The sequence below is a fragment of the Xenopus tropicalis genome, chromosome 3 (genome assembly GCF_000004195.4).
Source record: "Xenopus tropicalis strain Nigerian chromosome 3, UCB_Xtro_10.0, whole genome shotgun sequence".
Classification (NCBI taxonomy): Eukaryota; Metazoa; Chordata; class Amphibia; order Anura; family Pipidae; genus Xenopus; species Xenopus tropicalis.
The window spans coordinates 133,936,702-134,001,080 of record NC_030679.2 but is presented as its reverse complement, the minus strand read 5'-3'; the positions used below and the strand labels follow the sequence as shown (position 1 = coordinate 134,001,080).

Sequence of the window (64,379 nt, the reverse complement as noted above, 5' to 3'; positions counted from 1 at the left end):
GAGTTTTGAGAACTGGTGAACTGGCTCGTGTTCCTAGTAATAAAAAAAGGGGCATGGAAGCAGCATTTTTTGAGATATTCAAGCTGATGAGCAGATCAGGAAACCCTATAACCCCACACCTGGGCCAGAACATAGTCCTATGCTTAAGAACACCATGGAGCATGTACCTCCAGTCATGCACAGCAATCCACTGATCATTAACACTGTCACAGTGGAAGTTTTTTGGGCTGGCTTCTTGCCAAGATGGCCCACAATACACCATATATGTAGCAATAACGAAAAAAAGATCGTTCCCACCCTCCATTGACGTTCAGGGCTGAATCGTCAGATATGGAGGTAGAAACAATAGAAATTCGGCCTCCACCTGCCGATTCAGCCCTGAACGTAGATTTTGCTCGGGCGTCTGATCAATGGCGCCTGATCAAAATCTTTTAACCTGGATGATCGATGAGACGACCGATATCTGCAGCCTTTTGCGATATCGGTCACCTCTTCGAGCCGCCATACATGCACTGAATATCGTATGAAACGAGGTTTCATATGTTAATATTAGTGCGTTTATGGCTGGCTTAAGTCTGACTGTGGCTCTGTGCCCTCTGCAACCTTGCAATATTCTTGCATATCTGTGCAGTAAGCCCCTTCTAGCAAGCTACACAGGCTCGCTTTCTGTGAGTCTTTCATGTTAATGATTGAGACTGAACCCACTGGTCACAATCCTTGCGACTTTTCATTGGCTGGCAGTCATCACTTGTGAAATTTACTGATGAAACACCAGTTGGAGTTAAGCCCAAAGGAACCCAACCAATGAATACAGCCTAAGACCAGATAGGTTGGCTGAAACAATACATTTTTACTTGTCTTTAATACAGATATACAAGAACATCTATCATATCTTATTTATACAGAAGGTGCATTTTTACAATCAGTAAGTTGGAGGGGTTAGTATAGAGCAGGGATCCCCAACCTTTCTTACTTGTGAGCCACAGTCAAATGTAAAAAGACTTGGGGAGCAACACAAGCACCATAAAGTTCATGGAGGAGCCAAATAAGGGCTAAGATTGGCTATTAGGGGCCTCTATGCACACTATCAGCTTACAGGGGGCTTTATTTGGTAGTAAATCTTGTTTTTATTCAACCAAAACTTGCCCCCAAGTCAGGAATTCAAAAATAACTACCTGGTTTGGGGGCACTGAGAGCAACATCCAAGGGGTTGGGGAGCAACAGGTTGCCCCCGAGTCTCTGGTTGGGGATCACTGGTATAGACGGAACCTTTAGTGTATTTAAGCCTCTGCAATTTTATCACTTTCTTTTCTGAAAATTTTTGGGTTCCCTCAGTTATAATTCTACAATTTAGCAGTGTCTGGGTTGGGTTCTTGCTAACGAGTCTCGCTCTCTGCATTGTCTTTACAGACTCTATGGAAATGCCATCTAAAAAGCAGGTGGATAATCTCAAGGCACAAATAACAGACTTCAAACAAACGATTGGTGGGTGTCCATATAAAATGCCAGTTGTTATTCTTGATATAATGATCGAACATCGTGCTTTCTGGTACCTACCATTCTGATGTGTCTGGTTGAAAGCACTAGTAATGGCAGTATCATGTTTTCTAGAAAAATTTATTGGATGTCATTTCAGTCTCTATTTTGTGTTTCCTTGCAGAGAAAGAAGAAAAAGGGCTCCTGACGCAGATCCTTAAACTGAAAAATGCAATACAGAAACAAGGTATCTAATCACTGGGAGGTGTAAATGGGAAAAGATGCAAATCATTATCAAAGTGGGTCCTTGAGAACAGCTGGATAACACAGTGTATGGATTATGGGTGTTAAAGTTAAAAGTTGTATGATAGTACTGTGGCAGTGCTCCTCGGGGGAGGTCCTTAACCTAATAGCCACCTATTAGGTTAAGGACCTCCCCCGAGGAGCATTTCAGAACTTTTTATGAAATGAAACAGTAACAATATTAAGGCTGACAATTCTCAATCTTTAGGGGGGTTATTTTTTTTTACATTTTTTTCTCTTGCTTTTTTATGCTATCTCCTACTGACATGTTATTTCAGGTATCTGCAAATTGTGTCCCCCTGACTGGAAACTAGTGGGCTTCAATTGCTATTTTTTCTCCAAAGAGCCCAAAAGTTGGGCTGATTCAAGACAACAGTGCCAAAAACTTGGGTCTGACCTCCTTATCTTTACAGATCAGGCGGAGGTGGTAAGTCAGGACTGGTGGGTGATAGGGTGGCGAGATGTATAGTTTAGTTCTAGGACCTGACATTTCTGGGTAACAATATAAAGGGTAAATAACTCCATTTGTTAACATTTTCTTATAAAGCATCAATATATTGTACAGTCCTGTACAACTGAAAGGTGTATACACCAAACATGTAAAGGACATTCAAATACTGATGGATATTGGGGGTGAAGAGGGTTCTGATCATTTGAGCTTACAATCTAAAACACAATGTATATATTACTTCAGAAGATATAATAGCACAGACTCCATCCCAGCAGGACCAACACGGGAAGATTACTCTAGAGCCCAAGGAGTGTTGCCCAATTTCATTGGGGTTGTGGTCAGTCATGGCGATGTCAAAGCAAAGCAGAAAATAGTAGTGCAAATTAGCCAACACTCTACCTGTGTCTTGTCTCCTCTTCCCTTAGGATGCTCTTTATCAGTACATGCAAAATAAGAGATTCTGGATTGGACTCCAAAGAAATAAAGACCAGAAGTGGAATTGGGTGGATGGAAAAGCATTAACCTTCAAGTGAGTAACTCCCATGCTTTGCTATGAAATAAAGTGCAAGAAGTGGAGGAAAGGAGGAGAAAGGGTAAGATTTTACAAGCAATTCACTGGGTTTAACTCTAATATGTATGTCCAACATCGGTCCTGCCCTCTTTTGTTAACAACAACTCCCAGAACCCTTTCCAGGGTTTTTCGGTTATATAGTGTTGTGTCACCATCCTTCTCTACTATGCATACAAGGCCTATCATATCCATATATCTCATTCATCAGTAATGGGCAATCTCCTAAGCCTTCGTTTATAATAATAGTATATTTAAGCAAGTTAACACACTATTATTTGACCTGGCTTGACAAAAAGCCATTTTAGATGTGTATCTGTTATCGCTTATAAGGGATAACAGATCTTGTATTGGAGTACTTTGGCTCTATAAGAAGCGCTGTCAGATTGGCCCTCAGAAAGACCAGGAAAATTCCTGGTGGGCTGAGGGGTCAGTGGGCCCTCCTGCTTCTAACCATTAGTTCTAATTCATGGTCATTTTCTGTTTCTCTATGAGAACAAATAAACTAAATAGATGGAAGAATAGATTTTAGTATGGAAGACTAGGAAAATAAAGTGGTTGAGTGAGAAGTGGAGGAAACATAGTTTGGAGAGCATTAGCCTTAAGCATAGGCTTCTGCTGGGTCCATGGCATCCCAGTCCGACACTGATTAGAAGTATACCAGTGTTTCAAGTTACATTGAGGGGCACTGGTAACAAAGCAGTAGGAACCAATGTAAATTTAATAGACTTAAGTTCCAGCGCCCAAACCTTGTGCACTTTTGCCCTCCAATTTGTGCTTGTATGTTATTCACCCAATTAGACTGTAAGCTCTACAGGGCAGTGACCTCCTTCCTACTGTGTCTCATACCACATATCACTTAATCTCTATGTATTTATACTTATTTATTGTACTTTTTAGAATACTTGCCTTTCTCTGTGTGTACTTTGTTACATTATAAGATTATACCGCACTGTGTACCCTTGTAGTGCATTGTAAATAAGGTTAGACATACATGTATACAATACAGCTAGAAAACGAAACTGTAAAGGTGGGTTTGCAATAAAATGTCAATAGATGGAGCTGTGGTAATAGCCAGTGTAGCTATTTCTGTGTCTGTGCCCAATATCCACAAGCCAATCAAATAAATGCAAATGATGTGTCTGGGTCCAGTTACTGTAGAACTTAGGTAGGACAGGGTCGGACTGGGCCGCCGGGACACCGGGAAAAATCCCAGTGGGCCCTGGCGGCCCAGACCCGACCCTTGTGGCGCTCCCCCTGCCCGACTGTTCCTCCCCTGGCGCTTTAAATTTATGCTCTCCGGGAAGGACGTTGGTTGAGGGGCCCTGCAAGGGGCTTAGGGGGGCCCCTGCGGGGGGGGGGGGGTGCGGCGGGCGCGGGACCCCTGGTGGGCCCTTCAGCCCCCAGTCCGACCCTGAGGTAGGATTTATTTGAGCAGAAATATAAACCTGAGGCATATGTGCCATTTTTCACGTATTCAATTACTCAAAGGATATAAAAACTGGAGTTGGTTTTATTGTGTTAAAGACAAGAGTTAAGCAGTTAACTATGTTACACTATGGGGGGGCATTAATGTTACACTGAGGTTTCATTGTTTCTCACAAACATGCAATTGGAATATCGCAATGCCATGGTCTAAGCCCTAGCATACCTGTATATGCAGTGGTGTTGCCTGGCAACTAACTTACACTATCCCTCATTGGAGGAGCACAAGGCTGCTCATTCTAGCTCCTAGACTGTGCTCTTAAAGGTATCATACTTATCACGTACTTAAAGTCCTCACTTATGGAACCTCTTTCCCAAATTCCACTATGGTGTTTTCTATACCTTAGGGCAGGGATCCCCAACATTTTTTTACTTGTGAGCCACACTCAGATGTAAAAAGTGTTGGTAAGCCACACAAGCATGAAAAAAGTTCTTTAGGAATACTAAATAAGGACTGTGATTGGCTATTTGGTAGCCCCATGGGGACTGCTAACCTGCAGGAGGCTCTGCTTGGAGTAAAACTGTGTCTCTGTGCTTCCAAAACTTGTCCCCAAGCCAGAGATATAAAAATGGGCACCTACTTTGAGGCCACTGGGAGCAACATGAAAGGTAGTGGTGAGCAACATGTTGGGGATCACTGGCTTAGGGTCTTGGTTTCTTCACTGAGGCTTCAAGCCATGGGCCACTACTGAGGAAACCTGCCTCCTGGTGGGGCCCCCTGCACTGGAAAGCAAAAGCACAGAAGAATACTGTAGGTTCCCTTTCCTTTTATAGACTAAGGAACAAAGGCTACCCATGCTGCTGCCCACCCTCTAGGCACAGAGTGTCACCAAGGATTTCCTATTAGGTAGGGAAATGTTCCTTACAACCCTTACACAGAGTTTGATTTCTACTCAGAAATCTTACTGACTTCATGGACTGTCCAGAGTGTCAAACAATAAAAGAACTGGCACTTTTCCTGACTTCACTTGTCTCATGAACATCCATCCCTGATATTGGTACTCTCAGCACCTCTGCTTTAATCCCAGGTGAAGCCAAGACCACCTTGCTAGAATGAAGGAAGCTGTTCTATCATCCCTATAAACACTTTGAACAGAATGCTTTGCGACATGGTCCATATCATTATGCAGTGTGCCAATATCCCAACAGCCTTGCAACTTACATTAGATACCACCACCCAAGCAACATGTTGCTCCCCAACCCCTTGGATGTTGCTCCCAGTGGCCTCAAAATAGGGGCTTATTATTAAATTTTTTGGCTTGTAAGTTTTGGTTGCATAAAACCATGTTAAACAGAGCCCCCTGCAGTCTAGCAGTCCAAATAGGGGCTACTAAATTGCAAATCACAGCCTATATTTGGCAGCTCCATTACATTTTTCCAGGCTTGTGTTGCTCCCAACCTCTTTTTACATTTGAATGTGGCTCATGGGTAAAAAAGGTTGGAGACCCCTGCCTTAAAGGGAGAGGAATAAATGATGAAGGGACAGGAATAAACGTATGTAATTTTTTATGTAAACTTTGTTTTTCCCTGCAGCCGATGGGGCACTGGCGAGCCTAATAACGCAGGCTCTGGTGAGCACTGTGGTGAGACCTTATCAAGATACTGGAATGACCTTAAGTGCGGCGATATAATTGACTTTATCTGCGAAGGACCCCCAGACTGCTGAGGAATTCCAACCATTTAAAAAAATCTGGAGAACATCCAATGTCAGGTGGTTGAGACGGACACATTTTAGCCTAAATCCCTTTTGCAGCACAAAGATTTGTTTATTGTTGTCTCAGCAGTGTCCCATCTTTGTGCAAGTGCCTAAAATAATATGTTTTTTGTTTCATTATCCTGGCACGAGCACCTCAGGAACTAATTAGCGTATAGGGTGTTTTTGGCGCTGTTTTGTGACGGATGGCAGTAAAATCCATTTCCACTGGTAGAAAGAAAAACAGCAGAGAAAGCACCCCATATGCTAACTGCCTGTTAGTTTTCTGTACCATATTGGTGCAGTGCTTCTCCCCATAGCACATATCCAGCTAATATTATAACAGCTTAGGTTAAACCGAGAGAATATAATAAATAAATGTAAATATATGTGGATAACTGCATTTTTGTTAATTTATTTATTTAACTTTTATTTTTTCCTCTTCCAAATTGTTTTCCCACTTTGTCTCTCTGTCTTTGTATTTTTTTATATTGTCCTTTTTATTGTGCTTGTGTCTTGCACCTTTGGTATCTCAACCCTTTCTTTGCACACTCTTGTAGAAGTCGGATTACACTCACTCTTCTTGCCGTTACCTGGGGCTCAGTAGGCTGAATTCCCTTTGCATAGATGTAAAAGATACTGGGGAACTGGGATTTAGAGTGCACTGCACTTCAGGGGAATTCCACTAGGAAAATAAATCACACACAGTTTTGCAGCAACTATATTCTATATATCAAAACTTGGGAATGGCAATAACTATTTAATACAAACACAACAGTATAAACCTTGCTCAGGGAAACCCATGTGGATTAGCCAACACCCGACACAGTCTCTCCCAGGACACAGTCCCACACTCCACTCCTGGTGGAAATACCCATGACAAGTTCAGTTTCTGGCAAAGTCTCTTTAGTCCCCCAGGTAGCACTACCTGCCCCAAAGTACCTCTCCCTTTGGATAGGCAGTTGCTCCAAAGCAGCCGCCACTTGATCAACACCTGTCCTCACACAGGGGACACACACTGGAGCCTTTCAAATACATCTCCCTCAGATGGATCACTCACCAATGATTCACACAGAGATAAAGGCATCCAACATCAGCTAAGCAGATCTCTCCCTTTATATGGCTGGCAGGGCCGCTATCAGGGGGGCACAGTGGGGACAGGTGTCCCGGGCCCGGGCAATTTTTACTTTTAAAAAACTTTTTAAAAAAACCTTTAATAAAATCCGGGCCCTGTCATTGGTTATCTGGATGGTTTCGCCCCGTGCGTACGTGTGACGTCAGTACGCACGGGGCGCAACCTTATAAAAGGGCCTGTGTCCATTTGCGCTGAGACATAATTGTAGAGGCGTCGCCTATGAAGGATCCGAAGATGTCGCTGAATGAAGATGTCGCTGAATGAAGATGTCGCTGAATGAAGATGTCGCTGAATGAAGATGCCGCTGAATGAAGATGCCACTGAATGAAGATGCCGGAGAAGCCGAAGAGGAGCATTAAAACTGCTACAGGTCGCCAATGTGTTAGGGGGGGGCTGCGGAGCACACTGACCACCAATGTATATGGGGGCACTGCTGCTGGGCACCAATGTATATGGGGGCACTGCTCTTGGCACCAATGTATTAGGGGGGCACTGCTGCTGGGCACCAATGTATTGGGGGGCACTGCTGCTGGGCACCAATGTATTAGGGGGGCACTGCTGCTGGGCACCAATGTTTATGGGGGCACTGCTGCTGGGCACCAATGTATTAGGGGGGCACTGCTGCTGGGCACCAATGTATTAGGGGGGCCCTGGCTACCAATGTTTGTGTGTCCTTTGTACTGATGGGAGGGGTCACTGGGGGAGGGTCCATTAGGGGCAGGGCGTGGGAGGAGGAGGGCCCAGAAAATTTTGTTGTGAGGGGCCCCGTGATTTCTGATGGCGGCCCTGATGGCTGGAGCTCAATGTTACAGCAGAGCACACTCAGCCTTTTACTCTTTCTGCTCTCCGGATCTGGCTCTGTCTGGCTGCCTTGCAGAAACTGGATCCTTTTATAACCTGTGTAAGGTCCCTGACCGCCGATCTTAGATTTAGTAATCCGTGGGAGCCCTCCTACCAGGACAAAGGCGTATACGGGGACAAGAAAGACACAGCTCCAATGGAAGTTCAAACTTGTCCAGTTTATTCTTACGTGATCATAGTATTTATACCACTCGTGTACATGCAAAGACAAAGGAATCATTATAAAATAAAGATGGAGTAGAACCTCATTATCTACAAGGATGGCCTTCAAGGATGGCTAATGCGGGACAGGAATTTAAGGAGGATACAAGGAGTAGAAAGGCGTTAGTGCACAGATAAGATTAAGTTGTTTCTCAAGGCTTATGTTTTGTCAGGTGCAAGTTGTGCAAGGGTACTATTTGGGAAAAACAGCTTATTATGGGATGTTCAAACCTTGCTGGTTGCTGTTACAAAATGGAGATACATCTCTAAAATGGAGTATGATATGTTAAGTATCAAAGTGTATCAAAGTATCAAAATACATGCATATGTGAATATATAATTACATGAATATATGATTATATGATATTATATCAAACCTTACAATCCCTCCTTTTATCACGAAGTGATAACATATTAAAGATGAAATCTATGGAGGGAGAATTTTAGGTACCCTCCCTTTTATCACGAAGTGATAACACTTAAAGTTATATCATTATAACATGAACAACACATGTGGATTAATGAAGGCACACATTGAATGATAATCAAACAAATGATAATAATAACGACAAAATTAAAGCAGAATAAGCCTTCAAAGTATTCACCACCATGATTATGCTTGAAAAACAAATAATCAATCGCTGCACGATTTTGTAGTACAACTTTTCTAGCGTCTCCTATGTCAGTCAATAGATTTGCAATTGCAATGCTGGTAGCATTAATGCTCTTAACTATGATGCAAACGATTTTATTAATTTGTTTACCCTGATATACAGTCAATCCTGGTACTTCTACCAGTGAGAATCCTAGCGCTATTATTTCAGACTTAGACATTAAGTGTCTTGCAATCCTAGGTATGTATTCATAATCTGTGCCTCTATTAGGGCGCTGGGCCTGGGTGGTCCGTCTGGGGTGGGCTGTATGAACAGCTAAACTAAATCTAGTTAATGCACAGGGTCCACCAGAAATATTGGCTGGAATGTAATTAAACGAGTTGTTCCTACAAGAGCAGAACCAACCTCTGGGCATTGGCACATGCTTAGCTAAACTAGGTGCCAGGATGGTATTATTACATGACATAATTGTGGTGATATTGATGCATTGAGAAGTCATCCTACTGCACACTGGGTGCGGGTCAGTACTCTTAGTCAAACGTGCCTGAATGCACACAGTGATGTCGCTAACATTACAAGTCATGTTATAGCATATGTCACTTGCAGTTACATTGTGAGTAACTATGGAAGCAAAATTCTTTCGCATGCGTCTAGTAGCATTTTGATCTGTAACATAAGCATATACAGAGACATGTGTTTCAATATCAGAATCTTGCACTTCAGAGTCATTTTTAGCATGGAAAATGTCAGTAAGCACAATGGTGGGAGTAGCAACAGCTACAAAACAAGTCTCAATCAGTTCAGTTGCACTAGTGACATCCTTTAAACACCTGTAACTAGTGTTGAGAACAATCCGTGCCATGTATTCCCACAATTGTCATCACGTATGTCTAATGCTCTCTTGTCTACTGTTATGTTCCTGTTGGGGCGGTCCGGAGACTGTCCACACAAACAGGGTAACTCCTCATGGTGATGTGCACACATGGTGCTAAGGAAAATGATAAAGTAGACAAATCCTGCTAAAACAAGAATTTTGCTGAGGAAAATGATGAGGTAGATTTTCAGACTCGATCGCCGTTTCCTTGGGCGAGGACTGGGTAGGGCCTCAAGGGGGGGGGGTCGCCGTTGTCATCTGAGGATGGTGTATCCTGTGGAGTAATCCTCACGGGGTGGGGGCCCTCTTTAGGTGCATTTTGTGTATCCATTGATTGCTGTCAGATGTTAGGACTGCGGTTCTGGTGATGTCTATCACGGTCGTGAGATCTCCGTATGGGGTGGTTCCCCCTTTCTTTGGATGGAGTCTTGCACAATGTCTCCTGGTTAATATGGATGTGTAGGTTTCTGTGAAAAGAGAGATAAACATCATTGTTGTGACTATTCAAAACCTTTATCAATTCAGTTACATATTGTTCCCGTATCTGATCCAAATCGCCTGGTATAGTGATCTAAGGGAGTCCTTGTCCACAGAGTGGGAAAAGGCTTACCCATTAAGATTTCAAATGGAATTTTTGTGCTTCCATTTACCTACTGAACCTGTCTACTATGACAAAGGGGTATTGATACCCTCCAGTTTCAATGTTTCACTTGCTATGACTTTCCTGTTTATATACACTTGCTGTGACTTTCCTGTTTATATGCACCGTGAACTACATAATGAACAGTGGTGCTGCATATTTCTGGAGACCTATCATCCCTCCTTTTGACCAGAGACCATTATTGTCGATGGTCAACATATTATCATATAACTGTAGCTCATATAAGAGCAAACCATGTGACAGAGATGTGGCACACATAATGCAGTAATATCAGGTGGGGGCTGCGCAGGGGGGTCAATTGGGTGGGCAGCCACCGGCGGTAGAGTGCCCACGGCACTTAACTACCACTAGGGTGTGTGGAAGCATAAGGGCTTGTCACAATTCTTCTATATAAATAGCATGCGCCATAGGCTTACCATCAACACTTGTAAAGTATAGAAAGTTGTAGGATAGAATAAGGTATTAGCAATAGAAGACTCAACAGCTACCGCGCAAGCTGCTAGCACCCACAGGTAGGCAGATATGCCTTGCGCAATGAGCGGTAGCACCTTAAAGAAGTATGTTATGGGTCTTTAACTGTTTCCGTAAATCTGGGCTAAGCCTGCAACCATGGTCTTACAATTTCCTGCAGTACAACACAAAGGCAGATTATAGTTAGGCAGACTGAGTATAGGTGCAGATGCCAATACCCCCAGTAAAGCTTTAAATGCATTTGTGCCAGTTTCAGTCCATTGCAAATTGTCAGATTCAGAGTCTGTAAGTATGCTCCTTAAGACGCTTTCAAAATATGAACAGTCTGGAATCCATTGTCTGCAAAAACCAACCGTGCCCAAGAACGTGAGCAATTGTTCCTTAGTTTGTGGCTTTCTATGGCTGAGATTGCCTGGATTCTCTGTGGGTTTATTAGTCTATGCCCCTGTGATAGCAAGAAACCCAAGTACTGTACAGATGGTTTGCAATACTGCACCTTTTTAATGATACCTTGTGCCCCTCCTCACATAGGTAATTCAGCAGTGAAATAGTGTCTTTTTCACAACTTTCTCGGTCTGCACTACACAACAATAAATCATCAACATATTGCAGGGGAGTTGACCCTGACTGATATCCCCAGCCCTTTAGAGATTCGCGGAGTACATACCCATAAATCACGCTGCTAGCGGCGTACTTCATTGCTAATTGCACAAAGGTGATTGACGCCGATCGCACGTGAAGGCAAACAAGGGCCTTGTCTTCTCACTTACTGATATAGAATGGTATGCATTCCCTAAATTTATGACACTGTAGTATGTTGAGTCTGAAGGTGTAGAGGTAAGTAAGGGGTTAATGTCTGTTACAACGTGTACCATCGGGTGCATGAGTCTGTTGATACCAGGGATACTGTTTTTGATAAGCAGGTGTGTGGGTCTTTAAGAATGCTTTGTAGGGGGTACAAGACACACATCCTACATTGATTTTGGAAAATAGCCCACACGGCAGGTTAATTTGATCTAATGGACAAATGTCCGTACACTAATATAATTGTGCCATATGTCCTCTAATATTCTCTGAAACCTTCTTGTTTACAGGCTAATACAACTGCCATAGACTGTCTATTAAACCATAATCCTTCCATTTCTACATGCATTAACCCTGACACATATGTCTAAGATAAATAAGGCATGAGGCTATGTATTAGAGGAATGTATCAGAACTGTGTAATACAGAAAAGGATATAAGTTATTATTGCACGGATGCAAGTGTTCCTTCCAGAACTGGGATCTTTTGTAGTGGGAGGTGTAGTTCCAAACGAATTTCTTTAGTATCATTTAGTCCTCGGGCTGTAGTTCCCTCAGTGAAAGTTGGATCTGGAACAAAAGAGAACACCTAACCATGCACTTTAGTTAGTTCACAAATTAATTGAGATACAAAATTAGTTAAAACATCAGAGTGTAATTGCAGCTGTTGGGGAAAGTAACACCTTAATCTGGGAGCTGACTGAAACAAAATTTTGAAGGCGACAGTTTACAGCCCCCTCTTAGTCGGTATCTAACACTGAACAGAGCTACAGGCAATTTGCCAATAAATTTCTGACTCGGTTTTGTTCGTCTTGTTCACACTCTAACATCCCTTCCATGGGGTGGCAAGCACACTCCACGGGTGAGTATCCGCTGGAAATAGCATTTTCCCAAATCTGTATTATACTTTTCCCTAAATTTTCTTGTCCCATAGGGAAATGGACATTAAGCCGGTAACACAGAATGTCCGGAACACTGGGCATTACACGTTTCCTACCCAGGTAAACTTCAGGATACCCCCCTTCCGTAATATTAGCTAGTCGACACCCCCCTTCTGTAATACCAAACAGAAGTCCACATACGCAATTATTACACGACATATCTTCCCTGTACACTGTACTAGGTTAACCCACCAAAGCTAAGATATTCCACACACAATCCAGTGTAATTACCCCCACTCCAGCATGCGCAGCGCTCAGCTGGAATGTAGCTATTAACCCCTCTAATGCCTGCACATAAGAATCCTGTTACTGACCTTCACAGGCACAACTTCAGACGGACGGTTAAAGGTGGCCATACACGCACCGATATTATCGTACGAAACCTCGTTTCGTACGATAATCGGTGCGTGTATGGCATGTCAGCGAGCCGACCGATATCGCAGGAAGCTGCTGATATCGGTCGACTCGCCGATCGGCCAGGTTAGAAAATTTTGATCGGGCGCCATAGAAGGCACCTGACCAAAATTCTCCCTTCAGAGCTGAATCGGCAGAAGGAGGTAGAAATCCTATTGTTTCTACCTCCTTACCTGCCGATTCAGCCCTGAATGGTGTGTGGCGGATCTGACGATGTTTCGTGCGACCGACGGTCGTACGAAACATCGTGAGATCGCCACGTGTATGGCCAGCTTAACAGAGACCAATTACAGGGAGACACAAGAATACATAGAAACAAGAAACATAAATCAGGCCAGGTTCAGATAAAATGGGCTGCAGGCCAGAGGAACCTGTCTTTGCTGGCTGCCAGGAAGCCACTTTCGACTACGGACTAATTCACAATAGGATATGGGGATGACACGGTAAAGAAACTAAAATCTAAGTTCCCACCGTGTCCCGGAGGTGATCAGTCTCCGTCCCATCCCGTGTCAACTGTCCGGAACCCTTATATTTGGCTTAAAGACAGACAAAACCTGCAGTCTCACATTGAGCTTAAATTTTTTAAAGACATAATCAGTCCTCACGGTATTTATTCCTGTTCAAATTAGTTCAGCAAAGCGTGTGGGTGCGCACCGATAGAATCATACTGATACCAGGTTCAGTATTCCTAGCAAGTTTATCATGAATGTGTAGTGATAATTTCTTAGAAATTTTATTTCATTTATTTTCAACTCCTTATAATGAAACTTAATTGCAACAATTCCGTAAAAGCAAAAACCTTAGGTATTCCTTAATGTTGCAATAAATTTTAGATAACCGGTTTAAAATATAACATTTACTTCTAAAGACAATAACAAAGACACAACACAGACAAACAGTAATTCATCCAACAGTATCGCAACAAGAGACCTGTGCCTACCTTTAGAGGCTTATCTTTATGTTTACCAAAAACTCCTTATTACCTTTGGCTACTTCGCACAATTAACTCTTAATGCCGTTAATTTCCAAAGATCAAAAAATATAAGCACGCTTGGCAAAGCAAAGTCGTCGGGGCTGAACTGAGATCAAGGTCCCAACAATACCCACAACGATATGCGATCAGTCTTAATGCCCTGCGTGTTTATGTGAACATTTATATATATTACAGTACAATATTGTCAGATAGAGAAAAATAAGAAAATCCCTTCAGGAGGCTCCCAGTCAAATATGAACAACTTTGAGCGGCCAACCTCCTGCTACCACAGCAGACTATAAATTTACCTCAGTAAATCCTGCGCTCCTACAGCGCACACAAAAAACCTTGCGCTCTCAGCAGCGCAATAAATCACCTTGCGCTCTCAGCAGCGCAATAAATCACTTATAGGCAGACTCCGATGTTGCTGCCAAAAAAAATACGGACATGGCGGTGCCGTAGCCAGACAGAGTAAAACTCAAAATTAATAGAGTTATACTCACCCTTCCAGCTGACGACACCCCACTCCTGGTACCATAACTGTAAGGTCCCTGACCGCCGATCTTAGATTTAGTAATCCGTGGGAGCCCTCCTACCAGGACAAAGGCGTATACGGGGACAAGAAAGACACAGCTCCAATGGAAGTTCAAACTTGTCCAGTTTATTCTTACGTGATCATAGTATTTATACCACTCGTGTACATGCAAAGACAAAGGAATCATTATAAAATAAAGATGGAGTAGAACCTCATTATCTACAAGGATGGCCTTCAAGGATGGCTAATGCGGGACAGGAATTTAAGGAGGATACAAGGAGTAGAAAGGCGTTAGTGCACAGATAAGATTAAGTTGTTTCTCAAGGCTTATGTTTTGTCAGGTGCAAGTTGTGCAAGGGTACTATTTGGGAAAAACAGCTTATTATGGGATGTTCAAACCTTGCTGGTTGCTGTTACAAAATGGAGATACATCTCTAAAATGGAGTATGATATGTTAAGTATCAAAGTGTATCAAAGTATCAAAATACATGCATATGTGAATATATAATTACATGAATATATGATTATATGATATTATATCAAACCTTACAACCTGCTGGTGCAATTCGTGGTTTTGGCTCCAAAGCCCGGCACTCCCTGGGTTCTCCTGTTTTCCCAGAAGTGCACTGGGCTCCCAGCCAATCCGGTTTCTCTCCAGTCTATAACTAGTTGGACAATGTCACAAACAGAAAAACCAGATCAGAAAGAGTTCTCTGATCCCCTACACTATTATTTTTAAAAATTTTTATCATATTATTTGACTCCGGTTCTGCTCTTTCTTCAGCCAGGCAGCCAGAGGCTCTCAGGTTGTACATCTTTAATTACATACATGTTTTTTCCCTTTGATTGGGGGTCCTCAGTGAAATGGGGCCACCACCTCTGTAACTCTGGCTGTGGCTAAACCAGTCAACAGTATTGACTCTCTGGGGACTAAGTTTTACCTGCAACTTTCTTGCTTTCAAGGTTAAAACCCCCATATGGTTGTACAACTGTAGGGCACATGTCATTGCCTAGGGCCAAAACACCAATATTGGGTTTTGTTCAGTATGTCAGAATAAACTCCAAATATTCCACCGGCATAGAGCCACAAAGGAAGAAAGTGGATTAGTGATGGCAGCCTTGGCCTAGGCATTTCTGTGTGTACAGGTGCCGTACCTACCCAATGCCCCTAATTTCTGTAGCATATAAACTACCAGCATATCTATACCTCTTCCAAAACCATGCTCAGTTCTCTGTAGGCAGGGTCAACACCCTCCCAGTAGAATCCAATGAAAAACCAATGAGTATAAAGTTTATAGGGATGCACCAAATCTGGGATTCGGCCAAGATTCAGCCTTTTTGAGCAGGATTTGGATTCGGACAAATCCATGCTCCTCGCCGAACCAAATCAGAATCCTTAAAACCACGTGACTTTTTGTCACATAAACACGGAAGTTGAACATTTTTCTCCTTCCTTTGGGCCTTCCTTATACTGATTTGCATATGCAAATTAGGATCCTGATTTGGTTTGGTATTCGGCGGAATCTTTCACAAAGGGTGCAGGGTTTGTCCAAATACCAAAATAGTGGATTTGGTGCATCCCTTAAGGTTCACCCAGTGGTTTATCCCACTTGCAGTTGCAGTTCCTATACCCAGTTTGTACAGGACCATCCTTGAACTGAACACCCCAAAAACGGGGACCAGGGTGTCATGTGTTTTAATAATTTATGTTTGTACTTTGCATAACTAGGTGTGGCTGGGGCAAATCGGACATATGGCCTATACTATCCCGCTTTTCAAAAAGTCACATGTTGGCAGGTATGCAGCGGACAGTAGTTATTGCTTTTGCAGCACTAGGTTCTTGGGTTTCATGGGAACTATTTAATTGGGTTTCTTTAGCCCAAATATATACTTGTTGTAATGGTACATGTGTGGTGTCACAGTAAAAGTGCCCATACACCTTCAGATCCGCTCGCTTGGCGATGTCGCCAAGCGAGCGGATCTTCTCCCGATGTCCCCACCTACGGGTGGGCGATATCGGGAGAAACAAAACTAATTCGATCGCATTATAATGATGGGTATAGGCAAAGTCAGTCTAGGGGCTGCATCAACGAGCCGATGCGGTCCCCGATCCGACTAGATTTTTTAACTTGCCCGGTCGATATCTGGCCGATTTCAGGCCAGATATCGGTCGGGCAGGCCCGTCGGGAGTGCCCATAGACGGGCCGATTAGCTGCTGAATCTGTCTAAGGGACCTATATCGGCAGCTAGAATCGGCCCGTGTATGGGGACCTTAAATAGTGCCCTATGGAACCACCATTCTGTGAATTGTTTTCCACAGCGGATAACACTATATGGAACGGTAAGGCTCATTTTAGAACAAAAAGTGCAAAATTCAGGCTTAAATTACTTTGTTGTTTTACCACCATTCAGCACTTTTGCCAGAATTCTAGTGTAATAGTGGGTCTCCGCTAAGCAGGGTCCAAGTTGTGTGAATTGTGTGTGAACATGGTGTTAATAACAGCATTTGTGTCTGATTCACATAGAGCAAGATATAAAAGCAGCCCATTAAGGGAACCCAGTGGCATAAATATATAGGAAGCAGACCCTGTGGTTGCGGTGGGGCACTTAGGGACAGGGGGCATGAACTGTGGAGTCTGCCTCCTCTATAGCAGTAAAAAATCCCCCCTCCCCTGCTACTCTCCTACCTGTGGGTGGAGAGAGGGGGGCTCAGAGACGCCTGTGGGGGATAGAGAGAGTAGGTGGGTGTTTGTTGGGCGGGTAGGGATTGCTGTGTGTATTAGGCTCCAGGGGGGCCTGGCGCACAATAGTCACGCTTGCGTCCCAACCCCTGTCAAATTACCCCCCTGGTCACTATGTACATACACAACATTACATTTTTATAGTCTGCTGCCCTACATAAACATTAGCAGTATAATGGCAGGGATTGGCAACAGCAAACAGCAGCACTCAACATCCAAGTTTAGCGTTTATATCTCACACTCTACTAGCCATTCAGGGGATGTGAAAGTGACTGTGTATGCAAAGCACACGGGGCACTCGGGACTGTTTACTAGCTGCCTTCCTGGGGGGAGGTTACACCAGGATAAATGAATGAATAAAGCAATGTAGTGCTTGTCATTTTGACAATATATTACTGAGGAGCAAAGTTTGCTCCAGGTCTAGTAACCCACAGCAACCTGTGCCCATATTGGTTTCCTTCCACACTCCGTTCTGATAAAACTGAACATAGTGTATGTGAATAGGGACCTTAGATTGTAAGCTCCACTGGGGACGGGACTGATATAATCTCTGTAAAGTGCTTCATGAAATGTTATGGTGCTCAACCCCTACTTATCTGACCCTGTTTTGGCTTTGTATCTCCAAGATTAACTTCTTCCATTCAAAAGAAATGACACAATGCGTAAAAGTCACCCCTTCATTGCTATGTGGCATTTAATGCTATGAGATGTCCCTTGGGAGCCTTTCTAGCTGGGTGGGTGTTCCCTATATTGCTCTGCTGCTTTCTGGGAGGATGAAACGGGTAGACAAGGTGTAACTATTCATACTGGGGAGATGTGTCTATAAGAAAGAGATGGTGAAAAGTACCTCGGAGCAAGAAGGGAGAAGGTAACGGGTGCATGGTGCAGATCAGAAGGTGGTCACGACAGACAAGCAGAGAACTGCAGAAGACTGCAGTGTGCCACATCTAGGAGACAAACCAGACTAAGTGGCACGTCAAGGATAAATTAGACAATGAATAATCAAGGTAATGTACAAAATATTTATTTTCAATGTAATAATGTTATAGATCACTCGTTGCAGGTTGCACTATTTGTTACCCACCAATGGTCAACTGATAATAATAATAAGTGGAATCTTTTTGGATCAGTGATTGATAATCATATCATTTGCCCAAACTTACCAAAAGTTGCCCTCTGTTGCTTGTTGCCAAAAAACAGTTGTTGACATTATAAAGCCATTTCACTTCTCCCAAGTTCTCCCAGGATATTGACTTTGTAGTGTTATTGCGCAGTTACCAGTCCTGTTATCACCAGTCATAGCAGGACATGAGAATATAGTTTCCTACTATTGGAATAATGGCTTATCTTTTCTCTCTCTCTCTCTCTGTACCTTGGCCTGAAAACATTCTCATACTGGGGGAACCTTTTCCACCTCATACATTCCCATTACACCCTTTCCCCATCTGCATGCCACCCCTGCTCTACCTCAATTTACTAAAATAGGTGCACAAGTGCCAACCAATCAGGTTTTTGCTTTCATATTCTAGTAGACCAGTGATCCCCAACCAGTGACTCGGGGGCAACATGTTGCTCCCCAACCCCTTGGATGTTGCTCTCAGTGCCCCCAAACTAGGGAGTTATTTTTGAATTCCTGACTTGGGGAATTTGGTTCAATAAAAACAAGATTTCCTACCAAATAAAGCCCCTGTAAGCTGATAGTGTGCATAGAGGCCCCTAATAGCCAATCACAGCCCTTATTTGGCACCTTCATGAACTTTTATGGTGCTTGTGTTGCTCCCCAAGTCATTTTACATTTGTTCTGGCTCACAAGTAAAAAAGGATGGGGATCCCTGTAGTAGACTATTCAAAACTAAGTGTGGATTGGCTGCTATTGGCAACTGCAGTTGTGCAATGTTGGTAGATAAGCTGTTAGGTCAGTAAATTAACTTAATGCTCTTTGTCCACCTCAAGGGATTCCTACCTGTACTAATGGGTTTACCCAAAGCTCCCCCTGTACTCATCTTGCAGGTAGGTTCCTACTCACTTTTATTTAGTAGAAAGAACTATTCTAGGCAGAGCAACATTAGGCCTACTTATTCCTTGAATAATTTCTGTAGATAAGGTGCCAAGGTGGACTTACTATTAAAGGCAAACTTGAGAAAAGTTTGTAAAACAAACACCCCAGAATGACTTTAGCAACCATAATGCATGTAGGAGATGGTAATGTTTTTTAATATGACCTGTGGTGCTGGTAAGAGGGGCTTTATCAGGGTAATTGCTTTCTCCACTGTACTGAAAAAACATACGTGCTGTGACCACGTGTTGAAGGTCTTTTGGCTGAATGACATGTGAGAGGAAGGAAGGGTTGCCATGGTAATCAGGGGTGTAAAAGATAGTGTAGGGGGTTAATGTTGAAGAAAGATGTTTTGTAAATGGCAGGACATTATATATACATTATAAGGGATTTGAAGAGTAACAGCTGTAAGAGAGGGTTCCATCAAGGATAAAGTCACGGGAGGGAGAAATCTTTGGTTTTGTGATCACAAGGTCCACTGTTCATCTGCAACCAACCAAGTGTGACGCCATGATTATTGTAAGCCATCTGACGCTTGCAGACAGGAAGGAAACACAACTTTTCACAGAGCTTGTTTCATACTCTTCGGTGTGTAAAACTGTGAAATGCATAGTTGTCACCGACCAGTGGTTGCAGCACATTTGTGTCCTAGTTAGATAAAACTGTCCGACTCCAACAATCTACTACAATCTAATGCAAGTTAGACGATGAAATGATATACTTGAAACACAACAGTGTTATGGATAATGCTCTTTCGGCATATAATGTATGGTGGGGGCAGTCCAACATGAAGGATTTTTTGGAGCTAGTCCTTTATGACACAAAGGTCCATTGGCAAATTGTCCCAGGAAATACTGTTTATATGTTAGCAAAAGAGGTGAGAATGCAAAAGGTTGCCCTGAGATGTAAATCGCCGGTGGGATGGCATATGCGGCGGCGCGATTTGCGGAAATTGACGAAGTTGCCTCGAGAGGCAACTTTGGCGATCGTGCCGGCCCGTATGCCATGTCATTTCGGGGAGATTAGTCGCCCGTGACAAGGGAGATTTGTCGCAGGCGACTAATCTCCCCGTGTACCAGAGCCCTTAGGGCAAAGACACATGGAGCTACTTAGTAGCAGCTACTTGTCATGGCTACAGAAACAGACAATGCTGATCATTTGCTAATAACTGTCTCTATGTGTGTTTTAGCAGAGGCAATTCTCAGTATTGTCTATGGCAGGGGATTTTCTAGCATTTAGTAGCCGTGAAAAAATATCTGGGCTGCTAGTAGCCCAGTGTATCTTCACCCTTAAGTCTGTAGTATCTAGAGAAGTTAATTGGATTGGGGGCATGATTAACATGCAGAATTGTGATGGTGGTGGCAGCACTGTGACTTTTTTCTTTCTCCTTCTTTAGTGCGTATGGTAGCATTTGATTTTGATGCTGATGACTATGAAAATATGGAAACTGACATTGTCCCAGTGCCTAAACGAGGAAAGAGAGACACGGCAGCTGAAGGTAATTTATTGTGGGAAATCACTAAATAACAGAAGTGAAAATGCCATTTCTGCTTTTCCACAGGCAATGACTTATCAAACCCAATACATGTACTGGACTTTTCAGCCTCAGTGAACACAGCCATTATTCTCCACACTTGCTTTGTCTATATATATATTTATATATATTTCTCATATCACTTCTTCCAAATCTATTGGCAATCTCTCTTTTTAGTGCCTACTGTGACATTTGATGGTGATGCTGATGATTATGAAAATATGGAAAATGACGTTCCGCCACCTGTGCCTAATCGAGCCAAAAAAGGCAAGAAAGATCAGAAAGCAAAGGGTAATACATTCATGTATATAACTAGTAGATCTGCTACCATATCTTCTTAAATTTAGTCTTCATTTTGGGCAATGGAGAGCTCTGTGGTACCTGATATTTTGTTGCAGGGACTGATCTACTGTGGATAATGAGTATACAATTTGCCCTAATTTCATTTTACATTCATGTTCCAATTTTGATCTGGCTGCTAGGTCTGACTTGCCCTAGCAACCCGGCAGTGGTTCAATGACTGCGAAATGAAACAAGCTGATTTGTGACTTCATTGGTAAATCAGTCAAAGTGACAATAGTTTTCAGTAGGTGCAAGTCAGCTCTGTTTGTGGGTGCAGTCATTTACTAAGTGCAATTTTTGGGTACAAATCACCATGTTTTTTTTTACCCATAATGCTGCATTTGTTCAGTTGTATGCAAATTGCGTATAAAAATTGACAGCGTGGGTATTGCATCATTTCTGTGTGTTAAAATGCCTTTTAGTGTGTGATTTTTTTTTTGCGGAAGTCTGCTGTTCCTATTGAAGTAACCCACTGTGGAAATACTGCTATTAGAACCACATTCAGGTTGGCGGTAGCTGGAGGGGTCCGCAGTATTTGTATTTGCTCACAATGCAGCACAGGGAACATGGTTGGATGCAATACCTTTAACGGAAAACTATACCCCCGAACGATGTAGGTCTCATAATAAAGCTCATATGTAAAACCCTGCTTCATCTAAATAAACCATTTTCATAAAAATATACTTTTTTAGTAGTACAGGTATCGGACCTCTTATCTGGAAACCCGTTATCCAGAAAGCTTCGAATTACAGAAAGGCCATCTCCCATAGACTCCATTTTAGTCACATAATTTACATTTTTAAAAATGGTTTCCTTTTTAATAAAACAGTACCTTGTACTTGATCCCAACTAAGATATAATTACCCCTTATTGGGGCAGAACAGCCCTATTGGGTTTATTTAATGGTTAAATGATTCCCTTTTCTCTGTAATAATAAAACAGTACCTGTACTTGATCCCAACTAAGATATAATTACCCCTTATTGGGGCAGAACAGTCCTATTGGGTTTATTTAATGGTTAAATGATTCCCTTTTCTCTGTAATAATAAAACAGTACCTGTACTTGATCCCAACTAAGATATAATTACCCCTTATTGGGGGCAGAACAGCCCTATTGGGTTTATTTCATGGTTAAATGATTCCCTTTTCTCTGTAATAATAAAACAGTACCTGTACTTGATCCCAACTAAGATATAATTACCCCTTATTGGGGGCAGAACAGCCCTATTGGGTTTATTTCATGGTTAAATTATTCCCTTTTCTCTGTAATAATAAAACAGTACCTGTACTTGATCCCAACTAAGATATAATTACCCCTTATTGGGGGCAGAACAGCCCTATTGGGTTTATTTCATGTTTAAATGTTCCCTTTTCTCTGTAATAATAAAACAGTACCTGTACTTGATCCCAACTAAGATATAATTACCCCTTATTGGGGGCAGAACAGCCCTATTGGGTTTATTTAATGGTTAAATGATTCCCTTTTCTCTGTAATAATAAAACAGTACCTGTACTTGATCCCAACTAAGATATAATGAATCCTTATTGAAGCCAAAACAATCCTATTGGGTTTAATTACTGTTTAAATAATTTTATTATCAGACTTAAGGTAGGAGATTCGAATTACGGCAAGACCCCTTATCCAGAAAACCCCAGGTCCCGAGCATTCTGGATAAAGGGTCCTATACCTGTATGTGCCGTTGGGTAATCCTAAATAGAAAATTGCCATTTGAACTACTAAAGGCCACCCCCTGGGATCATAGGATTCACAGTGCACACAAACAAGCCAAGGCACACATACATGCTAGGCCCCATCAGCCAATGAATGGACAGAGTTCTGCCTTTTGCTCCCACACTACTTCCTGTTACAGTTAGAGCTGCATTATTTCCTGTCAGCTGATCTTTGAGGGAGCACCCAGCCCATCACAAAATGGTGGATCAATGGAACTTGTTAACATGCAACATGCATGTGCAGGTTACACCACAACCAGGATTCGGTTTGGGATTCTGACCAAGTTGCATGTATTATAATTGATTTTTCTGATCTTTTCATTTTAGCTGGGGATTCATCACCACAGTCAGCAAGGACAAGTATAGGTAACTGATGGAAAATTGTCCTAGAAGTATAATTTTCTGTATATTCCTATTGCCATGCAGAATGTACAGCCCCGTGTATCTCTCACAGGTGCAGCAGTCTGTGCCAGGCTGAAGTCACGATGGTGGCTGGTACTTTTACTCCTGATTATACTGTTCTTCCTGTTTTTGGTCTTGGCGATCCTGACTGGGCTGCTGTTTATACAATGTAAGTATAAAGACAATACGCAAGGGATGAGAACATAATTTTGCCCCTTTATAGGTCCCTGGTAAGGCCTCACCTTGAGTATGCAGCGCAGTTTTGGGCTCCAGTCCTTAAGAAGGATATTAATGAGCTGGAGAGAGTGCAGAGACTGCAACTAAATTGGTAAAGGGGATGGAAGAGTTAAACTATGAGGTTAGACTGTCAGGGTTGGGGTTGTTTTCTCTGGAAAAGAGGCGCTTGCAAGTGGACATGATTACTCTGTACAAGTACATTAGAGGGGATTATAGGCAGTTGGGGGATGTTCTTTTTTCCCATAAAAACAATCAACGCACCAGAGGCCCCCCCTATAGATTAGAGGAACGGAGATAAAATTTGAAGCAGCGTAGGGGGTTCCTCACGGTGAGGGCAGTGAGGTTGGGGAATGCCCTTCCTAGAGATGGGGTAATGGCAGATTCTGTTAGTGCCTATAAGAGGGGCCTGGGTGAGTTCTTGAACAATCAGAATATCCAAGGCTATTGTGATACTAATATCTACAGTTAGTACTAGTGGTTGTATTTATAGTTTATGTATGTGAGTGTATAGATTGGTAAGTATAGGTTGTGTGTGCTGGGTTTACTTGGAAGAGTTGAACTTGATAGGCTCTGGTCTTTTTTCAACCCTATGTAACTATGTAAAATGGCCACAGTGAAAAACAGACCCACGGGGGAGTGGAGACTAAGTAGAGTTGAATATAAAGTTCGTATTTTGGAGCAAGCTAACTTGAATGGATAGGGGACAGCAGACACAAGGACAATGTTATGTGCTAGGGAGGGTATGAAGTGCAAGGAACATGGCGGGTTGTGATTGCTTTTTGTACTTTGCACCCACCCTTTATGGACTTCATTGTCTGCTTGTTTCATGTCCCGAACTAATAAGCTAATTGTAGGGTAGTTCATTCAGCCCCAGGAAACTGGCACACTGGAGTTTCAATATGAACAGAATTAGGCATGCACCGAATCCACTTTTTGGATTCGGCCGAACCCCCGAATCCTTTGTCAAAGATTTGGGCGAATCCTAATTTGCAAATGTAAATGAGGACACGGAAGGGATAATGAGCGCCGCTCTGTGTTTATGTGACAAAAAATCACGTGATTTTAAGGAGTCGGATTCGGTTTGCAGAGCGTGGATTGAAGGTTGAATCTTGGCCAAATAGCGAACCTAATCAGTGCATCCCTACACAGAATCGATTTCATGTAATTGGGTTCCACAACTGTCTATTGTATCCCCTACCCCCTTGGGAGTGATTGTATCAGTGTGTTATGGCTACTGTTTTTTATGTCAGATTGTTATAGAGAGATCACTATTCTTTGGGGTCGGGGAGTGATGATGTTTGGTCAGAATCTTTCAGCAACTCAGAACCCTTTTCATGTTTTCTCTTTCCAATTTCAGATTCTTCAATTTCTGATGAACTACGCAACCTGAAAAACCTAGGTAATACCACTTTATATGTCAATCACATTATGTTTAAAAACTTTAGTTATTTGGCTCATGCTGAACATTTGCCTTTAAATGTTGACAGGAAAAACCTTTATAGAGGGAGCCAGGGCCCATTTAATAAATAGGCATAAGGGGGCGCACTAGCACATCTTTCATCTGGGATGGCAGACCCCTCATAATAACCAGCTGGTGGAGCTCTACAGTATGATTTCTATTTATTTGCCTTTTTTCTTGTGGCATCACCATTTTGTCATTTTTTTGCTCCCAGGGCTGTTAGTCTGACACACTTGGGTATCATGTTTACTTCAGTGAGTGCAGACTATTTCTTCTCTGCCTGCCTTACTGTATTGAACTTCATGGGCTTGAGGTTCTTGTTATCAATTTTCGTGGGGCAGTGGGGGCCCACCAAAGACATTTTGCCTTCAAATTGTACCTTCAAGCGGCCTTGCCCTTGAGTTTACCTACTAATGACTGACTTACTAATCATATGGTATGCTTTTTGTTTTATTTCCATTCTTGAAGATGCTCAAAAAACTCTTACACAAAATGAAATGAAGACAGAAATAAAGTATCTACAAGGAAAACTGGGTGAGTATTCCCAGTAATATGTGGCAATACCTGAGATGGTTTGAAGACAAAGGACTTCTATGCATCATTTTTAGATGGAGAATACAGTTCTCAACAGCAAGTGAGCATTTTATGGAGAGATCTTACAGACAGGATTGTAAAAATGCTATGTGGGAGCACTGAGGGGAATTCACGTAGAGCACAAGATAAAACAAATTTAGTGAGGAGCAAAATGTTACATTTGTTTTTGAAGAGTCTGGGGCCCATGCAGAGACAGCAAATGGTTATTAGCTGAAATAAATCTTACTGCTGCCTCTAGGGCAAATGGAAGAAATTATGAAAGTGAATGATTGTTGCAATATTCAAGGCCATAGTAATAGGAGTAGGAATAGAGCTTTTTTTGTTGTTGCAATAAATGTATTGTAGAGATGTTCTACAGAAGTAAAAGATTGGTGTTACAGGTTACGGGGCAGATCAGAAAGTTTTATGTGCTGGTGTCAACTGATATTATTAACCAGGCAAGCTCTCTGTCTTAAAGGAACAGTAACACCAAAAAATGAAAGTGTATAAAAGTAATTACAATATAATGTACTGTTGCCCTGCATTGCTACAACTGGTGTGTTTGCCTCAGAAAGACTACTATAGTTTATATAAATAAGCTGCTGTGTAGCCATGGGGGCAGCCATTCAAGCTGGAAAAAAGGAGAAAAGGCACAGGTTACATAGCAGATAACTAGTAGATAAGCCCCATATAATGGAGGTTTATCTGTTATCTGCTAAGTAACCTGTGCCTTTTCTCCTTTGAATGGCTGCCTCCATGGCTACACAGCAGCTTACTTATATAAACTATAGTAATCTTTCTGAGGCAAACACACCAGTTGTAGCAATGCAGGGCAACAGTACATTATATTGTAATTACTTTTATACACTTTCATTTTTTGGTGTTACTGTTCCTTTAATCTCAGTCAAAAAATAGTTGGGATTTTCCAATAAGAGCACATAAGCTGTAGGCAATTATGAGTTAAGTATGTGTAACCCTTTTCTGCTACTGAAGGAAACTCTGCACTGATCTCCACATTTTGGTGCTACAGGAGCCCTGTATGTCTGCTATATGGGAGATCAGGTACACTATGGGGCACATTTACTTACCCACGAATGGGCCGAATGCGTCCGATTGCGTTTTTTTCGTAATGATCGGTATTTTGCGATTTTTTCGGAAAATTGTCGCGACTTTTTCGTTGCCATTCCGAATGTTGCGCAAAATCTGGCGATTTTTTCGTAGCGTTAAAACTTGCGCGAAAAGTCGGGCCTTTTTCGTAGCCATTCCGAAAGTTGTGCAAAATGTTGCGATTTTTTCGTAGCGTTAAAACTTGCGCGAAAAGTTCGCAGCTTTCGCGCCGAGTACGAAACATTCGGATTCATTCAAGCTTCAGTATGGTGACTTTTCTTGGGCCAGGTTGGAGCTGCAGGGTGCCATTGAGCCCTATGGGAGACTTTCCTTGGGCCAGGTTGGAGCTGCAGAGTGCCATTGAGCCCTATGGGAGACTTTCCTTGGGCCGGGTTGGAGCTGCAGAGTGCCATTGAGCCCTATGGGAGACTTTCCTTGGGCCGGGTTGGAGCTGCAGAGTGCCATTGAGCCCTATGGGAGACTTTCCTTGGGCCGGGTTGGAGCTGCAGAGTGCCATTGAGCCCTATGGGAGACCTTCCTTGGGCCGGGTTGGAGCTGCATTGTGCCATTGAGCCCCATGGGAGACTTTCCTTGGGCCGGGTTGGAGCTGCAGGGTGCCATTGAGCCCCATGGGAGACTTTCCTTGGGCCGGGTTGGAGCTGCAGAGTGCCATTGAGCCCTATGGGAGACTTTCCTTGGGCCAGGTTGGAGCTGCAGAGTGCCATTGAGCCCTATGGGAGACTTTCCTTGGGCCGGGTTGGAGCTGCAGAGTGCCATTGAGCCCTATGGGAGACTTCCCTTGGGCCGGGTTGGAGCTGCAGAGTGCCATTGAGCCCTATGGGAGACTTTCCTTGGGCCAGGTTGGAGCTGCAGAGTGCCATTGAGCCCTATGGGAGACTTTCCTTGGGCCGGGTTGGAGCTGCAGAGTGCCATTGAGCCCTATGGGAGACTTTCCTTGGGCCGGGTTGGAGCTGCAGAGTGCCATTGAGCCCTATGGGAGACTTTCCTTGGGCCGGGTTGGAGCTGCAGAGTGCCATTGAGCCCTATGGGAGACTTTCCTTTGGCCGGGTTGGAGCTGCAGAGTGCCATTGAGCCCTATGGGAGACTTTCCTTGGGCCGGGTTGGAGCTGCAGAGTGCCATTGAGCCCTATGGGAGACTTTCCTTGGGCCGGGTTGGAGCTGCAGAGTGCCATTGAGCCCTATGGGAGACTTTCCTTGGGCCGGGTTGGAGCTGCAGAGTGCCATTGAGCCCTATGGGAGACTTTCCTTGGGCCAGGTTGGAGCTGCAGGGTGCCATTGAGTCCTATGGGAGGCTTCCAAAATCATGTTAAGTCTGAAAGTTTCGCCCGCCGCTTACGAGCGCTCAATACGAAAAAGTCGCGATAAGATACGAGCGAATCGTAATGGCTACGAAAAACTCGCGTTTTTTCGCGCAAGTCGTAATGGCTACGAAAATAGCGATATTTTCCGAAAAGTCGTAAAGGCGCCGAAAAAAATCGCAAAAAATACGAAAAAGTCGCAAAATGTTCGTTTTCCAATCGGAATTTTTCCAATTCGGTTGGAATTCTTGTCTTAGTAAATCAGCCCCTATAAGTTGACATGCCCCCACCCAGGTCAGGACAGCCTGAGCTGTATAATAACCCTCCCTGGGAACTTCTCTGAAGAAGATACAGGTATGGATCACTGTGCACCGGGCCCCTCCAAAGATTTTTTTGAGAAGGGCCCTGGCACACTAGTTCCACCAATGGTGGGGACTTCTCCCTCTCCCTGCACAGAAACAACACAGAGGGTGGGACAGGGATTCACAGCCTCCCTACATAGGTGTTCAAGAGAAACTTATGCTCCATGAGTTTGTTCCTAGAGGAAATGAGGAAACCATACAGCTTGTCTGACACTTCATTTTCTTGTTCATCATAAAAGCTGGGCATATCCCTTTGCCATTTGCTATAGGCTCTTGGAGGCACAGGGAGTTGTGTGAAAGGCAATGCCATATACATGGGCGTCCGCAGAAAATTTTCCAAGGGGGGGCAAGTAAGCTAGCATCATCCTGCAACAGATAAATATATATATATATTTTTTTTTTTTGCAGGATGATACTAGGGGAGGCTAAATATGGCCCATACACAGACTGACCTACAGCTAATGTGACACTTAGTGGATTCACTGCTGACGTAAAAAGTTAACCTCCCAACTACCTCTTGCTGTTCCCACTGACTCCCAGGGATACTGTACAAAAGTGCGGGTGGGGGTGCTTTTTTTTTTTACCCTAAAATGTTTAGTATTAGTAGTAAAAGTATTCATACGCGCACTTCTGTTAGGGGGTCTGCAAACATTTGTGATTGGGATCAGTTAGCTTAAAGGGGTAGTTCGCATTCGAATTCACTTTTATTTTTAATGGTTTTTCAGTTATTTAGCTTTTTGTTCAGCAGCTCTCCATTTGGTATTTCAGCAGCTATCTGGTTGCTAGGGTCTTATTTACCCTAGCAACCAGGTAGTGATTTAAACAAGAGATGGGAATATGAATAGTTAAGGGGCCTACTTGGAAAAATAAGTAATACAAAATTATAATAATAATAAAATTGTAGCCTCGCAGAGCAATATTTTTTGGCCCCCATTTGAAATCTGTATAGAGGCAGAAGAGAAAGGCAAATTATTCAAAAAAATTAATTAGGAAGACCAATTGCAAAGTTGCTAGGAATAGGCCATTTTATAACATACTAAAGGTTAACTTAAAAGTGAACCACCCCTTTAGATGTGTTTATGTTAGTTTTATAGCAAGAAAGGCAGTGGGTACTGACTCCCCATTATATACAGTGAGATGCAGTCCGTATTTACAAACCCAGCACATTATATGCCATGAGGAGCAGTGGGTACAGATGGCAGATATTCAGGCCCTGGCACTATAACACTGGCACTGATACACAACATTGGCCCCACTGTAACTTACTATAAATGAACAAAACAATGACAAAAAAAAAAAAAAATAGTAAGTGCAAAAAACAACAACACATATATAAACTCACAATGAGCTTTTTCAGAGGGAAAGAGTTAACTTACCCTCCATGTGTTAGGGTAGGGGATAGATTATAAATTAAACAATTTAATGTCAGCTAGTGATTCTTTAGAACTGTATAGTACCTGTGGGATGAAAACTGCAGCAAAAGTTGAGAGTTGGTTCTCAGGTAAAGTTACAGCTGCAGATTCTTCTTTTCAGTCTTTATTTCTGTTTCCAGTTTGCAAAATCTCCCGATCCCTGTGTGCATCTGTGCTCTGATTGGTCAATTTTACTGTCTGTCAAGGAAGCTGTGCTCTGATTGGTGAATCCACAAGAAGAAAGATCCAATCGGAGCACAGCAAAAACGGGCTTGAGGGGAAAGTGCAGAAACGGAGTAAGGTTTTTGTTTTTTTTGCTACTTTTCCAGGGGGGGGCAAGTGCCCCCTCTTGCCCCCTTCTGTGGACGCCCATGGCCATATATCTACAGTTGTACAGTCCCAATGAATTGTAATGCTACCCACTGAGCTGCTGTTCTGCCCATAGTGGTTTACCTCTGTAAAAAACTGTATCTACTAATAACTGACTATTAATATAATATCCTTTTGGTTATATATTTGTCCATACAGAATTTCAAAAAACTCTTGAAATGGAACAAAATAAAATAAAGCAAGAAATGAAGAATATGCAAGAAGAACTGGGTGAGTTTGCCAACGGGCAGCCTTCAGTTATTTTTCTTTACAGGGCTTAACTTAGCCTTTTATCTTCCCTGTGCTCATCTAATAAACAGGTTCTATGACCCCCAGACCACAAACCCCATTCCATACAACAAGTGCGATGAAAGGATTTTCTTCCCTCAAATGGGGAATTGGTTGCCCCAAATAAAGGTGCCATGCTTGAAGACTGCTGGTTTATTATCCATTTTATACTTCAAGTACAACTGTAACCCTCTCCCCCCACTATTTGCAATGACATATTGACAGAATTTAGTTATTCTGATTTTAGGGGACTAGGAAGCCTTTTAGATACTATGATATATAATGATATGCCAGGGAAATACAGTATGTAGCAATAACGTATATGGTTTAGAGGCAAAGGAAATAAACTCCTATCCCCCATATGTAATAAAAGGCGCTAAATTACCCAGGAGCAGTAACCCATAGCAATCAATGAACCAAAGATGTTTGCATTTAAACAGATGACCGGTATATGCTTCCTGCTTATTGGTTGCTATAGGTTACTGCTTCTGGGCCTTTTATTACATATGAGAGTTTAAGAGATAGAAGACACAGTGTCCGCAGAAGATGTGGGAGATGTGAAAATGCTATCAGGGATGTGGAAAACTGAAGATAATTTATGTAGATCAAAAGTACAGGTAAAAAAAGGATAGAGGAACAATATTTTGAATTTTATACTGAATATACTGGGGGCCAATGTAGAGACAGTAATGGAGAGAGTTACTGGCAAGGAATGGTTAATAAATAAGTCTAGCTGCTGCCTACAGGATTGATGGTAGGGATCATGGGAGTGGTTGGATGTTGCAATAGTCCATATGATATAGGAGTAGGGATAGAGCATTTTATTGCAGGAAATTGATTCTATACAGAAGTAAAAGACTGGAGTGAGTGGTTATTGTACAGAAAAGAAAGTTGGATATGCTGGTGTCAGCATAGGCATAGGCATAGCATAGGCCTCTCTCTATGACTCTATGGCAAAAAAGAGTTGGGATTTCCCCCTACTTCATTGCATTGTTTGTCATGAAAGCTGGGCATGTCCTTCTGCCTCTGCTATGGGCACTTTGGAATGGGAAAGAAGAGAGGTCAATAGGCTTTAAACATTATCCAAGGACTTCTCATGAGATTGTTAGTGGTGAACCAGTCAAACTGTTACGTCTCTTTTACAACATAGGACTTTCTTCTACCAAAGTAATATTTAGTTCTGTAAGGTTAGATTCCACAAACAATACTGCAACAGTATGACCCCTCCATGGGGCACTTGGTGCATTTTCAGTGTAAGTGTGCAAGATGGGGCAGAAGGCTCTCCTCTACCTGTTCCCTTGCTTGTGTGTCTGAATGGTGCACATACTAGTAGTGTCTAAGGGGCTGATCCCAAAGTGTAGTCTGCTCTGTACTTGTTAAATAAGGCTCTGTATATTATACTTTTGACATATTTAGGGGCTTTGTGAACTCCTTACCTAGTTCTTCTTTCTTCACATGATGGGATCCAATATAGTCTGGCAGTGAGAGAAATGAATGTTCACTTCTGCAATCTCTTTAGTCAAAGCAAAGACCAATAAGAGGGACTGGCAATTTTTCAGGGGTTCAGGGATATGTACTCAAATGTAATTATTTTCAGATAATTGGAATACTGTTCTTCTGCTCTGAAACCCTTAATCTAATTACTAGCATAACCAAGCTAGATTGGTTTTGGTATTCAGCCTGATCCAAGGGGTCCCAAACCTAACCCACTACATTTAAAGAACCAAACCTATACACTAATGCCAGGTAACCCGGCTCAACTACTCAGTACCAGACTAGGTTTCTGGTAGATAAAGTCATTCAAACCTTCATTTATCTGCCCTCATAGCTTTTAATGGGCTCTGCTGGAGTATTTATTAAAGAAGTTCTATGTCATGAATCAGGAGGAATACTATCACCCTAAATAACATCCCAAGCCTGTAGCCATTTTCAGGATTATAGGGAGACAGTGCTGCATTTGGGGCTAACAATTTATACTATGCTGGGCTGGCAGCCAGTGTATGTCTATCTTTCAGCTTCCCCTACTGAGCAGCTTTTAATTCTGTTTCATAACTTGCAAAATACAGGTATGGGACCCATTATCCAGAATAATCGGGACCTGGGGGTTTCCGGATAAGGGATCTTTCTGTAATTTGGATCTCCATACCTTAAGTCTAATAAATGATTATTTAAATGTGAATGAACCCAATAGGACTGTTTTGCTTTCAATAAGGATTAATTATATCTTAGTTGGGATCAAGTACAGGTACTGTTTTATTATTACAGAGAAAAGGGAATCATTTAACCATTAAATAAACCCAATAGGGCTGTTCTGCCCCAATAAGGGGTAATTATATCTTAGTTGGGATCAAGTACAGGTACTGTTTTATTATTACAGAGAAAAGGGAATCATTTAACCATTAAATAAACCCAATAGGGCTGTTCTGCCCCCAATAAGGGGTAATTATATCTTAGTTGGGATCAAGTAGAAGGTACTGTTTTATTATTACAGAGAAAAAGGCCTTCCCATAATTCTGAACTGTTTAGATAATGGGTTTCCGGATAACGGATCCCATACCTGTACCCTGTTTTTGTTATAACTGGGAATATTGCTTTGGATCCTAAGCAAGGCTTGACCTAGAACCTCCTTATAGTTCTCTGAATGAGATAGAATGATCATTGCTTTAACTTGAAGGAAAAGAAGGTACTTTCTGTAATGTTGATGTTGTTCATCCAAACAAGACTGATTTCACATGCATTTCTCAATTCAGCCCCACTTTGGCTGGAAGTATGGGGCTGGTATACATAACCTGGTCAAAATAGCCCCAAATTCCACAGGGCCTATGGAACAACCCTGTCCAACATCCTCAGACAGTAAAGTTTGTGCCATAACATAGGGGCTTAATTGCAACAGTGCAACCAATTATAGTTTTGCGTTCATTTCTAAATAATGGCATTATGAACAAAACTAAATTCTGATTGGTTACCATGGATGACTAAATTAGTCCTGTTATACATTACCACTTTTTATTGCGTTATTAAAAACATGAGAGACTCATGAGACACTGTATTAACTCAGTCCATTCCCCCTTGGGTTTATCTAAATTGGGTTTTTTTGCACAATTATTCCAGGCTAGTGTGTTCTCATACACCCCTCTAGATTTTCTTAGGCCACCGTTGCCTTTTTTTCCCCTCTTCCTTCTCTCATTTTTCCCTTTCTTTATGTTTATTTCTCTTTCCAAATATCACTTTTTGCTTCTCAGGGGTCTGTGATACATGCCCAAGTGACTGGATTCAGATTGGTGCCTCCTGCTATTATTTATCAACACAGACTGCCACATGGGAAAAAGCTCTAAATGCCTGCATTGGGTTAAAGGGTCTGCTTCTGATCCTGAAGGATGAAAAAGAAATGGTAAGCAGCACTACAAGGAAATTCAATCCATCACCATTTAACGTGCCTCGTTCTATGCAGCATATTTCTAAACCGTATCATTTTGTGGGCTCCTTAGTTTGTACATTCATTTCTCCAGCACCGGAACTATAGGAAATAGTTGAAAGATCTCACCACTGTCTCCTGTATCTATGTATGAATCCTAGGCAACCAACTTTGGGGTAATGGTACAAGGGGTGATTTTGGGTGCTTTGGCTCCTACAATTTTGATTAGCTTGGGGTGGTGCCAAATTGGGTAAAATCACCATTGCCTGCTATAGCAGTGTGCCAGTCAGATGCTGGCACAAGTTCTTTCAGGGATTGCCATCGTGAGTTTCAGGGTTGTAGCCACTTTCTAAGGTGGTTTAATAATATCACAATAAGTTCATGTTCACGTTTATTGTTATATACACAGAGTACAATGTACAAAGTGTAATGAATCCATACTTGAATGCCTTCTTCACAGACAAAAAAAAACACTCAATACAACATGACAATAATCATAATAACAATTGTTAATACTTAAAAAAGCTTAGTATTTACCAAGCTTAACATTTGCAAAAATTATCCATATACAGGTATGGGACCCGTTATCCAGAATGCTTGGGACCTGGGGTTTTCCGGATAAGGGGTCTTTCCGTAATTTGGATCTTGTACCTTAAGTCTGCTAATAAAATTATTTAAACAGTAATTAAACCCAATAGGATTGTTTTGGCTCTAATAAGGATACATTATATCTTAGTTGGGATCAAATACAAGGTACTGTTTTATTATTACAGAGAAAAGGGAATCATTTAACCATTAAATAAACCCAATAGGGCTGTTCTGCCCCCAATAAGGGGTAATTATATCTTAGTTGGGATCAAGTACAGGTACTGTTTTATTATTACAGAGAAAAGGGAATCATTTAACCATGAAATAAACCCAATAGGGCTGTTCTGCCCCAATAAGGGGTAATTATATCTTAGTTGGGATCAAGTACAGGTACTGTTTTATTATTACAGAGAAAAGGGAATCATTTAACTATTAAATAAACCCAATAGGGCTGTTCTGCCCCAATAAGGGGTAATTATATCTTAGTTGGGATCAAGTACAGGTACTGTTTTATTATTACAGAGAAAAGGGAATCATTTAACCATTAAATAAACCTAATAGGGCTGTTCTGCCCCCAATAAGGGGTAATTATATCTTAGTTGGGATCAAGTACAGGTACTGTTTTATTATTACAGAGAAAAGGGAATCATTTAACCAGTAAATAAACCCAATAGGGCTGTTCTGCCCCCAATAAGGGGTAATTATATCTTAGTTGGGATCAAATACAAGATACTGTTTTATTCCTACAGAGAAAATGGAAATCATTTTTAAAAATGTGAATTATTTGATTAAAATAGAGTCTATGGAAGATGGCCTTTCCGTAGTTCAGAACTTTCTGGATAATGGGTTTCCGGATAAGGGGTCCGATACCGGTACTACTTATCAGCCAACCATAAAAGCAAGCATAAAGTAATTTGGCAAAAATGCCACTAGCACCTATTACACATACTGTATATAAAATATCATGCTTCCAATCTTAACCTTGCAGTATCTCTGTACAGCACTGCACATAAATATATTAATAACCAAATACTATCATAAAGTGGCAATTTAAAATATAATACCATAACCAACTTAAGGGTAAGAACCCATGGAGTGAGTTAGTTGCCTGCGCAAGGTCGGACTGGGCTGCCGCGACACCTGGGAAAAACACAGTGGACTCCGGCCCAGACCCGACCCTTGCCGGCGTTCCCCCGACCAACGGTGTTCCTTCCCTGACACATTAAACTTACGCACGCTCAGCGGAGGACGTCGGGCGGGGGCCTCTACGGTGGGTTAGGGAGGCCCCTGCGGGGGTTAGGGGGTGCAGTGGGGGCCCCTTGGGGGTGTGGGGGATGTGGCTGGCGGGGGCACCTGCAGGGCCTCTGGGGCGGTAGCCCTGGTTGGCCCAGCACCCCCCAGTCAAACCCTAATCACTGCTATCATGGGCGACTAACCGCTTCGAAAAGGCTTTCCACTGGCAATAACAGAAGTCGCCGGTAAAAATCCCTTTGTATCACTTTGTTTTCCATAGTCGCACGGAGTTCCCTGCAGGAGGAAACTTTGCGACTTCAGATTAACGAAGTGATGCGAAGGCTTTTCGCCAGTGACTTCTATTGTTGCCAGTGGAAAGCCTTTTCAGAGCGGTTAGTCGCCCACAGTAGCAGAGATCTATCGCGGGTGACTAACTCTCTCCGTGGGTTCTTACCCTAAAAGTCTGAAGAGCAAGTGTGTATTTACAATATTGCACATAAATAAGTTACTTACCACAAAAACCAATATAAAATATAATGCCGTTTAGTCATTATATGTAATTAAATAAAAAGTGGATCTAATAAAATAATAAATAATAAAAAGTAGTATATCTAATGATATAAAACATCTGGTAATTTCCATGTTGCACTAACAGTCTGACTAAAGTAATTTAAGTATATATTCTGAAGGTGATTTTGGGTGCTTTGGCTCCTACAATTTTGATTAGCTTGGGGTGGTGCCAAATTGGGTAAAATCACCATTGCCTGCTATAGCAGTGTGCCAGTCAGATGCTGGCACAAGTTCTTTCAGGGATTGCCATCGTGAGTTTCAGGGTTGTAGCCACTTTCTAAGGTGGTTTAATAATATCACAATAAGTTCATGTTCACGTTTATTGTTATATACACAGAGTACAATGTACAAAGTGTAATGAATCCATACTTGAATGCCTTCTTCACAGACAAAAAAAAACACTCAATACAACATGACAATAATCATAATAACAATTGTTAATACTTAAAAAAGCTTAGTATTTACCAAGCTTAACATTTGCAAAAATTATCCATATACAGGTATGGGACCCGTTATCCAGAATGCTTGGGACCTGGGGTTTTCCGGATAAGGGGTCTTTCCGTAATTTGGATCTTGTACCTTAAGTCTGCTAATAAAATTATTTAAACAGTAATTAAACCCAATAGGATTGTTTTGGCTCTAATAAGGATACATTATATCTTAGTTGGGATCAAATACAAGGTACTGTTTTATTATTACAGAGAAAAGGGAATCATTTAACCATTAAATAAACCCAATAGGGCTGTTCTGCCCCCAATAAGGGGTAATTATATCTTAGTTGGGATCAAGTACAGGTACTGTTTTATTATTACAGAGAAAAGGGAATCATTTAACCATGAAATAAACCCAATAGGGCTGTTCTGCCCCAATAAGGGGTAATTATATCTTAGTTGGGATCAAGTACAGGTACTGTTTTATTATTACAGAGAAAAGGGAATCATTTAACTATTAAATAAACCCAATAGGGCTGTTCTGCCCCAATAAGGGGTAATTATATCTTAGTTGGGATCAAGTACAGGTACTGTTTTATTATTACAGAGAAAAGGGAATCATTTAACCATTAAATAAACCTAATAGGGCTGTTCTGCCCCCAATAAGGGGTAATTATATCTTAGTTGGGATCAAGTACAGGTACTGTTTTATTATTACAGAGAAAAGGGAATCATTTAACCAGTAAATAAACCCAATAGGGCTGTTCTGCCCCCAATAAGGGGTAATTATATCTTAGTTGGGATCAAATACAAGATACTGTTTTATTCCTACAGAGAAAATGGAAATCATTTTTAAAAATGTGAATTATTTGATTAAAATAGAGTCTATGGAAGATGGCCTTTCCGTAGTTCAGAACTTTCTGGATAATGGGTTTCCGGATAAGGGGTCCGATACCGGTACTACTTATCAGCCAACCATAAAAGCAAGCATAAAGTAATTTGGCAAAAATGCCACTAGCACCTATTACACATACTGTATATAAAATATCATGCTTCCAATCTTAACCTTGCAGTATCTCTGTACAGCACTGCACATAAATATATTAATAACCAAATACTATCATAAAGTGGCAATTTAAAATATAATACCATAACCAACTTAAGGGTAAGAACCCATGGAGTGAGTTAGTTGCCTGCGCAAGGTCGGACTGGGCTGCCGCGACACCTGGGAAAAACACAGTGGACTCCGGCCCAGACCCGACCCTTGCCGGCGTTCCCCCGACCAACGGTGTTCCTTCCCTGACACATTAAACTTACGCACGCTCAGCGGAGGACGTCGGGCGGGGGCCTCTACGGTGGGTTAGGGAGGCCCCTGCGGGGGTTAGGGGGTGCAGTGGGGGCCCCTTGGGGGTGTGGGGGATGTGGCTGGCGGGGGCACCTGCAGGGCCTCTGGGGCGGTAGCCCTGGTTGGCCCAGCACCCCCCAGTCAAACCCTAATCACTGCTATCATGGGCGACTAACCGCTTCGAAAAGGCTTTCCACTGGCAATAACAGAAGTCGCCGGTAAAAATCCCTTTGTATCACTTTGTTTTCCATAGTCGCACGGAGTTCCCTGCAGGAGGAAACTTTGCGACTTCAGATTAACGAAGTGATGCGAAGGCTTTTCGCCAGTGACTTCTATTGTTGCCAGTGGAAAGCCTTTTCAGAGCGGTTAGTCGCCCACAGTAGCAGAGATCTATCGCGGGTGACTAACTCTCTCCGTGGGTTCTTACCCTAAAAGTCTGAAGAGCAAGTGTGTATTTACAATATTGCACATAAATAAGTTACTTACCACAAAAACCAATATAAAATATAATGCCGTTTAGTCATTATATGTAATTAAATAAAAAGTGGATCTAATAAAATAATAAATAATAAAAAGTAGTATATCTAATGATATAAAACATCTGGTAATTTCCATGTTGCACTAACAGTCTGACTAAAGTAATTTAAGTATATATTCTGAAGGGGTTTAACCAAAGGAATTGCTTGGGTACTTTATAACTGAAGTAGTGGTTGATCTGTGGTAAATCAGCTACAATCAAAGGTCATTTATTAAGGAGGGGGCAAAGGTGCCACGTGGATGCACCTAATTTGTCTCCTGTGGAAAACTAACCTGTGCCCAGTGTGGTTACTAACTATTACAGTAATTACTGCAGTAAGTTTCCCTTTAGGGGTGTAACTATAAAGGAACAGACCCTGTGGTTGCAAGGGGGGCCCTAATTATAGAGCAATTTAATATATCTTGGTAGAATCAACCTTAGGGACCCAAACTAATTTGCCGTGGGGCCCAGTAACATCTAGTTATTGTCTCCCTTACTGACCCCAGTTCCAATGTAACATTTAAGACCACCCCTTCAGTCCTACCCCCCCTTCAGTTTTCCACATCTTCCTCTGTTTGCTACTGGCACTAACTTGGCTTTAAGTAAAAATGTTACCGTATGTAAAAAATATGTTTTCCTCTTTGTCCAAGGAATCTGTGAATAAACTTTTTTCGAAGAATACAAGATACTGGATTGGACTGAAAAGAGACCCAGAATCCAGTAACAAATGGAGGTGGTTGGATGGTACGCAAATGACCTTTAGGTGGGTACAAGGTATATGTATAGGGTAAATGTAGGGGTGTAGTGTCTTTGATCTTCCCTTTGTGTGTCTCCTTTATAGGTGAAACAAGAGCATTGATCTGCTTATATGGTCTGCACTCTCATAGCAATGTTGGGACTGTCACAGATCTATTAAGCAGCCATAGGACAGAGTGGATTTCTCAGTTATCTGTACAGATACCTACATAAGAACCCTTTCTTTAGGAATTTATAGGAGAAAATAGTAGCATGCGTGGCCTATAAGGAGAAGGAAAGGCATTTTGGAATTTTAGAATATCGGAATTTAGGAATTTAGATTATCCACAATAGTGCCACCTAGAACACTATATTTATTCTACAGAAAGCTTTTTTTTTTGTTTAAGATAGCAGCTGCCATTTTAGCTGGGTCTCAGTAGCTTCAGTGCTGCAGCTCTGGCTGCTGGTTGCTCAGGTTACACATTCTGATGGGAGGGAGAGTGAATTCTCATTGATGTAGTCCTCGCTCCAATAGCAATGATCGCATTACTCTGATATCAGCCACCTTAAATAGGCAGGGAGGAAAGATACGCTTGTTTGGCAACTTCACCAAATGAGCAGATCTTACAGTATATGGCCACCTTTAGGGCTCTGGCACACGGGGAGATTAGTCGCCCGCAACAAATCTCCCTGTTCGCGGGCGACTAATCTCCCCGAGTTGCCATCAAATGCCATGTAAGTCGCCGGTGGGATGGCACACGCGGCGGCTCAATTTCGGCAAATAGTCAAAAAAGCCTCGCGAGACAACTAGTCGCCTGCGACAGTGAGTTTTTGTCACCCGTGTGCCAGAGCCCTTAGGGTGAAGACACACTGAGCTACTAGAAGCAGCTACTTTTTCACGGCTTCTAAACTCCAGAAAATCCCCTGCCATAGACAATAATGGGACAATTATCAGTAAGGGTGAAGACACACGGGGCTACTAGTAGGCTACTAAAAAAGACAATGCTGATTATTTACTGATAATTGTCTCTACGTGTGTTTTAGCAGAGGCAATACTCAGTACAGGTACAGGACCCGTTATCCAGAATGCTCGGGACCAAGGGTATTCTGGATAAGGGGTCTTTCCGTAATTTGGATCTCCATACCTTAAGCCTACTAAAAAATCAATAAAACATGAATTAAACCCAATAGGATTGTTCTGCCCCCAATAAGGGGTAATTATATCTTAGTTGGGATCAAGTACAGGTACTGTTTTATTATTACAGAGAAAAGGGAATCATTTAACCATTAAATAAACCCAATAGGGCTGTTCTGCCCCCAATAAGGGGTAATTATATCTTAGTTGGGATCAAGTACAGGTACTGTTTTATTATTACAGAGAAAAGGGAATCATTTAACCATTAAATAAACCCAATAGGGCTGTTCTGCCCCCAATAAGGGGTAATTATATCTTAGTTGGGATCAAGTACAGGTACTGTTTTATTATTTCAGAGAAAAGGGAATCATTTAACCATTAAATAAACCCAATAGGGCTGTTCTGCCCCCAATAAGGGGTAATTATATCTTAGTTGGGATCAAGTACAGGTACTGTTTTATTATTTCAGAGAAAAGGGAATCATTTAACCATTAAATAAACCCAATAGGGCTGTTCTGCCCCCAATAAGGGGTAATTATATCTTAGTTGGGATCAAGTACAGGTACTGTTTTATTATTACAGAGAAAAGGGAATCAGTAACCATTAAATAAACCCAATAGGGCTGTTTTGCCCCAATAAGGGGTAATTATATCTTAGTTGGGATCAAGTACAGGTACTGTTTTATTATTACAGAGAAAAGGGAATCAGTAACCATTAAATAAACCCAATAGGGCTGTTCTGCCCCAATAAGGGGTAATTATATCTTAGTTGGGATCAAGTACAGGTACTGTTTTATTATTACAGAGAAAAGGGAATCATTTAACCATTAAATAAACCCAATAGGGCTGTTCTGCCCCCAATAAGGGGTAATTATATCTTAGTTGGGATCAAGTACAGGTACTGTTTTATTATTACAGAGAAAAGGGAATCATTTAACCATTAAATAAACCCAATAGGGCTGTTCTGCCCCCAATAAGGGGTATTTATATCTTAGATGCCATCGAATACAAGGTACTGTTTTATTATTACAGAGAAAAAGGGAATAATTTTTAAAAATATTATTTGCTTATAATGGTGTCCCATACCTGTATTGTCTATGGCAGGGGGTTTTCTGGAATTTAGTAGCCTTAAAAAAGTAGCTGCATTATTTATTTTAGTAGCCACAACAAGTAGCTGCTACAAGGACCCCCATGTGTCTTCACCCTTAGAGAGAATCACAGTGATTATTTAGACACTCCCTTGGCAGCAAAGACAGAACAAATGAATGTACATAGAATTACTGTAAATATGTTTGTTCATATAGAGAAATAATAGATTTTTACACTTTGTATTGGTTGTGCAGCAACTGGTTCACTAACGAGCCAAATAATAGCGGCAATCAGGAGAATTGTGTGGAGAACATGTCTGGACGCTGGAATGACCTTTACTGTGAAGAATCCCTGCGTTATATCTGTAAGATGAGCTTGAACTACAGAGACAGTCACAGTATTTAGCATGAACGCTGTATAAGAGAGACCGGGGCAAATCACAGAATAAGAGGCGCCAGGTAACCATGGCTTCTGAAAATGACACTCAAGCTTCAGTGTTTTGGGGATATCATATTAATGTTTATTTGCCTATTGCACCTAGCAGTCCTTCTTGTGTAGAGCACTGGTTGCCTCCTAAATAGGTTTTATATGTCGCTATGTCTGATTCTTCAATATCTGTTCATGGGTTAGCTGATCTATATGGATGCCTATTTCGGTTGGTCTATGCAAGCTCATCATTTCACCATGGTAATAAAGGTGTTGGACATCATGTGATCTTTCTCAAGCAAATAGCAGGGTGTGTTTTTGGAGAAGAATGTAAACCACGGTTTTGCTGCAGAAATGGAGCTCAATACAGGGGAATGTCCTTGATGACATTAAGCGGTGTCACTGCGACGACTAATTTTAGTTTTTTCCAACTATCCATGCACCCCACTACACAACAGGAAGACTTTGGTAGTTGATAAGGCAGCTTCTGCCCAATTTACCTACGGCAGTGGCAGTTTTGGCAAGACTAAGGAAGTAATGCCGTAAAAGGTCTAGTAACCCATAGCAACTCCCTATGAAATAGTGGCCAGTAGCCTTAGACGGATGCTTACTACACAGGGGGTTGGGATGGGGAGAAGGCCAGGGCAAAGCATGGAAAATCTTGCTGGTTGTTCTGCTTTTATGTTTTCTACAGACACAGGGATGGGTAGCACTAGATAGGAGGCTACATACATCAGAAAAAATTATATTATTACCTATAGAGTAGGCTCAAGGTAGTATAGGGCTAATTCACCTGAAAATAAACTTTTACTATGCTGTACACATGAATATTCAAAGTTTACAAATAGAATTTTTTGTAATGTTTTAATATTTGCAATTACTTGCTGGCTTTGCATTTAAAGAATAAGTAAACCTTTTTTTTTCTATGAGTAAAATTACTCTAAACAGCCCCCAGAATTACTTACCCTTGTCCCAGCATTCTCTCTGACCTGTTTCCTCAGTCAGAAGGTATTCTTTTTGGTTGCTTCCTTGTGCCGAGTAAAGTCCCGCCCCCACTTCCTGTTCAGGTCTCTCATAAAAAAAAAAAAACAGCTAATGCACAGACTGGCTCCTGCTGCCTCCAGGCATGCGCAGAAGGCTCTCCACTCCAACAACCTTGTCCAATTGAAGAGAGAACTGAACAGGAAGTGGGGGCGGGGCTTCACTCTGCACATGGAAGCAACCAAAAAGAATACCTTCTGACTGAGGAAACAGGTCAGAGAGAATGCTGGGACAAAGGTAGGTAATTCTGGGGGCTGTTTAGAGTAATTTTACTCATAGAAAAAAAAAAAAGGTTTACTTATTCTTTAAACTACTATCTGGTGTTTTATTACCCAACCAGGCAACTATTTGGATTGGAAGATGAATAGAAAACTCACAAAAAATAGAAAAGGGTCACACACGTAAGAATAAATATCAAAAAGTTTATTAACAATAAGGTTTATATCATAAGAAAAGAGCTATGCTTTTTGACCATAATTTGGCCTTCATATTTGTGTCCCAAAGACCAAATTATGGTTGAAACATGCAGGGCTTTTCTTTTTCTCCCCTTGATTTTCATTGGTTGATGTACATTGAAACAGCTTCCGTTGTGTGTATTTGAGTAGCCTATGACTAAGTGCCAGGGAGGCACAAAATGCGTAAGGCTTTATTAACATATTGTTGGAATAAATAAAAACTTTACTTTTCTACTCTACCTGTCCGTTGGAGTTTGTTACTTGTTACTTAATTTTTATGGAATCTAAAGGAAAAGCCGAGGTAAAATCACTGGGGGGTGCCAAAAGTTAGGCATCCCCCCCCCCCAAGTGATTGTACTCATGTGTCGGCCCTGGAAGGAAGAGGATCGCTCGTTGGCAGCTCGTTTTCTCCTAATAGGAACACCAACTTGGGGTATAAGGTAAGCAATTACAATTACTTGGCACTCCCCAGTGATTTTACTTTTCCTTCTCCTTTAGGGGAAGACGCACAGAGCTACTTAGTAGCAGCTGCTTGTCATGGCTACTAAATGACGAAAATCCCCTGCCATAGACAATACTGAGAATTGCCTCTGCTAAAACACACAGAGACAATTATCAGTAAATGATCAGCGTTGTCTGTTTTAGTAGCCATGACAAGTAGCTGCTACTAGTAGCTCTGTGTGTCTTCACCCTTATTGTACAGCACTAAATCCCAGAATAATGTGACCTTTCATTTTTTCTAAGGTTTACTAACTCATAGTAATATTGCAGGAAACATCTGATGGTCTCCATGTCTGATGGTGAGCTTCAAATTTAAATTATACTTTTAATTATGGCCCAGATGTTGGTCCAAAAAATCAACAACCTGCTTTCTATATCAACTGATAGGGGTACCAGGAGAGAGATGGTGCTTTAACAATATATCTTACGGCACAGTTTGAAGTTTACAATTTAACCCTTGTTATAGGACAATCATGTATCACACATGACTCTTCGAGATGCAGACTGTATGTAACTAAGCATGACAGTTGTTCCACTTCATGACAGTTAAATATATTTGTAAGGACTGAATTCATGAATTAATTGCAGCCATGGTATTCACTTACTCACACATCTGTGCACAGACCCCCCCATTCTGCAGCGTTCCATCAAGATCTTGGGCTCTCCACCTACTCCAGATCCCATTGCCATCAAAAAGCATGACAATGCCACTAAAGTTGTTCCCATAGTTGAAGTAAAGTCTCTCTCCCTTAAGACCAAGCAGAGTTTCATTAGTACAGACCCAGCTCTTTGCCAGTGGGGACTCGCAGGGAACCAGTCTTATCACAGTCTTGCTCTGAATTCTGCCCCTCACTCCCACACAAAGCTCCACCTCCACATTGAAGATCCTGGCTCCTGGGAGCCAGCGGAACAGTTGGGACAGAGAAGTTGGGTTACAGCTGGATGTGGTGAGCTCAAGGTCCATGGATGAGGAGGAGTTCCGCACCTCGGCACATCTGTTGTGTGCCTCATTATATATAAGGAAAGAGCCTGTGAGGGTAAGATTTCGGATATACAGTTAATAGGACATTTTACTGATTGTTGTCTTTTTTAAACGTTATTTGAAATTTACGCTAACCTATAGCCAATGCCTTCTGCTTCTTTTCTTCCAAGGCCTCCATTTGAATCACCATCGCAGAGTCTAGAAGAAATATTCAGTGTCACTATGCAGAACGGTAACTAGAAGTTACTGAGTCTTACAGTTCATTTTTATGTAGGGTCCTCAACCACAAAATCATTTGGGAGTTTGTTTGTAAGACATTTAATAAACATTGTTAGGATTCCATGGGTCTTCATATCATTCTGAGTGCCTTGTTATACAGTATATACTGATATTTGGATACACCTGTTTTATTTCCATTGCTGCATCATGTATTTCTTATAGAAAGAGTGTATCAGGCTCCATGTGGGTAGGGTTGTTGTTACTTACAGTACAAGACTTATTCTTACATTTGGCAAAGCCCCCGGCCAGCAGGATGAGGCTTACAATCAGCACCAAACCAGCAGAAAGAACAGCCAATCGAATCTTCCTTCTGTATTGTCCTGCCATAGAAAAGAATATACATGGGAGCAACTGCTTTATCCAAAGGGAGAGGCACATTGGGGCAGGTAGTGCTACCTGGGGAAACTAAAGAGTTCTTATTTTATCTTTTGTATAAAGTTCTCTTCTGCAACATTGTGTGTGATTTATTTCTTCCTGTTACCATAGTTATTAAAAAATCTGAATACAAAAAATTTAGTTGGATGAAATTGTCCATTACTTTTGCTTTTAATAAATATAGAAAAATTGTTTTGTTTTTTTAAACCATTATTCACATTCATGAATTTTTTAGGGCAGAAAAACTCCAAATTGGTGCAAAATAAACATTTATTGATAAATAACCCCCTTAGTGTTGTATATTTGACTTCCTGGAACCAAAGCCTCAACCTTGCGGGGCATCCCTACTGGGTTCAGGGGGCACACATCAGTTAATGATTTCATTATCCAGCATAAGTAAGTAATTTGGATTGGCTCAACATCAGTACAGCTTCCCCTGGTTCCAGGGCCTAAACTGGGGCTCAACTGGGAAGGGACACTAGGAGCTTAGATACATGCCTCTGCTGTCTTCCCTTTGGCCCTGGTACTGCCCAATCAGAGCCCAGAGAATGAGTGGGTGGGGGTGAGTGAGAAAGCAGGAGGGGCTGTGGCGTGCAGATTTGATGCATATATAAGTACAAGTCCTTAGTGATATCAAAAACAGCTATGTAAATATTGTTACTCACCAGTATTGTTACCAATATTGTTACTCACCGCCATTCCAGGTTTTTTTGTCCTGTGCTTTACGTCCGAACTTTGGAGATCTTAGCCAGTTTCTCTTGTTATCTCCCCTCTCCTTGTCCCAAACTGGTTCATAAATACTATCCTCTTGCAGGTATATATCACTGTCCTCTGGGGAGAGTAGGACAGACGAGCCGTCAGTGTTTGTATAATAGGGAGACACATATAGATACAATCAGCAGATCATGTTTGAGGAACAGTGTCACTATTTCCTGCAACACTGATGAAATTAAAGATATTAATTACAATGTCAACATCAAGGCCATTAATAAACAAGTTAAAAAGCAAAGGACCAAGGACTGACCCCTGCGGTACTCCACTAACCACACTGATCCAATTAGAAAATGTTCCTTTTACCACGACTTTTTGCAATTTATCCTTCAGTCAGTTTTCTCTCCAAGTACAAATATTATGTTTCAGGTCAATATTCCTTAATTTTATTATTAACCTTCAATGCAGTACTGTATTAAATGCTTTAGTCTAGGTTCCTGCTCACCTCCTCATTGAAGGCAATTTCATAAAACCATGCTGAAACAAACTCATAGTATAGTGATTTGCAATTTATATAAGTATATACTTATATATACTTATATACTTATACTTATGTCAGGCTAACAGGCCTATAGTTTTCAGACTGAGAACGGGGTTCCTTTTTAAACAACGACACCACATTCACACAACACCTTACCTTGCTTTCAAGGGAATATACTGACAGCTTTGTTAAGCAGCATTTTAAAGACTTTCAATTATCCTTCTGTATTTAATCCCGTGAAGTGTCTTTCATACATGTACAATGTAGTGTATTTTTTCACTCCCTTATGGAGCTGTCTCAACAACATAATCTCAAAGGAGACCATGGTATGATCACTATTTCCTAAATGCTCACCCACCCAAATGCTACAGATGAGTTCTGTATTATTAGTTATTACCAGGTCCAAAAGAAAATCATTCCTAGTAGTTCCCTGAACTACATGAGATTAAAAGTTGACATTTAGCATAGTTACAAACTGCCTGTTTTTTACTACCCTGTTTCCCTGAAAATAAGACACTGTCTTATATTTTTTTAAGCTCCAAAATATGCACTAGGTCTTATTCTCAGGGGATGTCTTATTTTTCCATGAAGAAGAATACAGTACAGATTTATCGCCCAGCCCTAGGTGGGTGTCTTATTTTCGGGGGGTGCCTTATTTTCCGAGGGGGGTGAAAAATCAGGGGGGTGCCTTACAAAAGGAGGATGTCCTATTTTCGGGGAAACAGGGTAACGTGGCCGCCCCATTATTCCAGTCAATATCTGGATATTTGAAGTCACTCAGGATAACAACTTGACCTAGTTGTGAAGAGTCTTCATTATATGTAGCATTATTAATCCTTTAGGGTGAAGACACACAGAGCTACTTGTAGCAGCTACTTGACGTAGCTACTAAAATAGACAATGATGATCATTTAATAATTGTCTCTATGTGTGTTTTAGCAGAGGCAATTCTCATTATTGTCTATGGCAGGGGATTTTCTGGTGTTTAGTAGCCGTGAAAAAGTAGTTGCTACTAAGTAGCTCAGTGTTTCTTCACCTTTGAGACACTTGAGGCACCCTTAGGGCTCTGGCACACGGGGGAAATTTGTCGCTCGCGATAAAACTCCCTGTCACCGGTGGGATGGCAGACGCGGCGGCGCGATTTCGCGCAAATCGGCGAAAAAGACTCGCAAGTCTTTTTCGGCGATTCCCTGAAATTGCCCCGCCACGTCTGCCATCCCGCCGGCGACTTACATGTTCGCCGGTGGGATGGCAGGGGTAGGCAACTCGGGGAGATTAGTCGCCCGCGAACAGGGAGTTTTATCGCGGGGGACTAATCTCCCCCGTGTGCCAGAGCCCTTAATCAACAACAAAACAAGGGATATTTTTCAAAAGGTGAAGAGATCTTGCCCCAGATGCCCAAATTGAAATTTCATAGGTCTCTATCCACTTTTGGGGGCACATTTATGAACCTCTGAAACTCTGTTTTCACCATTTCATAAATACACCCTTGTTTTGTACCCTTGTATACACCCATTCTATTCAAGGCACCCATAAATTCTACTTTCACTCTTGGGTGACAGAAGTACCATTATATCGCTCTACACAAACAACCTGAAGTAGACACTCATTGTTAAAATGTCTATAGCCTAAAGCCAGGACTCATTAATAGTCATCCATAGTAATCTCCAATAGCCAATCACTATTCCACTAGACTGTAAGCTCCAGAGGCCAGGGAAAGTTGCAATTACCTGAGTAGCTGATCTGTGGTAAGGGTGGTGCCGGGCTCCTTTCTGGACACACGTACTCCACATTGCCATACATGGTGCTGAATAACCAAATGGCTTCCCAATGTATAACCGAGCTATTATATAATACAGAGCATACCAGTGAGGCACACCAATGATGTGTGGGACTATTAGTGGATATAGTTATGACCAGTGAAAGAGGAAGAGATAGGAGAGAGTAGAGACCTATATGGCTGTATGGCTGACATGCAGGAAACATGAACAGGAAGCTGCTGTTCAATATATGAGATATGCAACGTTAAGCTTAAATACAGGCAAATGAAAACATCTTACCAAATAGTGTTGAACATCAGAGTCTTAATGTATGCCCTTTATGTATTAAAGGCCAATAGTTAAGTCAACTGGTAACAAAGGATGAAGAAACTGTATATTCTGTTTATTTGCTTAGGTTTTCCGAGGTCCCGCAAAGTTGTGCAAGCAATGTGTAGGTCTTTCCACCGGTGATCCCCTTTATTGGCGGTGGAAAGGCTTTTTGAGGAGATTAGTTGCCCGCAGTAGCAGAGATGCACATCTGATGCATATAACAGTATAATATGTACTGCTCGTATGACACTGTACCAATGCATTTTTGATGATCTGTAACCAAAAAAATATATGATTTATTAGATGATAAACCAATTACATTAAAGATGTATTAACTTAATCCATGTATGAAAGGCCATTTAACAAAGCTTTCCATATTATATATATATACTGTGTATATATGCACAGTATATAACCATATATATATGGTTATTAGCTGGATAAGCACTCTCTTTGTTAAAGAATATGTATTTATTTAGTGAACAGCATCAATTCCAACATTTTGTTTCTTCCTGGGGACCTTTTCAAGGACAATGTGTGTTATTGGAGTTACAGCTTAAATACCCACCCCCTCCGGTGAATTTAGGCGCCAAATGACATCATAATTAGTGAAAAAAAGCTGTGAGAGATACAAGCAGTAAGAACACTGTTTGGTGTATTTTCCACCATTGTTAAAGGTGGGATAAAGTTAGCGCCAGGTAATTTGCCTGGTTGTGCAGCAGCTAATGCTGTCAACCATGGAAGCGGCTTAGGAAAAGGTAAGTCTGGGAAAAGGTTCCAGTGTGTGAGAGTTACCCTGGAAGGTGAGAGCCCTGAAGAAGGGACAAATCATAAACTTGTTTGATGAACGGTTTGCTGATGAACTGTGAACGGTTATGTTTATGTTGGGAGGAGATGCCCCAAATAAACATGTTTTTGAGAGGAAAAACGTGATGTGACATGTGGTGTCCCTGTCCCCTATGCTCCTGATCCTTTGTATACCTGCCTACCATAGCTAATTCTCCCCAAAATTACAGGTACAAGCAGTCAGCATGTCACAAAGCCTATCAGTTCCTTATCAGTCCTTATCTTCATGTGTTGCCCCCAATTCACCACTAGGTGTCACCCATGTGAAGTGTTAGTCCACACTCGAAATAGTAAATAAACGGTTACATTACTTACAATCATGTAATTCATAATTTGTTATTTGCAATTTCTGTAGCATTTTCTGACTGATACAGAACAAGAGACCCTGCAAAGCGAAAGAACGTTTGTCAATCCGTACAAAAAGTTTTCATGCAGGGGCCTGTTACAGACAAAAAGTGAGGATATACCAACATCAGCTTGCCTGTTGTTGCCCATTGAGCCCTTTGGGTGTCACACACTCTAATGTAGAAGCCTCCTGTCTGAGAAAGGACTTTTCCAGATCTCCTCCCCTTGATCGACACATGATCTATAGCACTGATCCCCAACCAGTGACCAGTTGTGCGATATAATGATAAGGACTGATAGGCCTTTTTTTTTTTTTTTTTTTTACTAATTATGATGTAATTTGGCACCTTAATCCACTGGAGGGGGTGGGTATTTAAACTGTAATGCCAATAGCACACATTGCCCTTGAAAAAGGTCCCCAGGAAGGACCAAAAACACTGGAATTGATGCTGTTCACTAAATAAATATATATTTTCGTCATCGGTTATAATCGGAGCTCAGTGATGTAATTTCTGTCACATGACTCACTGAAACTTGTGTATTATAATAAATAAAGTACCCCCTATTGTAAAATATAGGGATATGTCATATATCCCTATATTTTACAATAGGGGGTACTTTATTCAATATATAATATACAGTTTGGCCATTTCCCTATGGGACCAAACTGTAAATTATAAATGATAAATGGTGCCTATTGATGTCCTCAGTTATATTCGGAGCTTAGTGATGAAATTCTGTCTACCCCCATTGTCAAATATAAGAATATCAGAGGTCACCTCAGAGTTCCATGACCTTTATAAAAGTACTCAGCCTTTGGACTTGTGCCTTTATATGGTCATGGAACTCCTCGGTGACTTATAATATCCTTATATTTTACAATAGGGGGTACTTTATTCACTATATAAGTATTAATTTATCTTGCACCTTGCATATAATATTGGATAGAGTGCTGGCACCTTGGGACTAGAAGTATATATTTAGGGCACATTCATCAAAGTACGATTGAGTCCAGTTGAGTCCGAATAAAAAAAATTTAAATTTTTTATAAGTTTTAGAACTGTGCATATTTTCTTAGATTTTTTCATTAATTTGCGGGACTTTCTCGTACTTTCGTATTTGTTGCGCAGAGTATGAAAGTTTCATTCAAGGTTTGGTCCTTGGGCCAAGCTGGAGCTGCAGAGTGCCATTAAGTCCTATGGGAGACTTTCCTTGGGCCGGGTTGGAGCTGCAGAGTGCCATTGAGCCCTATGGGAGACTTTCCTTGGGCCGGGTTGGAGCTGCAGAGTGCCATTGAGCCCTATGGGAGACTTTCCTTGGGCCAGGTTGGAGCTGCAGAGTGCCATTGAGCCCTATGGGAGACTTTCCTTGGGCCAGGTTGGAGCTGCAGAGTGCCATTGAGCCCTATGGGTGACTTTCCTTGGGCCGGGTTGGAGCTGCAGAGTGCCATTGAGCCCTATGGGAGACTTTCCTTGGGCCGGGTTGGAGCTGCAGAGTGCCATTGAGCCCTATGGGAGACTTTCCTTGGGCCGGGTTGGAGCTGCAGAGTGCCATTGAGCCCTATGGGAGACTTTCCTTGGGCCGGGTTGGAGCTGCAGAGTGCCATTGAGCCCTATGGGAGACTTTCCTTGGGCCAGGTTGGAGCTGCAGAGTGCCATTGAGCCCTATGGGAGACTTTCCTTGGGCTGGGTTGGAGCTGCAGAGTGCCATTGAGCCCTATGGGAGACTTTCCTTGGGCCGGGTTGGAGCTGCAGAGTGCCATTGAGCCCTATGGGAGACTTTCCTTGGGCCAGGTTGGAGCTGCAGAGTGCCATTGAGCCCTATGGGAGACTTTCCTTGGGCCAGGTTGGAGCTGCAGAGTGCCATTGAGCCCTATGGGTGACTTTCCTTGGGCCGGGTTGGAGCTGCAGAGTGCCATTGAGCCCTATGGGAGACTTTCCTTGGGCCGGGTTGGAGCTGCAGAGTGCCATTGAGCCCTATGGGAGACTTTCCTTGGGCCGGGTTGGAGCTGCAGAGTGCCATTGAGCCCTATGGGAGACTTTCCTTGGGCCGGGTTGGAGCTGCAGAGTGCCATTGAGCCCTATGGAGACTTTCCTTGGGCCGGGTTGGAGCTGCAGAGTGCCATTGAGCCCTATGGGAGACTTTCCTTGGGCCGGGTTGGAGCTGCAGAGTGCCATTGAGCCCTATGGGAGACTTTCCTTGGGCCGGGTTGGAGCTGCAGAGTGCCATTGAGCCCTATGGGAGACTTTCCTTGGGCCGGGTTGGAGCTGCAGAGTGCCATTGAGCCCTATGGGAGACTTTCCTTGGGCCAGGTTGGAGCTGCAGAGTGCCATTGAGCCCTATGGGAGACTTTCCTTGGGCCGGGTTGGAGCTGCAGAGTGCCATTGAGCCCTATGGGAGACTTTCCTTGGGCCAGGTTGGAGCTGCAGAGTGCCATTGAGCCCTATGGGAGACTTTCCTTGGGCCGGGTTGGAGCTGCAGAGTGCCATTGAGCCCTATGGGAGACTTTCCTTGGGCCGGGTTGGAGCTGCAGAGTGCCATTGAGCCCTATGGGAGACTTCCCTTGGGACGGGTTGGAGCTGCAGAGTGCCATTGAGCCCTATGGGAGACTTTCCTTGGGCCAGGTTGGAGCTGCAGAGTGCCATTGAGCCCTATGGGAGACTTTCCTTGGGCCGGGTTGGAGCTGCAGAGTGCCATTGAGCCGTATGGGAGACTTTCCTTGGGCCGGGTTGAAGCTGCAGAGTGCCATTGAGCCCTATGGGAGACTTTCCTTGGGCAGGGTTGGAGCTGCAGAGTGCCATTGAGCCCTATGGGAGACTTTCCTTGGGCCGGGTTGGAGCTGCAGAGTGCCATTGAGCCCTATGGGAGACTTTCCTTGGGCCGGGTTGGAGCTGCAGAGTGCCATTGAGCCCTATGGGAGACTTTCCTTGGGCCGGGTTGGAGCTGCAGAGTGCCATTGAGCCCTATGGGAGACTTCCCTTGGGCCGGGTTGGAGCTGCAGAGTGCCATTGAGCCCTATGGGAGACTTTCCTTGGGCCAGGTTGGGGCTGCAGAGTGCCATTGAGCCCTATGGGAGACTTTCCTTGGGCCGGGTTGGAGCTGCAGAGTGCCATTGAGCCCTATGGGAGACTTTCCTTGGGCCGGGTTGGAGCTGCAGAGTGCCATTGAGCCCTATGGGAGACTTTCCTTGGGCCAGGTTGGAGCTGCAGAGTGCCATTGAGCCCTATGGGAGACTTTCCTTGGGCCAGGTTGGAGCTGCAGAGTGCCATTGAGCCCTATGGGAGACTTTCCTTGGGCCAGGTTGGAGCTGCAGAGTGCCATTGAGCCCTATGGGAGACTTTCCTTGGGCCAGGTTGGAGCTGCAGAGTGCCATTGAGCCCTATGGGAGACTTTCCTTGGGCCGGGTTGGAGCTGCAGAGTGCCATTGAGCCCTATGGGAGACTTTCCTTGGGCCAGGTTGGAGCTGCAGGGTGCCATTGAGCCCTATGGGAGACTTTCCTTGGGCCGGGTTGGAGCTGCAGAGTGCCATTGAGCCCTATGGGAGACTTTCCTTGGGCCGGGTTGGAGCTGCAGAGTGCCATTGAGCCCTATGGGAGACTTTCCTTGGGCCGGGTTGGAGCTGCAGAGTGCCATTGAGCCCTATGGGAGACTTTCCTTGGGCCGGGTTGGAGCTGCAGAGTGCCATTAAGTCCTATGGGAGACTTCCAAAATCATGCACTGAAGAATCAAATCAAAGTTTTTTGCACCTTTTATGATCGTTAGATACGATAATTTCGTAACTTCCGGATCGCACCACAATACCAAATATGAACTTTTCGTACTATAAACGCACATCAGAAAAAAACGTAATTTAATAAATGATAAATTGGTAAATGTGCCCCTTAATATATTTATATTATAAATATTTATCCATTTGATTGCTCTTACTAATATCACACCAACAATCATTTCATTGTACAGGTATCGGACCCCTTATCCGGAAACCCGTTATCCAGAAAGCTCCGAATTATGGAATGCCTGTCTCCCATAGACTCCATTTTAATCAAATAATTCAGAATTTTAAAACTGATTTCCTTTTTCTATGTAGAAATAAAACAGTACCTTGTAACTGATCCCAACTAAGATATAAATAATCCTTATTGGATGCAAAACAATCCTATTGGGTTTAATTAATGTTTTATTGATTTTTTAGTAGACTTAAGGTATTGAGATCCAAATTACGGAAAGACCCCTTATCCGGAATACCCTTGGTACCGAGCATTCTGGATAATGGGTCCTATACCTGTACTAAAATGTCACTTTGCAGAACTGCTCACATCCTAGTGCTACAATCGCTCAGTTGATTCCCTGCAGACAGTGCAGTGAGGCCATTGGGAGGTGTCACAGTCATTATCAGAAGGAAGCAGGCGCCTCGGGGGGTCTCTAGTGCGCTCTCTAGTGGTCTCTAGTGCGCTCTCTAGTGGTCTCTAGTGCGCTCTCTAGTGGTCTCTAGTGCGCTCTCTAGTGGTCTCTAGTGCGCTCTTGGCACTAACTAAGCTGAGCTTCCATTTAAAGAATGAAAATTTGGCTCTTAAAGTTACCAGCGGCGGCTTTATTCCCCCTGGCCTTGCATTTTCCATGATTTGGAAGAAGAATGCAGACATGTATGAACACACAGTACAGCGGCACCATCTGCTGAGCGAAGTAACGTTATCAGCTGTAAAATGCATTCATGTTGGTAAATGAGACATCGTATCACTTCCCTTTTAGGTTATTGCAAAACCCTTGTGAAGCTGATTCCAAGAACCGGCACGAGAGCAAATACACCGGGTACTGTCTGTACATAAAATAGCAGTCGTTAAGCAGAACTGCCCACCTCATCTATTGCAACCCAATAAACAATTACAGGGCAGCTATCATGATGCACGTCAAGTGGTGCGGGGGATTTGGGAAACTACAGTAAATAGTTTAAAGGGAAACTATACCCCCAGAATGAATACAATATGAATACAATTTCTCTCTCTATAAGTTCTGCTGTATGTATTATACACGTTATAGTCTGTCTTTGTATGTAAGTGTGTCAGAGTTTATACATTTATAAGTCCAATGTGAAAAATAGATTAAAATTTCAGTGCTGTTTTGGGCTCCAGTCCTTAATAAGGATATGAATGAGCTGGAGAGAGTGCAGAGACTGCAACTAAACTGGTAAAGGGGATGGAAGGGTTAAACTATGAGGTTAGACTGTCAGGGTTGGGGTTGACATAGCCTTTCCTTCTCCTTTAAGTGCCAGAGAAAGAAGTATGGGGAAAGTTGTAGAGTTTATCAGGGCACCTTTGTTCAGGGGCCCATGCCTTTATTTGTAATACAGGTATAGGACCTGTTATCCAGAATGCTCGGGACCCGGGGATTTACGGATAAGGGATCTTTCCGTAATTTAGATCTCCATGCCTTATGTCTACTAAAAAATCATTTAAGCATCATTTAAACCCGATAGGATTGTTTTGCCTGCAATAAGGGGTAATTTTATCTTAGTTGGAATGAAGTACAAGGTACTGTTTTATTATTACAGAGAAAAGGGAATCATTTAACCATTAAATAAACCCAATAGGGCTGTTCTGCCCCCAATAAGGGGTAATTATATCTTAGTTGGGATCAAGTACAGGTACTGTTTTATTATTACAGAGAAAAGGGAATCATTTAACCATTAAATAAACCAATAGGGCTGTTCTGCTCCCAATAAGGGGTAATTATATCTTAGTTGGGATCAAGTACAGGTACTGTTTTATTATTACAGAGAAAGGGAATCATTTAACCATTAAATAAACCCAATAGGGCTGTTTCTGCCCCCAATAAGGGGTAATTATATCTTAGTTGGGATCAAGTACAGGTACTGTTTTATTATTACAGAAGAAAAGGGAATCATTTAACATGAAATAAACCCAATAGGGCTGTTCTGCCCCCAATAAGGGGTAATTATATCTTAGTTGGGATCAAGTACAGGTACTGTTTTATTATTACAGAGAAAAGGGAATCATTTAACCATTAAATAAACCCAATAGGGCTGTTCTGCCCCCAATAAGGGGTAATTATATCTTAGTTGGGATCAAGTACAAGGTACTGTTTTATTATTACAGAGAAAAAGAAAATCATTTTTAAAAATTAGAATTATTTTCTTACAATGGAGTCTATGGGAGATGGGCTTTCTGTAATTTAGAACTTTCTGGATAACGGGTTTCCGGATAAGGGATCCCATACCTGTACTATCAGTGGGGCACCATCACTGCAGTGCAGCACAGGCATCTACATTCACTTGTACAGAGCCAGTGTTTGTGTTCCATTTCAGAGAGACCTCCTTGTGACTGTGACTGGAAAGCATTTTCACTTTCGCTCCATGTTTTCTATGCACACCATTGGCCTGTTGTGTCTCTGCGCCAAGTTTTATTTCCTAAATGTCATATCTGTGCTAATGCAATAGCTGTGGGTACAGGATTACTCACGGGGCTTCCCATTTCTGCCAGCAGGAAGTGGCCTGAGGTAATCACCGCTAGCAACAGGATTGCCCAAACCCCTGGCATCACTAGAAGTCTGGTCTGAAGCCTCAGTTTCTGGCAGCTATAAGGTTTAGAATAAGTTTAAGTGAAATTGTTGGTGCCACTCACAGACAAGTCAATCTGGTTTAAAGGAAAACTATACCCCCGCCATTTAGTCATGGGCTGTGTGCTCCCTCAGAGATCAGCTGACAGGGAATAATGCAGCTCTAACTGTAACAGGAATGTGAATTGAAAGATCCCATACGATTTTTAAAATGGCAGTTTCCTATTTAGGATTACCCAATAGCACATACTACTAAAATAGTATATTTTGATGAAAATGGTTTATTTAGATGAAGCAGGGTTTTACAAATGAGCTGTTTATGCAATATGTTTTTATAGAGACCTACATTGTGATAGATCCATCACCTGTTAAAATACCTTTTTCATTGAAATGCATAGAATCATCACCCAAAATCCTCCTATATCTGTCCAAAGCACTGGAACAGGGAGCTCAACAGAAAAGTAGCTGCGAGGAACGGGGGCAGAGCCTGGAAGCAGGGCAGGTGTGGCCAAAAGGCTGCCGGATCCCTTCAGGCTGGCATCTCTGCACTTAAAGCAGAAGGAAAGGTAAAAACTAAGTAAGCTTTATCAGAAAGGTCTATGTAAATACAGCCATAAGCACTCACAGAAACACTGCACTGAGTCCTCTGTCAAAAGAAACAGGATTTCTTGTCTGTTTGTTTTCCTGTACCAGAGACGCACAGCTCTCTCCCCTCTCCTGCTCCCCCCTCCCTCAAGAATGCTAAGAACTCCCCCCCCTTAGGAATGTGTGATCTGAGCCAATCAGCAGGAAGCTGACTCATAGGGGCACATTTACTAATCCACGAAAGGCCGAAAAAAGTGTCTGAATGCGATTTTTTCATAATGATCTGTATTTTGCGACTTTTTCGTAGCCATTACGACTTGCTCGTAAATTGTCGCGACTTTTTCGTGGCCATTACGACTTGCTCGTGAATTGTTGCGACTTTTTCGTAGCCGTCGCGCCGAGTACGAAAGTTTCAGATTCATTCAAGCTTCAGTATCGTGACTTTCCTTGGGCCGGGTTGGAGCTGCAGAGTGCCATTGAGCCCTATGGGAGAGTCTCCTTGGGCCGGGTTGGAGCTGCAGAGTGCCATTGAGCCCTATTGGAGAGTGCCATTGAGCCTATGGGAGACTTTCCTTGGGCCGGTTGGAGTGCCATTGAGCCCTATGGGAGACTTTCCTTGGGCCCAGGTTGGAGCTGCAGAGTGCCATTGAGCCTATGGGAGACTTTCCTTGGGCCGGGTTTGGAGCTGCAGAGTGCCATTGAGCCCTATGGGAGACTTTCCTTGGGTCGGGTTGGAGCTGCAGAGTGCCATTGAGCCCTATGGGAGACCTTTCCTTGGGCCGGGTTGTAGCTGCAGAGTGCGCATTGAGCCCTATGGGAGACTTTCCTTGGGCCAGGTTTGAGCTGGCAGAGTGCCATTGAGCCCTATGGGAGACTTTCCTTGGGGCCGGGTTGGAGCCTGCAGAGTGCCATTGAGCCCTATGGGAGACTTTCCTTGGGCCAGGTTTGAGCTGCAGAGTGCCATTGAGCCCTATGGGAGACTTTCCTTGGGCCGGGTTGGAGCTGGCAGAGTGCCATTGAGCCCTATGGGAGACTTTCCTTGGGCCGGGTTGGAGCTGCAGAGTGCCATTGAGGCCCTATGGGAGACTTTCCTTGGGCCGGGTTGGAGCTGCAGAGTGCTATTGAGCCCTATGGGAGACTTTCCTTGGGTCGGGTGGAGCTGCAGAGTGCCATTAGAGCGCCTATGGGAGACTTTCCTTGGGGCCGGGTTTGGAGCAGCAGAGTGCCATTGAGCCCTATGGGAGACTTTCCTTGGGCCAGGTTTGAGCTGCAGAGTGCCATTGAGCCTATGGGAGACTTTCCTTGGGCGGGTTGGAGCTGCAGAGTGCATTGAGCTATGGGTGGACTTTCCTTGGGCCGGGTTGGAGCTGGCAGAGTGCCATTGAGCCCTATGGGAGACTTTCCTTGGGCCGGGTTTGGAGCTGCAGAGTGCCATTGAGGCCCTATGGGAGACTTTCCTTGGGCCAGGTTGGAGCTGCAGAGTGCCATTGAGGCCCTATGGGAGGCTTTCTTGGGCCGGGTTGGAGCTGCAGAGTGCCATTGAGCCCTATGGGAGGCTTTCCTTGGGCGCGGGTTGGAGCTGCAGAGTGCCATTGAGCCCTATGGGAGACTTTCCTTGGGCCGGGTTGGAGCTGCAGAGTGCCATTGAGCCCTATGGGTGGACTTCCTTGGGCCGGGTTGGAGCTGCAGAGTGCCATTGAGCCCTATGGGAGACTTTCCTTGGGCCGGGTTGGAGCTGCAGAGTGCCATTGAGCCCTATGGGTGACTTTCCTTGGGCCGGGTTGGAGCTGCAGAGTGCCATTGAGCCCTATGGGAGACTTTCCTTGGGCCGGGTTGGAGCTGCAGAGTGCCATTGAGCCCTATGGGAGACTTCCTTGGGCCGGTTTGGAGTTGCAGAGTGCCATTGAGCCCTATGGGAGACTTTCCTTGGCCGGGTTGGAGCTGCAGAGTGCCATTGAGCCCTATGGGAGACTTTCCTTGGGCCGGGTTGGAGCTGCAGAGTGCCATTGAGCCCTATGGGAGACTTTCCTTGGAGCTGCAGAGTGCCATTGAGCCCTATGGGAGACTTTCCTTGGGCCGGGTTGGAGCTGCAGAGTGCCATTGAGCCCTATGGGAGACTTTCCTTGGGGGTTGGAGCTGCAGGTGCCATTGAGCCCTATGGGCTTGGGTTGGAGCTGCAGAGTGCCATTGAGCCCTATGGGAGACTTTCCTTGGGCCGGGTTGGAGCTGCAGAGTGCCATTGAGCCCTAGGGAGACTTTCCTTGGGCCGGGTTGGAGCTGCAGAGTGCCATTGAGCCCTATGGGAGACTTTCCTTGGGCCGTTGGAGCTGCAGAGTGCCATTGAGCCCTATGGGAGACTTTCCTTGGGCCGGTTGGAGCTGCAGAGTGCCATTGAGCCCTATGGGAGACTTTCCTTGGGCCGGGTTGGAGCTGCAGAGTGCCATTGAGCCCTATGGGAGACTTTCCTTGGGGGAGCTGCAGAGTGCCATTGAGCCCTATGGAGACTTTCCTTGGCCGGGTTGGAGCTGCAGAGTGCCATTGAGCCCTATGGGACTTTCCTTGTGCAGAGTGCCATTGAGCCCTATGGGAGACTTTCCTTGGGCCGGGTTGGAGCTGCAGAGTGCCATTGAGCCCTAGGGAGACTTTCCTTGGGCCGGTTGGAGCTGCAGAGTGCCATTGAGCCCTATGGGAGACTTTCCTTGGGCCAGGTTGGAGCTGCCATTGAGCCCTATGGAGTTTGAGCCCTATGGGAGACTTTCCTTTGGGAGCTGCAGAGTGCCATTGAGCCCTATGGGAGACTTTCCTTGGGCCGGGTTGGAGCTGCAGAGTTGCCATTGAGCCCTATGGGAGACTTTCCTTGGAGCTGCAGAGTGCCATTGAGCCCTATGGGAGACTTTCTGCAGAGTGCCATTCCTTCCACTGCAGAGTGCCAATGAATAAAATGCAGTTTCCTATTTAGGATTACCCATAGCACATACTACTAAAATAGTATATTTTGATGAAAATGGTTTATTTAGATGAAGCAGGGTTTTACAAATGAGCTGTTTATGCAATATGTTTTTATAGAGACCTACATTGTGATAGATCCATCACCTGTTAAAATACCTTTTTCATTGAAATGCATAGATCATCACCCAAAATCCTCCTATATCTGTCCAAAGCACTGGAACAGGGAGCTCAACAGAAAAGTAGCTGCGAGGAACGGGGGCAGAGCCTGGAAGCAGGGCAGTGTGGCCAAAAGGCTGCCGGATCCCTTCAGGCTGGCATCTCTGCACTAAAGCAGAAGGAAAGGTAAAAACTAAGTAAGCTTTATCAGAAAGGTCTATGTAAATACAGCCATAAGCACTCACAGAAACACTGCACTGAGTCCTCTGTCAAAGAAACAGGATTTCTTGTCTGTTTGTTTTCCTGTACCAGAGACGCACAGCTCTCTCCCCTCTCCTGCTCCCCCCTCCCTCAAGAATGCTAAGAACTCCCCCCCCCTTAGGAATGTTGGATCTGAGCCAATCAGCAGGAAGCTGACTCATAGGGGCACATTTACTAATCCACGAAAGGCCGAAAAAGTGTCTGAATGCGATTTTTTCATAATGATCTGTATTTTGCGACTTTTTCGTAGCCATTACGACTTGCTCGTAAATTGTCGCGACTTTTCGTGGCCATTACGACTTGCTCGTGAATTGTTGCGACTTTTTCGTAGCCGTCGCGCCGAGTACGAAAGTTTCAGATTCATTCAAGCTTCAGTATCGTGACTTTCCTTGGGCCGGGTTGGAGCTGCAGAGTGCCATTGAGCCCTATGGGAGAGTCTCCTTGGGCCGGGTTGGAGCTGCAGAGTGCCATTGAGCCCTATGGGAGACTTTCCTTGGGCCGGGTTGGAGCTGCAGAGTGCCATTGAGCCCTATGGGAGACTTTCTTGGGCCAGGTTGGGAGCTGCAGAGTGCCATTGAGCCCTATGGGAGACTTTCCTTGGGCCGGGTTGGAGCTGCAGAGTGCCATTGAGCCCTATGGAGACTTTCCTTGGGTCGGGTTGGAGCTGCAGAGTGCCATTGAGCCCTATGGGAGACTTTCCTTGGGCCGGGTTGTAGCTGCAGAGTGCCATTGAGCCCTATGGGAGACTTTCCTTGGGCCAGGTTTGAGCTGCAGAGTGCCATTGAGCCCTATGGGAGACTTTCCTTGGGCCGGGTTGGAGCTGCAGAGTGCCATTGAGCCCTATGGGAGACTTCCTTGGGCCAGGTTTGAGCTGCAGAGTGCCATTGAGCCCTATGGGAGACTTTCCTTGGGCCGGGTTGGAGCTGCAGAGTGCCATTGAGCCCTATGGGAGACTTTCCTTGGGCCGGGTTGGAGCTGCAGAGTGCCATTGAGCCCTATGGGAGACTTTCCTTGGGCCGGGTTGGAGCTGCAGAGTGCTATTGAGCCCTATGGGAGACTTTCCTTGGGTCGGGTTGGAGCTGCAGAGTGCCATTGAGCCCTATGGGAGACTTTCCTTGGGCCGGGTTGGAGCAGCAGAGTGCCATTGAGCCCTATGGGAGACTTTCCTTGGGCCAGGTTTGAGCTGCAGAGTGCCATTGAGCCCTATGGGAGACTTTCCTTGGGCCGGGTTGGAGCTGCAGAGTGCCATTGAGCCCTATGGGTGACTTTCCTTGGGCCGGGTTGGAGCTGCAGAGTGCCATTGAGCCCTATGGGAGACTTTCCTTGGGCCGGGTTGGAGCTGCAGAGTGCCATTGAGCCCTATGGGAGACTTTCCTTGGGCCAGGTTGGAGCTGCAGAGTGCCATTGAGCCCTATGGGAGGCTTTCCTTGGGCCGGGTTGGAGCTGCAGAGTGCCATTGAGCCCTATGGGAGGCTTTCCTTGGGCCGGGTTGGAGCTGCAGAGTGCCATTGAGCCCTATGGGAGACTTTCCTTGGGCCGGGTTGGAGCTGCAGAGTGCCATTGAGCCCTATGGGTGACTTTCCTTGGGCCGGGTTGGAGCTGCAGAGTGCCATTGAGCCCTATGGGAGACTTTCCTTGGGCCGGGTTGGAGCTGCAGAGTGCCATTGAGCCCTATGGGTGACTTCCTTGGGCTGGGTTGGAGCTGCAGGGTGCCATTGAGCCCTATGGGAGACTTTCCTTGGGCCGGGGTTGGAGCTGCAGAGTGCCATTGAGCCCTATGGGAGACTTTCCTTGGGCCGGGTTGGAGTTGCAGAGTGCCATTGAGCCCTATGGGAGACTTTCCTTGGGCCGGGTTGGAGCTGCAGAGTGCCATTGGCCCCTATGGAGACTTTCCTTGGGCCGGGTTGGAGCTGCAGAGTGCCATTGAGCCCTATGGGAGACTTTCCTTGGGCCAGGTTGGAGCTGCAGAGTGCCATTGAGCCCTATGGGAGACTTTCCTTGGGCCGGGTTGGAGCTGCAGAGTGCCATTGAGCCCTATGGGAGACTTTCCTTGGGCCGGGTTGGAGCTGCAGAGTGCCATTGAGCCCTATGGGAGACTTACCTTGGGGCAGGTTGGAGCTGCAGAGTGCCATTGAGCCCTATGGGAGACTTTCCTTGGGCCGGGTTGGAGCTGCAGAGTGCCATTGAGCCCTATGGGAGACTTTCCTTGGGCCGGGTTGGAGCTGCAGAGTGCCATTGAGCCCTATGGGAGCCTTTCCTTGGGCCAAGTTGGAGCTGCAGAGTGCCATTGAGCCCTATGGGAGACTTTCCTTGGGCCGGGTTGGAGCTGCAGAGTGCCATTGAGCCCTATGGGAGACTTTCCTTGGGCCGGGTTGGAGCTGCAGAGTGCCATTGAGCCCTATGGGAGACTTTCCTTGGGCCGGGTTGGAGCTGCAGAGTGCCATTGAGCCCTATGGGAGACTTTCCTTGGGCCGGGTGGAGCTGCAGAGTGCCATTGAGCCCTATGGGAGACTTTCCTTGGGCCGGGTTGGAGCTGCAGAGTGCCATTGAGCCCTATGGGAGACTTTCCTTGGGCCGGGTTGGAGCTGCAGAGTGCCATTGAGCCCTATGGGAGACTTTCCTTGGGCCAGGTTGGAGCTGCAGAGTGCCATTGAGGCCCTATGGAAGACTTTCCTTGGGCCAGGTTGGAGCTGCAGAGTGCCATTGAGCCCTATGGGAGACTTTCCTTGGGCCGCGGTTGGAGCTGCAGAGTGCCATTGAGCCCTATGGGAGACTTTCCTTGGGCCGGGTTGGAGCTGCAGAGTGCCATTGAGCCCTATGGGAGACTTTCCTTGGGCCGGGTTGGAGCTGCAGAGTGCCATTGAGCCCTATGGGAGACTTTCCTTGGGCCGGGTTGGAGCTGCAGAGTGCCATTGAGCCCTATGGGAGACTTTCCTTGGGCCAGGTTGGAGCTGCAGAGTGCCATTGAGCTCTATGGGAGGCTTTCCTTGGGCCGGGTTGGAGCTGCAGAGTGCCATTGAGCCCTATGGGAGACTTTCCTTGGGCCGGGTTGGAGCTGCAGAGTGCCATTGAGCCCTATGGGAGACTTTCCTTGGGCCAGGTTGGAGCTGCAGAGTGCCATTGAGTCCTATGGGAGGCTTCCAAAATCATGCAAAGTCGCAAAGGTTTGCCCGCCGTTTACGAGCGCTCAATACGAAAAAGTCACGACAATTTACGAGCAAGTCGTAATGGCTACCAAAAGTCGCGACAATTTACGAGCAAGTCGTAATGGCTACGAAAAAGTCGTGACAATTTACGAGCAAGTCGTAACGGCTATGAAAAAGTCGCAAAAAATACGAAAAAGTCGCAAAATGTTCGTTTCCAATCCGATTTTTTCCCATTTGGGATTTGGATTCGTGGATTAGTAAATCAACCCCATAGTCTTACTAACTGAGCATGTACAGGAGTCTTGGTCTCGGTGCAGGAGCGAGGCATTATGGGAACTTTCTTTACACAGCTCAGTGTTTTTTTTTCCTATGAGGCTTCTGATCATCTGAACGGGAGAAATATGGGGAGACTTAAGGGCACTATTGAGAGTACTGAAGGTATGCCTGCAGCTTGAGATTAACTCTTTATTAGCTTTTCCTTCTCCTTTAATGTGTGGGTTTTTACTCCAGCAATACTTTAGACACAGCATCTTGTATATAATGTAATTCATTCATTCAATGGCTGAACATTTTGGTGTCCAATATGTATAGTATTACCCAGGTATGGGGCATGTAGAAACCCCCAAAATGGAAACGCTGGAAATGGAAAGTGCATATGAATTTCCATGG

The 64,379-nt window shown here is 43.6% G+C and overlaps 4 protein-coding genes across 5 annotated transcripts in view; 2 read left to right on the top strand and 2 right to left on the bottom strand.

Moving 5' to 3' along the window:
• The window catches only part of LOC100487836 (C-type lectin domain family 4 member G), a 14,988-nt gene extending 8,617 nt beyond the window's left edge, over positions 1 to 6,371 (top strand). Inside the window, exons 9-13 of the mRNA XM_018092528.2 lie at positions 1,411 to 1,485; positions 1,661 to 1,723; positions 2,058 to 2,206; positions 2,656 to 2,759; positions 5,817 to 6,371. Of these exons, the coding sequence (XP_017948017.1) occupies positions 1,411 to 1,485; positions 1,661 to 1,723; positions 2,058 to 2,206; positions 2,656 to 2,759; positions 5,817 to 5,949 (524 nt within the window). The 3' untranslated portion in view covers positions 5,950 to 6,371. The remainder of the gene's footprint in view (positions 1 to 1,410; positions 1,486 to 1,660; positions 1,724 to 2,057; positions 2,207 to 2,655; positions 2,760 to 5,816) is intronic.
• A 2,219-nt stretch (positions 6,372 to 8,590) lies between these two features.
• Positions 8,591 to 10,385, bottom strand: LOC116409805. The gene is made up of 2 exons (XM_031899349.1): positions 9,909 to 10,385; positions 8,591 to 9,539 (listed from the first exon to the last, which is right to left on the bottom strand). The coding sequence occupies exons 1-2, from the start codon at positions 9,917 to 9,919 to the stop codon at positions 8,636 to 8,638; spliced, it is 915 nt and encodes a 304-aa protein (XP_031755209.1). The 5' UTR covers positions 9,920 to 10,385; the 3' UTR covers positions 8,591 to 8,635.
• Positions 10,386 to 20,646: 10,261 nt separating this feature from the next.
• Positions 20,647 to 42,762, top strand: LOC100489908 (C-type lectin domain family 17, member A). The gene is made up of 10 exons (XM_031899348.1): positions 20,647 to 20,754; positions 20,968 to 21,081; positions 23,191 to 23,229; positions 23,318 to 23,434; positions 24,860 to 24,901; positions 25,430 to 25,495; positions 30,263 to 30,334; positions 33,634 to 33,782; positions 39,141 to 39,253; positions 41,703 to 42,762. Exons 1-10 carry the CDS (start codon positions 20,658 to 20,660, stop codon positions 41,851 to 41,853), a joined length of 960 nt encoding a protein of 319 aa, XP_031755208.1. The 5' UTR covers positions 20,647 to 20,657; the 3' UTR covers positions 41,854 to 42,762.
• Positions 42,763 to 44,023: 1,261 nt separating this feature from the next.
• LOC101730320 lies at positions 44,024 to 49,109 on the bottom strand. Of its 2 annotated transcripts, none has more exons than XR_004221883.1 (5): positions 48,820 to 49,109; positions 46,201 to 46,338; positions 45,360 to 45,452; positions 44,989 to 45,051; positions 44,024 to 44,900 (listed from the first exon to the last, which is right to left on the bottom strand). XR_004221883.1 is itself a non-coding variant. In XM_004918845.4 (5 exons), the coding sequence occupies exons 1-5, from the start codon at positions 48,560 to 48,562 to the stop codon at positions 44,473 to 44,475; spliced, it is 795 nt and encodes a 264-aa protein (XP_004918902.3). In that variant the 5' UTR covers positions 48,563 to 48,692; the 3' UTR covers positions 44,024 to 44,472. The 2 variants fall into 2 exon arrangements, 1 of the variants encoding a protein (XP_004918902.3); XM_004918845.4 differs by lacking the exon at positions 48,820 to 49,109 and adding an exon at positions 48,490 to 48,692.
• Between the last annotated feature and the right edge of the window lie 15,270 nt (positions 49,110 to 64,379).

Coding starts and splice junctions, on each gene's coding strand:
- LOC100489908 (XM_031899348.1), top strand. CDS start 20,658: ATGGTAGCATTTGATTTTGATGCTGATGACTATGAAAATATGGAAACT. Junction 23,230..23,317: donor GTCAGCAAGGACAAGTATAG/GTAACTGATGGA, acceptor TATCTCTCACAG/GTGCAGCAGTCTGTGCCAGG. Junction 33,783..39,140: donor TGAAGGATGAAAAAGAAATG/GTAAGCAGCACT, acceptor TCTTTGTCCAAG/GAATCTGTGAATAAACTTTT.
- LOC101730320 (XM_004918845.4), bottom strand. CDS start 48,562: ATGTATGGCAATGTGGAGTACGTGTGTCCAGAAAGGAGCCCGGCACCA. Junction 46,339..48,489: donor ACCACAGATCAGCTACTCAG/GTAATTGCAACT, acceptor TACTCTCCCCAG/AGGACAGTGATATATACCTG. Junction 45,453..46,200: donor CAAAAAAACCTGGAATGGCG/GTGAGTAACAAT, acceptor TTTCTATGGCAG/GACAATACAGAAGGAAGATT.